This window comes from Saccostrea echinata, unplaced genomic scaffold, assembly GCF_033153115.1.
Source record: "Saccostrea echinata isolate AGI-Se365-2 ecotype Australia unplaced genomic scaffold, CSIRO_AGI_Sech_v1 ptg000065l, whole genome shotgun sequence".
NCBI classification, from domain to species: Eukaryota; Metazoa; Mollusca; class Bivalvia; order Ostreida; family Ostreidae; genus Saccostrea; species Saccostrea echinata.
This window is the reverse complement of record NW_026889814.1, coordinates 904,930-977,018: the sequence shown is the minus strand read 5'-3', so window position 1 is coordinate 977,018 and position 72,089 is coordinate 904,930. Positions and strand designations below refer to the sequence as shown.

The following is a 72,089-nucleotide window of genomic DNA, read 5'->3' as shown; positions in this document are numbered from 1 at the left end:
TTACCTTAAATCTACTTTATTAAATGTTTAATCCTTGATATACAATGAACATATAAAATCAACATCTGACTTTCATATGATGAAAGGCTTGAATACACATTGAACATGTTGAATCTTATTTGTAAGTTGAAATGCTTGCTAATGAATTTTCTTGCAAATATGTTAATCGTTGTTAAATCAGTGGTTTTTACGCTTTTTTCTTTGTAAAGAAACAATCAGGTTTTTGCACACCATTATAAGATAAATTACATTTGTACTTTGATTATATACCTAAATATTGTCCATTTAGAATATTACTTCGTATCACCTTTAGCCTATTGTATACACTTTTCATAGTATGAATATAATATTCCATCTCATACATGGAACCTTCGTTCTTTTGTCCGATTTTCCTCACCTATGGCTATATAGCGTATTTCGAAGTCTATATTCGTAAAACTGTATCATATAGTGGGGATTTCCCGAGAGCTTCTCTGGAGGAACGATTTGGCCGACAATAGGGAAATGGTGGTTAAGCAGGTTAATCGACGGAGAGTTTACGACCTAGAAATGGAACGTGGAAGTCGAAAAGAAGGGTTCCGACTGAAAAGATCTGATTTGGACATAATGCAAATAACCTTTGTATGATCTGAAACATTTTGTCACAAAAAATCATTGTTTTACGATTGTTCTAGTAGTCCACAGGATTTTCTTTGCTTCAGATACATTTGAGATAACCCATCCAATTTCGCTAACATGTGTTGTATTAGATGGGAGACTGTAAATATCTAGTTCTGGTTACAGTGAAATTTTACAGTTTTGAAATAAAATTAACACCTAATACTGTTCCATATGGGCCATGCAACACCGGAACTGTACGTGGTTTGTACAGTGTATGTCAATGATGACGACCAGTGTCTTGCAGTGACTTTGGCCCCATCTGCCTCCTCTTGGGTAGACAGATGCCAATCATGGCCCCAACCTCATATTTTTGTGACATAATCCAAAATGGATGTCATTTAGTAGCCGACAAAAACTGGGAAACCGTTACGACAATGAATGAAGAATTTCTTTCTATCTGGCAGTGCAAAATCTTGTGAACTCAACGAATCACTTTTAATTTTCGGACTTGCTCATGGCTTGTTAGAAAGACTATGGCTTGTATAAAAATTACTCGAAAGAGGGAATCGACAATGCATTGGAAGATAAGGATAAGTTTTACTGTCACAGTGTTCCTTTCATGTGGAGAAAGTAGTTTTCTGGATGATTCAGACAAACATAATGCCTTACTGGTGTCCAAGGAGTCTTTTAGAGTGTTTCTGGATAAGCCTTTAACTTATCATAAAAATGCGTATCAGGGGTATTTCGTAACTGTTTTTATCTAATTATCCATGGTGAGGAATACCAAGACTTATTCATTGGACTGTATAGACTGTATGACAAGGGATAGGCTTCCCTGTTGCATAGTTTCTCCAAAGGACCTTTTGTTATAAAATTATTATAAAAATTTTCATCATTCCCGGACTTATTAACTTTACTTTAAACTTATCTCTGATACTAGGCTTGATGCAGAGGTATGTGAGGAGATACTGATTTCCTCTCTATTGCATACATGAGACCTATATTATTGTATGAAGGTTCAACACACAACAGTACAATCAAGAGACTTACGTCTGACAGAGTAGCGGGTTTATTAAGGAACTTAATTCAACATCCCATTAGGTGCAAACAATGCGATGTTTATTAATGACAAAATATCACGCAACATGCTGGGAACACTTCTAGTAAACCGGTCCCTATAAATATGGCGCTAAAATAGGTGCCGCCGAAGGCTGTGTACAATATAATACGATCGCGACAGCGATCGACAAAATCGAAAAAAAAAAGGCCACAAATCGCAAAATTGAGCCAGAAATCGTGTTCCTTGTGAAAAATTGTGTTTAAAAACTGGGGTTTTTTAAACACAGTTTTTTAAATGAGAATTAAAAGGTTTCGTAAAATAACGTACTTGTTTAGGAGATAAAACTCCATTTTACGTTGTTTAGGAATGTGGTCACATGATCAGTTTTTGACGTAATCTCATAAATATTCATGACATGCGTCACTTGTGTTTTGACGTAATGAAGACTGATGAAGAAGTAGCTGATATGACTCAAAGTGAAATGGTACTAAAATTACGAGATTTTTGTGAGAAATGCAGGGATTTAACAAGTGATAACTAATTACTCGTAATTGGTTGATTGAATTGTGCATCACCATTGATTTGAAAGAAAAAATATTCTTAATATGGACATTAGGAGGTTAGGATATCGAGCTTAAGTAAACGGTAAGTCGCTTTTACCAATTACTTGCCAAAACCTAGCGCACAATATCGGGCATGTTTCAACATTAGACCAAGGCTAATTCATCCAAGTTTCGCAAAACTTTCCTGTTCTTCCGGTTCTTTGTAGGCAAAAATTGCATGCATAAGCCCAAAGTGATATAGATGCGAGGATGGGTGAATATAAAACAGTTACAATATCCGAGCTATATACATGTATACACTAACCCTAATCCGTAGATCGCATACAATGCCATATTTAATTAACGGTTTGTTTAAGTTAATGCTTTACTCCTATAAGATTGTATATCGGCACGGTTCGAAATTGGGCTGATCCATGCAAGTTTTTGGTCACAAAAGGCACTTTGCAGTGCCTTTTGTAAGCAAAAATTACATGAATTAGCCCAAAGTCAGGAAGATTTAAGAGTGGATTTATAAAACAGTTCCAATCTTAAAACAATATACCCTAAGCCTAATCACTCGATCGAATGCGTTTTGTTGAAGCGAGGGGAAAATGGCGGTTTGTTTACATTCTGCATAGCAACGGCAAGGGAAATAACTGCTCATGCGCAATCGCATGATTCTGGGGACCGGCATACTAGAAACTTCCCACATGCTGAAGTTAGCACCTACTGATATGTTTTATTTAATGGATAAAGACATTGATCGTCATACATGTAATGGATAAAGACATTGATTATAAATTTTTCTTTTTAATGGTAAAACGATCTGTTTCAGAAAAAAGAATTGGAAAACTGTAGCAGATCAAATCCAATCAATGAAAGCCGTTTATTAAGAAGAAAGAACTAATTTGAAACTCTTCCAACCAAAATTGAGCAAGTACATATATACCTTGGGTATAAATTGGGCTAAACAAATTTAATCTTATAATTTAATTTACTATCATGAAGTGTAAAATATGATATGATTTCACCTCAAAAATACCTTTAACTTGTACAAGTGTTGTCATGTTGTAAATTTTGAATTTACAGGGTGGCAGTTGTCATGTTGTAAATTATGTATTTACTGCCACCCGGTAAATTCAATATTTACAACATGACAGTTTCCACCAATAGTATGTGTGTTATAAGCAATCTGTCCTCCAACTTTCTCCTTCTCTTATTGATGGAAAATTTCGATATCAGGGTCGGTTGCAAATAACGAAAATTTTCAAGAGTACATATGTACAGCTAAAGGATAAAGAACATGAATAATGTTAAAGATGTTTATTTCAGTGGCATAGCTGGACAAAGATAATGTGGATGTTTTTCTGACTCAAGCAAAGGGGCATGGAGAATCATAAACACCCCCAGCAGGGGGGGGGGGGGGGTCAACAGAAATTGGCAACATTTCTGAGTGTAAGACTGAGTCTCGGAATGTGCAGTGTGTGGATAATGCAAAATCTTGAATTTATCTTTGAATACTGAAACAAATTTATTAAAATACGTGCTCTCTTGAAAAGATTTTGTATTTTTCTTTTTTTTTTTCCTTTTTAAAGGGGAGGGGATGTTAATGTGCTCAGAAACACATCGGAACTAAAGAAATCAGAAATGTTCCACAGAAACGGATTCATCAATATGTAACCATAGCTGGTGCGGGCGAAAAAGTATTTTTTTTTCTTTATCTTAATGATAATCGATATTTTATTGAAGATGCCTTATTTCAAAACATAAACTATTTGCCTTCTTTTTAAAAAAAAAAAAAAAAAAAAAAAAATGTTCATAGGTCCTGTGATCCATTTGTAGTTCTCCTGATATGATTTTCTATTATTCCCATTCCTTTTTTTTTTATTTATTTATTTAATTTTTGTTTCCAACGCAAGGATTTAGGGTAGTTTTTTTTTTGTTTGTTTACAAAATAGACATTTTTCTGATTTGATTTATTTTTAATGAGATAAATTTTCATAAACTAATTTTCCTGTATATATTCTGTATACTCAAGATCATTAAGCAATCCTAGACTTAATTCAAAATTTCAGTCAGTCATGTAAAGAGTTATTTATTATATTTATTAAACTAACCTTTGAACACTAAAATTCCCAGGGGATGGTGCGTGGTGGTGATTTTCTTGAATCAGATTGTTTATTTTAATACCCTTGCAGACAGAACATTTATACCTAAGGGACAGTTTTTTTAACTTAATTTTTATTTTCTTTTTTCACTTAGAAAACTTCCCATAGTTCTTAGTGGAGAAGAGATTATTAATCACATGTATATGCAAAATTTTCAAAGGCAAAGTGTTTGGTTTCAAATTCTGATAACCCCCCCCCCCCCCCGGATCAAATGGTCAACCCCTTAATAACACGAAAGGGAAACATCCAAACATCCTAAGTTTATTTGTGTTTCTATGGAAAAAAATAAGACAATACTAGTATACTGATCATACTTTGCAAAAATATAATTCAATTTTTTAAAATTGCTAACAAAGATTTCAAGCCTTCTCTTTAGAATACTATGCTATATATGAAATTTTCAAGGGTGTTAACTTTTTTGATTAACAGTTCTTGGATTAGAGAAAACTCCGGACAACTGTTCAATGTAATTTATTTATCTTCCATCGACATGATGGTATTTGATGAAGTATTTGATATGTTATATCATCAATGACATGGTGATCTACAATAAATATGAAAACTTACGTACCGTCCATTCACACATTAAATATTTAGATGAAATTTATATCAAATGTTTAATTCATAAATTAATTTACTGAAAATATAAAATAGTTTAATTAAAATATCTTACCATGTAGACAGAATTTAAGCTCCTAATTATAAAGCTATGTTACGGACAATGACAGTCCCCGTAACGTCCGTCTATATCAGAGGGTTTTCATAAAGTGATTTAAAATAATATTACTGCATGCAAAGGTTAATAAAGTTCGCGCCAGCCATGCGCAATGACTGGAAAAACCAGTCAAACACACCCATACACATCCCATACTCACGGTATGACATCAGAGGTCATGAACTTACAAACCATGAATGAATGAATGAATGAATGAGATGACGCATGAGAAAATTATCATACATAGTAACATAGTAAATACTAATCTTGTGACATTCTCCCTGTGCAAGAGGAAAATGTCTCCTGACATTTTATCTGAAAATAATTTGTGAATCATTATACTATGAAAAATACTAAAGTAACAAATCTAATATGCATTATAAGCATTAAGTCATAAAAATACTCTGTTATGTATCATAACCATCTCGTCATAAAACTCCATTGTTACATATATTGTAACCATTATCAAGTCATAAAACTATATACAGTAGAGTCCATGTACCACTATCATGGCATCTATAGTTTAATTCAATATCATAAAATACTGTGATATTCTCTCCCTGTGTCACTTACATATACCAACTTCTTGATTTCTCTGTGTCACTTATACATACCAAACCTGCTGATTTCCCACATACCAACTACCAAATCTATCAGGAGGGTTTTTTTATTCTGGTAGATCTCCTAGGAGATCTAGGCGGTGAAATTACAGTAACAGGACTTACACTTTTAACATCTCCATCTTGTAGTAAAGATGGGGATAAAGGTGGTAAATCAATGTTGGGTACAGACAGAATGTGAGACTCTTTGTCTGTCTTTACAGTCAAATCTGGATCGAACTGTGTTGATTGACGATAACCACGACTTAAGTTGTCGGAACTTACTTTGCCCTCGGTACCGAAAGATTTTTGAAAATCATTTAACTGGTAGATACTTGATGTATCAGGCTTAGTCCGACCTCTCTTACCTGTACGTACTCTATACAGCTCATCCTCACTCGATGATTAGGTCTCCTCTGAATCCTCCTTTTCAACTAATCTAGTAAACTGTCTCGTCTGTTTCTCTGTTTTCATTGGACATCTTCTTAATCCTTCTGTGGGAATAGTGGTATCTGAAATATACATAAATGGTAATAATAAATTTCTATGTAAAGTTTTGATCTTTCCTTTACCTGAATCTTTTTGGACTTTGTAAACTGGTATTTCTGGATTTGGAATGTCAATAATCCTGTAAGGTTCTTTTTCCCATTTGTCTGATAATTTGCTCTTTCCTGACTTAACTAAAACTCTGATCAATACTTTATCTCCTATTTCTAGTTGTGAATTTCTAACTCTGCTATCATACTTCTGTTTGTATCTGTCTGTGTTTTTATCCATATTTGTCCTAGCAACTTTGTAGGCAAAATCTAAATGTTTCTTTAGTTTATCCACATAGTCTTCCCTACTCCTAGGCTTTTCAGACAACTCATCCAATCCTAGGTAAGCATCAATGGCAAGTCTTGGGTGACATCCAAACATCAAATAATGTGGAGAATACCCTGTGGTGTCATGCTTTGTAGCATTGTAGGCTTGCACTAAAGGTTTAATGTAGGATTTCCAGTCCTCTTTCTGATAATCCTCAAGCGTACCTAACATCTTCAATAAAGTCTGGTTAAAGCGTTCTACATTCTCATTCCCCATAGGATGGTAAGGGGTTGTACTACTTTTACTTACTCCTGCGATGTTACATAACTCTCTCACTAACTTACTCTCAAAATCCCTGCCTTGGTTCGAGTGTATTCTCTGTGGAAATCCATAATAACAGAAGAAATTTTCATAAAGCGCTTTAGCTGTTGTTGTAGCTTTCTGATTCCGTGTAGGGACAGCAACTGCATACTTTGAGAAATCACAAGATGAAACACTTCCTTTTAGTTTGGCTTAATGGTGGCTTATAGGTCCTTAATGAGGGTTTAATGGTTGTCTTTAAGTCACCATTAAGCACCTTTAAGCTACATTTAAGTAATAAATACACCACTATTAAGTTACCATTAAGCCATCTCAAAGTCCTTAATGGATGCTTAAAGGTAGCTTAATGGTGGCTTATAGGTGCTTAATGGTAGCTTCTAGACAATCATTAAGTCACCATTAAGCCACCATTAAGCCAGACTTATAGGTGCTTAATGTCCAAACTCCATTAAGCTACCAATAAACCACCTTTAAGCCACCATTAAGTCACCATTACGCAGTCGATAAAACTGCTTTTATGGGTTAAATATTATTTTTATAATGATTTCTTCACAAAAATTATAAATGTCGAGTTTATACATTTGTGAATTCGGCGAAAATAATGTTAAAGAAAGAAAATTTAAAAAAAAAAAAATAAATGAAAAAAAAAGAACATTCCCAACATGATTCGATCCCTCGACCTTTAGATTGGAGGACGAACGCTTTAACCACTGAGCTATCGAGGCTGTTGAAAATGGTGTGAAATATAACAACTTTATTTTTAACAAAACTTGTTTGGAATGGTTAAAGGTACCTGTACATGTATTTTTTTTCTGATGTTTATATTTATTAATCAATAATACAAATAATTTTATTTATATATTTTTGAAAAAAGAAATTTTTATAAAGTTTTATATTACGTTAATATTTCTTAACCGTGGACCGGAATTCGGTGTGATCGTGTGAAACAACCCTTTGATTTTAAGTAACTGAATTCCTCGTTCTGTTATTCGCAGATTTATAAGCATGAAAAGATTAAAATTCAACAGATATAACAAAATTTTGTTATAAAAAAGGAATATATCATCGAAAGAGAACGATGGGGAAAAAAAAAACAGATTATAGTTCTTATATATATGCTGCGGCTATTTACGATTTTTGACAATCTTTGCGTAACAAGTAAGTTATAAAATATTTTTGTAACATATCATCTTCAGTTTTAATTCTTTTTTATCATTATGGGTATCAAAATAATTGTCTTTTTGTGTACAATCATAATTTCTAATTTGTTATATGCTTGCGTAAATTTTAAGTTTTGTAAAAATAATATATCATCAAAATCTGTCACTGTACGTTCCCGTGTATAGTTTCCTGTTAATTGACCGGGGACTAGTGGGGACACCTAATCAAGGTCTATTGTCTAACTAGTCGATATACTGTACACTGATTATTTTACCCCGCTTCTCAATGTGTATAAATCTGGTCGGATGCCCTGTTTAATCTGATCGGCTGTTCTTCTGAAAATTGATTTTGAAATAACAATCATTGAAGACCGACTATATTTTGATCAATTCTTACTGCTGCATTATTTTAAATAAATTCTTACTTCTGCAGTATTTTAAAAGAAAGGAAAAAATAAAGGCACTTAACCACGAATTAATTCAAATTATTCATGAAGTAATTCAATGATGGGCAATATAATCTATACCTATATTTTTTTTATATATCTTAAACATTTCTCTACCCAAAGAAAAATTAAGAGACTTAGAGATATTCCAGCAGAAAATGACTCTAATTACAACATTTCCTATGAATTCGACAGCGGAACGTGGCTCTCCAAACACGGAAGGAAAATATGTGATTTTTTAAAAAAAAAATAATATATATTATGTATTTATGGATAAAAATAATTTTAACACAAGTATTCAAACAAACTGATTTTAGGTAGCGAAAATTTTAAGGCATTTGGTGAAGCTGTTCTCAGTTCCCGAGTTTATACGCATTGACAAAGATGTTAGAAATAGCGAGAAAAAAAATTATGAATTGAATAAGTATTTGCGTAAATGATTCTGAAACAACTTCAAACTTAACAAGTTAGTTTAAAGACTTGATACTGGATGCGTTAAGGTGGTTTGATTAAGTTTGGATATTAAGCCACCATTAAGCTGCAGCTTAAAGGTGGCTTAATGGTAGCTTAATGATGTTTGGACATTAAGCACCTAGAAGCTGCATTTTAATGGTGGCTTAAAGGAATTGACTTCTATAAGCCACCATTAAGCTACCATTAAGCCACCATTAAGCGATTGCTGAAAGATGGTCTTTCGTCCTGTGAATGATCTGTAATAACTAGTATGTCCTCAATGTTACCCTTGGACTTCTCTAAAGAAAGAAAATCTATACATACTAGTTCCATTGGCTGCGATGTTTTGATGGTAACAAGCTCTGATCTAGGATGTTCCCTGGTCTTACTTCTAACACATCGCCCACAATGCCCAACTTTCTCTCTCATATCAGTATTCATTCCTGGCCAATAGAAACGCTTCTTGACAAGCCAACTGGTCTTTTCCCTTCCCTGATGTCCTATATCTTCATGTAAACCTTTGAAAATTGTCCCTATCATACTCTTTGGTAAAACAAGTTGCCTTATATTCATCCCATCCATCTGTGTATTCCTGAACAATACACCTTTCCTTATCTCAAAACTTTTCCTCTCTCTAAGATACTTCTTAACCTCCTCTGTCTCTATATCAACATTCTCAGAATCTAACCTCTCACCAGTTGTTAACAAGTACTTAACCTTACTTATCACTGGATGTTCATCCTGCTTCTCTTTCCAGTTAACGGTACTCAGTTCCTGTGATTCTATTTCAGTCATATCCGGGTTGAGTTGACCAGTGTCTGTAATGAGTAGACTCTCAGCTAATGGAAGTTGTTCTCGGTCAATGAGAGCTGCTTGACAAACTGCTTTGACAGCCTCTGGAAAAATCTGGAGATGATATGGACGTCTGGATAACCCGTCTACATCTTGATTTAATTTCCCAGATCTGTAATATATCCTGAAATTGTAATTGCTCAAAGCAGCAAGCCAACGATGACCTGTGGCATAGAGTTTTGCAGAAGTTGTGACATAAGTCAACGGATTATTATCCGTTCTAACTTCAAAAGAATTGTTGTATAGATAGTCTTTAAACTTGTCGACTTCTGCCCATTTTAAACACAAAAACTCAAGTTTATGTGCTGGATACAACTTCTCGCTTTTCTTTAAACCACGACTGCCATATGCAATCACCCGTTCTAAACCATTCTGGTTCTGATAGAGAACAGCACCTAAGCCCTCAGTGGAGGCATCAATATTCAAGACGAATGGTTTAGAAAAATCTGCATAGCCGAGAAGAGGGGGATTTGTCAACTTACTTATAAGTGTCTCAAAAGCAAATTGTTGTTCCTTACCCCATAACCATGGTATTTTCTTCCTGTTTCCCTGGTTCTTTCTTTTCGCTGTTGGGTGTCCCACCAGTAACTCATTAAGTGGCTGAACTACTCTGGCATAGTCTTTGATGAAACGCCGCTTATATCCTGTGAAACCTAAAAATGAGCATAATTCTTTAATATTCTTTGGTACTGGCCATGACTTTAGTGCCTCAATCTTATTTGGGTCGGTTTTGATACCTTCCTCCGACACTATGTGACCTAAATATTTCACCTCACTCATAAAGAATTCACACTTGGATGGTTTAAGCTTTAAGTTATGTTTCTCAAGTTTCTCAAAAACTCCATCTAATCTTTTAAGATGTTCATCAAAAGACTGACAAAAAACTAAAATGTCATCTAAAAATATAAGACATTCTCTAAGATGTGAATCACCCATGCAGGTTTCCATTAAACGTTGGAAACTGGCCGGGGCATTGGTCAGGCCAAATGCCATCTGATTGCATTCATAAAACCCCAAAGGCTCTAGAGAAAAAGTTGTTTTATGCTTGTCTTCTTCCTTAATTTCGACCTGCCAGTAATCTGATCTTAAATCGAGTTTAGTAAAATATTTGCTCCCAATCAAAGTATCAATAGTCTCATCTACTCTAAGGTGTAGGCATCTTTAATGGTTTTGTTGTTAAGTTTTCTCAGATCAATACAGAACCTTAAGGACCCATCAGATTTCTTCACTTAGACTACATTTGAACAGTAAGAACTTTGTGACTTCCGTATAGCACCTGCATCAAGCATTTCTTTCAAGTGCTGTCTTACCTCCTGATACATCCCAGGTGAAATTCTCCCGTAGGGTTCCTTAAAAGGTAAATTGTCAGTAAGCTTGATTTCATGCTTAACCAAATCTGTTTTACCTATATTTGTAAATGATGTTGAGAAGATATGTTTCCATCTATTCAATAACTCTGTTGTTCTTGTCATTTCTTCACTTGTAAGATTCTGTTTGTTTATCTTAGCACCTAAAGACTCAATAAAAATATCTGAGTTATCTCCCTTATTTTCAATGGCCTCTTCCTCTGACTTGGGTCTCCATGAATCGACTACCTTAACAGGGCTAACTGAACAGATGACAGACTTTGGTAGGATCTTAATTGATTGTGCAGATAAATTACAAACTCTAACTGGTATTCTAGACGTTTTCCCAATCTTGGATTTCAGATTAATGACTCTAGGACAAATGACTAAACTCTCTGACTGTGAAGTATCTAACTGTTCAGTCATTGCTGCTTCTAAGTCATAAGATTTTTGACTAACCCCGTTATCGTTTTGACCTCATTAGGACTTATGCTAATTGGAAAATGGTTTCTTGTTTTGACCTTCAAAGCAGTGTCACACATACTTTTAAATGCTAAGTTCCATAGTTCGGGTATTTCTGAAACACATTCCAAACTACTAAAATCTCTTTACAATTTCTGATAACATTGGTGCCAATTATCAATGGAAACTCAGAACCACCCTTTTCATTTGATGAATGACTCACCAATATAGGGGCAAATTTTGTATTCTGATTTAAAAATGGGATTTCAAGTTCACCCTCTATATACCCAGAAAAGGGAAGTGAGTGACCCCCTGCACCATAAACATCCAGTTGAAAATCTTCCAATTTTCTAAGTTCTGGCTTTGGTTGTAGAGACTCATAAATTATTTTGACATACAAGTTTTCATTGAACCAGTGTCTACCAATGCATCATTTTCTCTGTCACATAATTTGACCTTACATTGGTTAGCATGTCCAACCATTCTAGAAATCAACTTTTCAGTTCCAGGGCAATGACCTTTGACCTCCTCAGTTTGCCCTACAACAGAAGAGGTTGCCCTTTTGGGTCATTTCTCTCCTTTCCTACTCATCTGACCTCTAAAATTGCCTCTAGACAGATTTCTACTCTGACCTCTAGTAAAACCTTTTCCTCTGTTGAAACCTCTATTTTCTCTGTATGGACCTAGTGGACCATTAGAAGAAATGTTTCTACTGTGTTGTACCTCTAAGTTACTTAATCTCCTACAAATGTCTTGATAATCAGAAGACTGAGAGTTATGCTATGTTCTAACCTTTCCATCTTCGATATCAAGATTCTGAGCTTTTTCTTTAGGTCTTCCTGACTGTCTTTCACTTCTGCTCTCTCTACATGAACTGTTGCTGGCTTGGATTTTGGTAGGCGAGAACTTGCATGAACTTCCTTCTGTTGCACTTTTCTGATTTCCCTAAGAAGATGTTGAAAATCTTTAATAGAGTCATACAAATGTCTGGTTGAATTTTTCAATGACTGACTAGCTAAACCTGTCCAGAATTTGTTTTTAACATGGCATCTTTAGTTATCTCATCAATGAAACCAAACTGTATTGCTTTACAAATTGTTTCGTCAATGCGAGATGCATAAATAACAATTGACTCATTCTCTTTTTGAAAATCACTGTAAAATGATTGCATAAGATTTTCATTTGTAAAAAAATTTCCAAAGAAACCATATAACTTGTGCATAATATCAGACAAGCGTGCATTTTCACCTAGAGGAACTAACATTGAATGAGCTAAACCCTTCAGAGATCTTCTAACTGCTTCTAAAAGTACATGTTCTGAATATTGTTCACTCTTTCTTAAGCACTTAACCTCAAAACTCCAAACCTCATATTTCACTTCACCTTTTTGAGGTTCATCAGTGCTACTGAAGATAGGTAATTTAGGCACACTCAGTTGACTGGTAATAAGTGAAACATTGTGATTACTGGGATTAGGAGTTTCAGGGACTGGGTTGGAAGATTCAGTCTTAGGCTTAGCCTTGTGCATGACATTGTACAAACCTTTCATTCTTGGCCCTAACTGATCCATAGCGGAACCAAATGTAAATTTTGGTGCAGTAACTTTACCTGTCTTTGGAGTACTAGATACAAGTAAATTATACTCCTCCATAGTTAATACCCTATAGTTAGGATTTTGATTCACCTTTTCAATGTGTTCAAGAATGTCATCAGCATTCTCTTCTTTCTCAGCTAAGGTATTTCTGGTTTTTTACCAGCTGTCTCACCGTTAGCCATGGTGAAAATGATAATAATCAGAAAAAGAAATTCTGATATTTTAAAAGATTTTCTAAAACAATACAACATGAATCACTCACCGTGTTGTTGCTGAAAAACCGTTCTTCGAATTCGCACAAATTTCCGAACGTTCAACACAGTCGAGCCATATCGAGGTGTGGAGTGGAATTTCAATATCTGGTAACCAAACACCTGAATTTCTTGCAAAAATAAACAGTCAATATAAATCTGTCAAAATTCTCTTAAACCATAATATCAACTCTGACTTGCTAACTTCTTACCCTGAATAACACTAAACTAAACTCAAAGTGATTCAAATTGCAGATATTGACTACAGTACTCTAAAAATTGAATCTAGATTGATTGCTATAACACCATGACTGTAGATCTATATTACTATATTTAGACTGAATAATATCTCTTTGAATTAGACTGCCTTAAAATTTTTAAACTAATATGTGCTGGATATGCTAAATGTAATGATATGATATGAAAATGAGAATGAAACTGATGTGAAGATCACTATACAACTGATTTACTTACACTCTCCCGAATTTTCTCTAAATCTGCTCTGCTGCTGCTGTTAAGTGTTAGTAAAACTGAATAACTACATGCAGTGAGGGATTGTTAGATAACAAACAGTTGATTTCAAATGTCTTCAGGTCAATGTGTTTATATAAACTTTTGAAGATTCTTTAGAAAATAAAGTTTTCGCGAATTTTACCACCACTCAACTGAAACTCACTTGCGAACATGAAACATGACAAATGAATAAGAAAATTACAAATGTCACAGGATTAGTATTTACTATGTTACTATGTATGATAATTTGCACATGTTCTTGAAACTTCTAACGCTTGTTACCCTTATGTACACACAGAAGTTAAAATGTTCTCTATTCCAACTGGTTTTTTAACCTTTGCATGCAGTTGCAGTAATATTATTTTAAATCACTTTATGAAAACCCTCTGATATAGACGGACGTTACGAGGACTGTCATTGCCCATAGCTTTATAATTAGGAGCTTAAATTCTGTCTACATGGTAAGATATTTTATTTAAACTATTTTATATTTTCAGTAAATTAATTTATGAATTAAATATTTGATATAAATTTCATTTAAATATTTAATGTGTGAATGGACGGTACGTAAGTTTTCATATTTATTGTAGATCACCATGTCATTGATGATATAAAATATTAAATACTTCATCAAATACCATCATGTCGATGGAAGATAAATAAATTACATTGAACAGTTGTCCGGACTTTTCTCTTTTCAAAGAACTGTTAATAAAAAAGTTAACACCCTTGACAATGGCGCCCACCGTTGGGGACTCCGGCGCAAACGTAATATTCATATTTCATATTAATACTTCATCGATGGAAAATCCATGGTGGTTATTGTGAAAGGAGAGTTTTCTGTGTCTATTTAATTCTATTCATTGTGTAAATTCATTTACGGCCTGAGTGCGCACTGCCACTAGTCAAACCAGTTCACTAATACTACTCAACGAAAGTACCGTTATATGGGCGGAGAAAACCTGACTTCCCGGGAAATTTTTCACCTTATCGTACTTCCTATTGTGTGACGTCACAAGCAAGATGGATGCGCCCATGGAGCTGGACACTTGTGCACAACTGTGAATACACATTGAGATCTCACGCGGTTCACGGACATTTCTGGGATAAACGATTCGTGTGAATTTATTAACTGTTTCTTATATTTATTTTGTATTGTTGTATTTTGTTGTCAATGTCATTGATGATATAACGTAAATACTGCATCAAATACCATCATGTCGATGGAAAATAAATAAATTACATTGAACAGCTGTCCGGAGTTTTCTCTTATCCGAGAACTGTTAATCAAAAAACTTAACACCCTTGACAATGGCACCAACGTTGGGTCTCGGACCCAAGACCCTCAGATGTCATGACTGACTTTCACGCACCTGTGAACCCGGTGACAAAATCATGAATCTTTGTAATATTCCATTTATTTTTATTATTTTTTTTTTTTTGAAGATCTCAAAATGAATCTATAATTTAAATAAAAAAGAGAGCTCGATTGTTGTTTTATTTATCATGTTTATAATTTGCCACGTCCATATTCAAAGGGTCTTGAATAGCCTATAACTTATTGTGATGTTTTTGACGTCATCAATGTGAGTTTGACGTCGTCAACATATCACAATTGTAGCCTACTTCAATATATGCCCACAGACAAGATACAATATTTCTATAACTTTAAGCAAAGATATGCATAAGAATAAATACATTATGAGCTTAAATCTTGAATAGTTCAAAACTTTATATAAAATATTTTTGATGGGTCATATATGACCCCTGTGGCAGCCAGTGGGTAGAGCCCATATATGACCCCTCTGGTAGTAAGAGGGTTAAATATATAAAACGTTTACAATCTCTTACTACCGTCATCAATGATTGTTGAATAGAAGGAAACTGTATCTTATACATGTATATTCGCTTGGAAACTTTTCAGTGGTTACATATGTACGAACACGTTTCTACCTCGCCCCTTTTTTTAACTTTACACGTGCGTACAGGAATTTAAAACCAAAAGCTAAAATAACAAATCTATCGATAGTTTCGACTTTTTGTAGGCAGTGACGTCCTTGTTTACATCATTCCTAACATAAATCAGTGACGTATTATTATTTAAATAAAAAGAAAAGAAAACCTCTTTCAGGTCAATCATCAATAGTGGAAATTTGGGTTAATTTCACAGAGTATAATTGGTGCTATTACCGTTTTCTATGATCAAAAGGTTTGGTTTGGTCATTTCATTATCAGTAACACCGGAAGTCACACCTTTCGGAGACATTCTCCAAGTTTAAGGGTTACCATCTAATCATGCTCCTTTTCTTATGTCATATAAAATTTTTAATATCAGGCAGTATTCATATAGCCTGTTGAAATATAACTAACAATACATCATGGAATTACATGTATAAGAATGTACTTGAATTGTCAAACAATTCAATTGCTTTGTGGGGTTAAATGAACTCTGGAGATTTAAACTCGCAATACTACTTTTCCTTGTTGCGATAAATGCAAATATCAAAGTTACAGGTAATTATAATTTGGTAGATAAGGTAAAGCATACAGTAAAAAAAATTCTCGCTACTGAAAAACGGCGGATCTAAAATTGAAGCAATTAATTTAACCTTGCTCTTTGTTACAAAAAAGCAGGATAGAAATAAAAATTCCATGCAATATAAAAGCCCCAAGAGATGCTGATAATAAATTGGCGGAACTGATATCGAGTAGAGATTATTTTGTTGTTTTTGTTTTGCAAAAAAAAAAAAAAAAAAAAAAAAAAAAAAAAAAAAAAAAATCCCTCTTCAGCTTCATAATGATCCTCACATGATCTTTTAAGATCATGTGAAAAGTTGGAAGAAGCATGTCAGGCAATGCTTGCTTTGTTTGTATTTTTACACATAAGAAGATTAAATGAGCACATCGTAAGGTATATTGCAACATGTATTTATCATAGAAAATAAGCAAGATATGCTGCTGAACACGTGAAATTCATGACCAATTGGTTCAGGCCGCAGGGTGAGGTTAGGTCAGTCATATATAAAATTTTATCCCATGTTTACCCCTTTATCCCGTGGATATGACTCATTGGATAATTTTTTTTTATAATCCACAGTTAAGTGCAGTTGTGACGTCACAATGGTTTTTGCGTTAGCGTGATGAAGTAAAAAAAAGTGGAGTCCTATATAAAACAGTGTAAAACATTGGTTGTGAAGTATTAAACATGGGATAAAAAGAATCTCCCATGGTTTGTAGTTGGATATGACTTTTATCCAACTCGTTGTGTGTTTTTATCCCCTCGCCAAGGCTCAGGGATAAAAAACACACAACTCGTTGGATAAAAATCATATCCAACTACAAATCATGGGAAATCCTATATATATATATTGAAAACACTTGGGAAGTAAAATGTTCGTTTTCGCTTCTGAACATCAATGAGGCAAAATATTGGCATAAATATAATGAGTAATGACCCTTCTACCAAAATTGTGAAATTCATGACCCAAAATTCAAGCCCCAGGGTTGATCTAAGTTGATCATTTATCAATAATGTATCATATCTTTAAAAAAATATTTTCAATTCCTGGCACGGAGATTAAGGAGGCAAAATGTTTGCATGGTTATATTGAGTACAGTGCCAAGATTGTGAAATTCATGACCCCGGGGTACATTTTCCAGTTGGCGCTAACTTTTTGATACTGAAAATGTATCATATCCTGGAACTTCTTGCTTACTATGGGGCATCAAGCACGCAAACTGATTATTTTTAGCAAGTTGGAACAAGTTTCAAAAATATGACAGGGAATCCTCAAAAAATTGTAAAATTTATGTCACCTGAGTTCAGAGTCCCAGGTCCAGGTGGGGCTGTGTTGGTCAACAAGACAAACTTATGAAATTATTAAATCTACTAAGAGCTAGACTAAACTATGTATATTGTAATAATAAATGTACAGTTTTACAATACTCACATTAAAGCTGGAACAGTAAGTAAATAATTTATATGTAATATTATGGGGTCATCATCTGTTTTTTCTTTCTTTTTTAATATAATATTGATGAATGATATTTGTCTGTGAATCTTTACTTTTCACTATTAGTATTCTTATTATCATGTACAAGTATTATTATTTATTGTCTTTGTCTTGACCTATTATACAAGGAGAGGGTATGTATTGGCTTTGCCTGTTTCCCGATCCTTATTGATTTATTCAATAAAAATATGTTTAAATTAAACATATGATATTCAGGTGACGATTTCCACCAGCAAAAAAAAAAAAAAAAAAAAAAAACAAAAAAAAACAAAACAATTCTTTCGTGTGATATAAAATTAAAGATACATAAAACACGTAACTTGAAGAAATAAGGTTAAAATAGAACGTGCATTTTAGCGATTTTTACTCTTAATTAACCTTAGATCCCTTACTCAAATAATCCTAGAAGGTGGACATAGCATTGTCATTTTGTCGCTTCTTTTTTGTTACATATCACTAAAAATATCTTGGGATTGTAAAAAAGGTTGATAAAAGTAATACAGTTGTTACATTGGAAGAGATCAATATATCTCAGGAGATATGAAACAACTCAATTCTACCTAAACCGGTAAAGGTAGCCTAGTGATAGAGTGTTCGCTTCGTGATCGGGAGGCCCGTGTTCGATTCTCCTTCGCCGCGCCGCATCAAACCTAAGACGTAAAAATAGGTAGTGACTGTTCCTTCGCCAAGCGCCCGGCAGTAAAGGTGAAAGTCACGGGTCAATTGATTTTTGAGACCTTAAAACCGAGGTCCCATGTTACGGTAGGTGTTGGCACGATATAGAACCCTCACTGCTCAATGGCTCAATGGCCCTAAGTGTCGAATATAGGTCTGAATTTGAAATCATTCACTGGCACACAGTGACGTCTCTATATGAGTGAAAAATTCTCGAATCGGACGTAATACAGCATACAATCAATGAATCAATCAATTCTACCTATTACGTAGAGGTAGAAAAACCAGCTCTACATAAGAGCATCCACTCTCAAGATTTTGAAATGTAGCAAAACAAAACTTTAGAAAAGGAAACATGTCGCTTGTATGGTGAATGCATCCTCCGAAAACTTCCAGTCGGCTAATTATTCCTCAGAGTGGCACGCTAACGGAAACTAGAGGTAACTTCTGTGATTATTTCCTTGTGTCCATTGTTAAAAAAAACAAACAAACAAACAAAAATAACAAACAAACAACAAAAATAAATAAAATAATTATAATAAAAACAAACAAACAAAACAAAATTTAAAAAAATTCAAATATCAAAGCTAGACATGTCCGATTTCATACAAAAATCGAATCTCTGATTGAACTTAAGACAAGTCTTGTTATAAACAAATTATCAAAAGACTGATCTAACCAATGTTATCTCTTTCCTGTAACTTGATTATATATCCAAGTTTAATTCATATCACACGAAAGAATTTTGATTTCCCCCTCGGTAAAAATTGTCAGTTAAGTCACTGTACATGTAGCATTACCAATTTAGTTGTAATTTGTCAACGAAAATTGAAAAAAAACCTATTTAATATGACAACATTCATAATCAAAAGTGAAGGCCGCTGTCGACCATCGTTCTATGGTATATCCCAGTCATTTTCCTAGAGGTTAACATGAATGTACTTCTTTTCTTAAACGTTTCTGATAGCAATAATAAGACTCTAATATATAAAAAGATATAAAAGTCTAAAAAGTTCCTTGTTTCCTTATCTGTTTTGCCGTCTCATATCACTAATCGTAGCACGTTCTCTGGCTTGCATCTGAGGGAAATATATTTTTAAAATGTCCTTAAATAGAACTCTGAAAATGTAAAAAAATGTGAATAAGAATTGCGGAAACTAAAACTAAAAAACTAAAAATTTCTAGATTAGGGATATATTATTATTATTATTTCCGTATGAGTTATTTCAAATTTTATCTTTGAATGATTATCAGCTGCTCTTGAAAAATGGGTAACAATTCTTCATCATCCATGTAAGTAAAATAATCTAAAACGTTTAATAAGTAAATATAAGTAATAAAGTTTGCTATAATTTAAATGTTATTTTAATTTCTGAAACATAGAATTTTTTTTTACCTATATAACATTTATTCAATCATGAAAACATTCGCTACGGATCCAATATCCTATTGGATTTCTGGCATTTATTTTTTAGATAACCCACCTTTTTTGGTGGACAGGCAGGTTGTGTTTTGTAGGTAATTGAGAAGTTGATTCTCATGTAATTTTATGTTATGTTTGTTGGGGGTCAGATTGCATAATACTTATTGAAGATACTCTTTGTTTGTCAATGTTTTCTAGTCTTTTCTGACCCCCATTATTTGTACAAGTTTTATATTCGTCATTTTTGATTAAATAACATTTTTTTCAATTCAACACTGTGTTACTGGTTCTGCCTGTCAGGTCAAAAACCAAGCTTCGTCAACTCGACAAGGTATTTAGACAATCAATGGAACATAAATAACATTTATTCAATCATGAAAACATTCGCTATCGTTAATGATAAACAATAAATCTTAAAAGTTTATATGTTTGCTAATTACTGAATTTTTAGAACCCTCTATACACTATACACTAAAGCGTTTTGATTCCATGGTATTTTATTTTGCAGCTGGAGTAAACTGCCCTTAGATTTAAAATGAAATAAATTGAAATTTACAAGAAGTACATTATTCAGATATTTTTTTTCGATAGACCCGGGCTTTACAAAGCCATATATACCCGCACTGTAAATGCCCCCGCTACCACTTTTATCTAATTATCCGATTGACTCGCAAGTCTATATGTCAAAAACTATAGTTATCTACAAAACATTCAGTAACTTATGTTGTTGAAATGCTGACAAAATGATGACCAAAAAAAAAAAAAAAAAAAAAAAAAAAACCCACGAGATTCCGTTTATATGAATCAGAAAGAACGTAAAATATTAAAATATTTAAAAAACAAAGGTTATTAACTTAAAATAGGGAAATATGCTCGCCCTCTGTCACGCAAGCTCGGTTTGCTTTACCGCGCTAATCCTAGGGCAAGCATATTTTTCGACATTCAGTCAATGACCCAAAGCGCATGTGTTACGGTTTACGTCTTTCACAGAATAATAATACCAGGTATTATATATCATCTTATAAATCTTCATTCGTCTTGTCAGTGAAACCTGTGTTAGCTGTCTGCAGCATATTTTGAGGGCTGTGTTCCTGAGACTGTGTCATGTGGTGGGGACCTCCCGACAGGTAGCCTGGAGGAGAGATTTGGCCGACCTCAGGGAAATGGTGGTGAATTGGATAAATCGACAAAGAGTTTACAATCTGAAATGGAAAGCGGAAGTAGAATAGAAGGGTTCCGATTCAAAGAATCTGACTGGGACACGACGCACTGGCAAAATAACCTTCGAGTAATCTGGAATATTTTTCAGGTTCTGTCTTACCACGAAGAATCGTTGTTCTTATCGGATTGTTCTAATAGTCCTCCTGGATTTACTTTGCTTCAGTTACTCACATCTGATGTAACATATCCAATTCCGCCAACATGTATTGTAATGAATGGGAAACTGTATTTATCTAGTTCTAAGTACAGAGGAATGGCGCGATTTGGAATTAAATCAAGACCTAACCTTTTTCAACATGGGCCATGCAACAACGGAAATTATCGTGGTCTGTATGACTATGATGATGCTCATTGTCTTTTCAGTGACTTTTGGCCCCCATCTGCCACCTCTTGGGTAGACAGATGTCAATCATGGCCCAAGCCTCGTATTGTTCATGACATAGTCCGAAATGGATGTCATTGTGTAGCAATAGGTCATAAACTTGGAAACCATTACAACACTGAATGGAGAATTTCATTCTCTCTAGCGGAACAAATTCTTGTGAACTCAATGAATCACTGTCAATTCTTGGTATATGGCTTGCTTAAAATTTATTTAAAAGAGGTAATCAACAATGGTTTGGACGATAAGGATAAGTTACTGTGTTCCTATCATGTCAAGACAGCAGTTTTCTGGATGATTCAGACAAACATAATGCCTTTCTGGTGTCCAGAGAATCTCTTGGAGTGTTTTTGGTTATGCTTTAAACTTATCATTAAATGGGTATATCAGGGATACTGTCCAAATTTTTTCATTTCCGAGAACAACATGTTTTTGAGTAATATCCATGGTGAAGCACAACAAGATTTATTCACTAGGCTGTATGGACTGTATGAGAAGGGTTTAGCTTCCCTGCTGCATAGTGCCTGCATAGGGTCTTTTGTTATAAAAATGCTCTTTATTCCAGGAGGCATTATATGTACGAATGATCGAAAACTTATCTCTGAAATTAGGTTTGACGCAGAAGTAAGTGAAGAAATACAAATTTCCTCTCTAATACCTACAAAAGACCTATATCATTGTTTGAAGGCTCTACATACAGTAGAACAGATACGAGGCTTATGTCTGACAGAATATCAGGCAGGTCTATTACAAGCACTTACTGTCCACATTCTCCAAGGAACTGCTTTTGTGTTAGCAGACATGTACCCAAACAGAGGAACAAATAAGGTGAAGTTTATCACTGACAAAATATCACGCAACATGCTGAAACTAACATCTAAGTTTGGGTTTATATCTGACATGTTGTACTTTGCAATATTTTATTACAAAACATTCAGATGGATTGAAGCACTCTCCGTTTTAGAAATTACGAAGGGCAGGTTAGCACAGCCATATCTTATGTATGATAATAATGTAAATAAAGAGAGGTATATTGAGGCTGTTGGAGGACTGTCCTGGTCTACCAAGATAAGAAAGGCTCTGGCAAAAGATGTAACACTTCACAATGATATCATTAACATATATATCAATGAATTAGTACCAGAACAACAGAATTGCATGCAGAACAATGAAACATTAGTGTCTATTCCACCGTTTGTGCTCTTACATATGTTGGAGGTCTTGTGTTACAAACACATCGATATAAGGAGAGCACATACGGCTCTGTATGATCTACAGGTCCTGGTACAATACAACAGAGAGGGATACATAGATGACGCATATAAAGATATATCATGGCAGATACTGGGAATCTGTCAGCAGGTTTGTGGGAATCTCCAGGCTGCTTTGGACTCCTACCATCAATCACTCCAACAATATCCCAATCACCAAATACAAACTGCTACAGAAATGAGAATTCGAGATCTCCTTCAGCGTTTTCAATGATTTCTTTTTTAATTATTCAAAATGTCCTAATGATATTTTTTATGAATCTCAATGTAGACAAAAATGGAAGAAATTTTATATTTGGTTTGAACATTACCATGAACATTCATAATACTTTTTTACTATGTACAGTGTGTCATATAATGTATATTAAAGATATTGATTCCAAATATTTATCCTCAAAAATTTTTTATGTGCATTTTATTTCCCTTATTATATTAGAATATTTATTCCATATATTTCCACTTAAAGCTTTTACTGCTATTCCAGCCCCGCCTTAGCCTCAGGGCCATGATTTACACAAGTTTACCCTACACTACTGTGGGGTGTTTCCATATTCAGGAGCGACCTACAGACCCTGAAACGTGTTACTACCCCACACGCACGCTGCACGAACGGTACACGCTGGCTACACGGTTTGCACGAAACGCTGCACAGTTTACACGAAACGCTACACGGTTTACACGAAACGCTTTCAGGGATAGACATTAACTTTCATATTCACTTGCCTTTCGGGCAAGTGATCTCAAACTTTGACTTGTCCGAATGCAAAACTTGGTTGCCCAAAATAGGAAAGAAGAAAATTATGCTAAGAAAAAAATGTGATCAAAAAACACTTATAATATGCGTTTGTAATTAAATGTATACAACTGTCCTTGTCAATTTAACCTCTTAACACACACTGCCATGCAGCAATAATCCTCCGCTTCCTTTTAATAAAAATCACATTTTTAAAAATTATTTTCGGTAGGATCTTTTTGTGAATTGTAATTTTCAGAGATATCTGTGAAGCAACGCTAAAAGAAGATAGTGTCTACGAAACGTATATTTGATCAGGTTATATATCAGATGTTACTTATTTGTAAGTGAATAAATAATCTAAATAAGTACGAAGTAGGTAACAAAGTTGTTGGAGGTTCTAGCGTATTTTACCACGAAAGAAAACTGAACCCGATTTTTAAATGAACGGTATAATCTAGAAACGCTATCAAGGAATTCCGAATGATGTCAGTCAAGTACCTGGCGGAAATCAAATGTTCAATTTATTGTCTATTTACGAATTAATGAAAACTAAATGATATATACATTTGTATATAAAAAAAAATTACTTGCCCGATCGGACAAGTACTTCGACAGTTTCACTTGCTCGAACTGAGAATTTACTTGTCCCGGGCAATTGGACAACCGTTAACGTCAATCCCTGGGATTTGCACGAAAGGCTGCACAAAACGCTTTCTACACGTTTCTCACACGCTTTGTACACGATTCTCGCACGTTTTGGCCTCGATCTGGATTTTCTATTCGGAATCTCTCGGACTTTAGTTAAATTAAGTAAATAACGGATTAATCAAAGATTAGTTAAGAATTGCAATCATTCAGATTAAGTTAGGATTAGAACTCGCTACACCAGTACTATATTAACAGATAAAAATACACAATGTTAAGTTGTATTTTATTAATATTATAGTTGTCACTGAGTATGTGACGCGCCCGGTGAAATGCCTATCATCTTCTATGTACAAAACTTTTTCACTAGACTAAATTACACACTGAAAAAATAATTATATTTGTCATTCATAATCTTTACAGCATTCAATCTTTTGACAATTATAGCTTGATATTAATAAATCGTTTTATTGCTGACAAATAAACCCAGTTATTGATTTGAAAAAAAAAATGATTAAATTGTGTATGATTTCTGTAAACGGATTGATTTTCTTTCCTTTTTTTCTATTATTGATTGATTTATTCATTTTTTGATTTAGTAAATAAATACTTTCATTTGATTGAATTAGGTTCTGTTTATAATTTGCAAAGGTAATATGTACACTATATCAAATAAGAACATTGTGCAGGATGGGGGGGGGGATAGATTACCGAGACCTTGCTTCTGTTCATGGCTTAATGTAACTGACACTTGTTTCAGTAAGTATACCATTGGGAAGAAATTATTATAGAAACAAATGTCCTTTCTAAAAAAAAAAAAAAAAGGATATCCATATCTCCAGCGGGACCAGATACATGTAATTCATTAACTGCACTTTAATTAGAATGGTAAATATATCGCTTCATTACAGAAAAAAAAAAACTTTGACTTATCATTGAAATTTAATATGATAGAGAAGACGGGGGGATTGTTTATCAAATAAAAACAATATACCCACCACCTTGCAAAATCCTTGATTTCAAATCCCGTCTAGACAAAAAAAAATGTAATCAATAGTTGCGGCTCTTAACAATACATTCAATATACATGAATACATGTCCAGTGTCCTAAAAACTAAAAACATATGCTCTAGAACTGCGTGATTAATAATACAACAAATTTATGATTACTCCGGATTTTTTTCTTTATCAGCTGTTTATTTTTTATTATTCACGAATACACTGGGAAATTAATTCACTGTTTACAGAGAATCGGATAAATTTAAGAAATAAAATCCACGGGTACTTATTTTTACCCATTAAATACTAATACAACTATTAAATTTCACGAATTAAAAATCAATCGTTATTGTTGGGTGTCATCTTAGCCATGATTGACAAACTATAATACATATACATGTAGCAGAACAAATTTTCAGTTCCCGGCACGCTGTTGAAAATGACCTCGATCACAGTCGTAAGAAGAGTGTTGGAAGTGTAATGAAGATTCCAATACATTTTTAAGGGGTGCATCAGGCGCATCCCGAAAAAAACCCAACATTTTCTTTAAAAAGAAAATTATCTATAAAAACATGTTAATAACAAAAACTCAAAGTTTGTGTTTACATTTGAACACCCCACCCCTCCCCCGGAAATATTTAACATTGTATTTGCCGATGCATGTGAATTATGATTCATTTATAAGACAATTATTAATCAACCAATTTTATGCATAAAAAGACTATAAATAACTCATCGTTTAAAAATTATTTGTATCACAATCTTGTAATATAAGAAAATTTTGTTCGTTTATAAAGAAAAAAAAAATAATTGCGCTCCCCGACCTAGAATTCCCATACTTCACATTTATAGCAACGCAATAAACTTAGTATTTTATATTTCACACCTGCCTTATCTATTTATTATTTTGCATTAATCACCAATATGTTTTTGTAATATCTATATACCACAACTGTTAAATGGTGGAGAGATCCCACAGGACGAAAGATCATCTTTCAGCAACCGCTTAATGGTGGCTTAATGGTAGCTTAATGGTGAATTATAGAAGTTAATTCCTTTAAGCCACCATTAAGCTGCAGCTTCTAGGTGCTTAATGTCCAAACTTCATTAAGATACCATTAAGCCACCTTTAAGCTGCAGCTTAATGGTGGCTTAATGTCCAAACTTAATTAAACCACCTTAACCCATCCAGTATCAAGTCTTTAAACTAACTTGTTAAGTTTAAAGTTGTTTCAATATCATTTATGAAATTACTTATTCAATTCACAATTTTTTCTCGCTATTTCTAACATTTTTGTCAATCCGTATAAACTCGGGAACTGAGAACAGCTTCACCAAATGCCTTAAAATTTTCGCTACCTAAAATCAGTTTGTTTGAATACTTGTTTTAAAATTATTTTTATCCATAAATACATAATATATATATATATATATATATATATATATATATATATATATATATATATATATATATATATATATATATATATATATATATATATATATATATAATGACAAAAAGAACTACAAATTCTCAAGAACATTGAATATAGAATAGATAAGACACAAAGAGAATGCATGAGACTGCATGAATTGTTTGTTGTTAAATTCAGTTAACTCGATAGAAAACTCTCTTTTGCTTTCAATACTATAAACATTGCAACTCTCCTGATTTTTTTTTTTTTTTTTTTTTTTTTTTTTTTGTCGATATGGGTTGGTCTCACATAATTCGGATTAAAACAAGGTCGAACTATTACAAATGTAACAAAGTTTGTCTTCCGGTATTGCATCAACAATTATAATAAGGAACAATTTAAGGAAAATAATAATAATATTTTTTTAAAAAAGGTTAATTCTCAGTGTATTGAAATACATAGTAAAAAAAAGTTAAATATAATCGTGAGAAAAAGTTAAATATAACACATACTTCAGGCCCTTATATTAATGAATCAATTTCATTGGGGTGGGTGGAGGGCATTAACAAGAGATCTTGATAATCAAAATAAAAAGAAAGTTATACGACAATACTTAAGAGAGAGAGAGAAAAGCAGATATTAAACATTATTTTCTATTTCTATTATTTATTGAGATGGGGTGGGGGAGTTAAAACCGTTTTCTGTTGTACAATTATATTTTATTAATTATATATAATGTACAGTTAATACTGGCAAATTCAATGAATTAGGGGGCACTGCAACTAAATCGTCCACAACATTTTCTGCTAAAGCGTCCATTTTGCCCGCTAAATTCTGTAAATCCACTGAAATGCCAAGTGCCGAAGCACGCAACCGGCGGTGAAATACCTCTAAGTAACTTTTTCAAATAAAGCAATTCGATCCTCCGATGGTTTTAAGTTTCTTTTTTTTTTTTTTTTTTTTTTTTTTTTTTTTAAATTGAAAAAATGAAATAATCTGGAAAAGGTATTCCATTGGTCTTAGAACTAGTACATAAAATTAAGACATTGTTATTTAAAAGAATTCTTAGACACTGGCAAATTGAGATATAAAATGACATTTATTGAGTAAATTACATAACCTGTGAAAAGCTTAATTTTTCTTATGTCCTATCAGTGGCGTATATTCCATATAGGCAAAAAGGCTGTAGCCTACACATCATTTTCTCAGGGATAAAAACTTAGTTGAAAAAATTGGAAAAGGGGAGTTGATAATAAATCTTGCCTATTAATATTATTTTGTTGCAAATGCCAAAAAAAAAAGCATTCTTAGCAGTCCGCACTTTTATACCTATCCCATGTAAATGATTTCAGTTTTGCTTTTTTAAGCCGAAATTCAAGTGTTATATTAAGGAGGCTCATTACACCCACAGTTTATTTTAGATTTCATTACAGCACCCCTTTTTATGAAGATTTCAAATATCCAAATGGAGGTTATGATACAATAAATATTTTTTAAAGAATTTTTAATCTTTTTTCTGATTTTGGTAAAATGTTTTATTTCAAGTTTCTGATTGAAAGTATTGCAGAAATCTCAGTGTCAAGTGATGGATATCATCTTCAGATCAGATATGTAAGAAATATAATAACACTTCATAATATTCAATATTATTTTTATTAGAAAAAACAATTTTCTCCCAAAAAAGAATTAATGTGATTTTCTTCTTAATCTTTGCATGAATAATTTGGAAAATCAGTTATAAATAAACAAGAAATGTATATTAATGAATAACAAGTGACAAATTGAATGAAAAATGTTTTAAGGAAATGAAAATTCCAATCTATAAAATAATTGGAATAAAAAGTCCACTTGCAAGAGTTATCTTTCCTAAATCCCCCTTACTCAAAACACTCAGGAACGGTTGATCATATCAGATTCAGAATAAGCTAAAGTTTCTAAAATAAATATACATTTTTCAAAGAAATAAAGACAAGCACACAAACCAACAAGAGTACAGTTCTCTAAAAGCGCAAGTTAATTATAATTTATTTCAACGAGGTTGTAAATTTCAACGCGAGTTTCCTCTATACATACATGTTGTCATGGATAGAACATGCGGCTTTCGCTATGACATTGTACAATAGTTGGGTAGCGAAGATTTGACTGTCATTCTCTTTGGTCTCTACTTAAAAGTAACCCTTCTTCGTTCGTGATTTATTTATTAATCTGTTACCAAATTCCTATTGTTTACAACATCGCATGTAGTCTATTTTTAGAGCGTTTTAAAGATTTAGATCATCAGCAAAGCGAACCTGTACAATTCGTCCCCAGTAGAAAACTACTGTGTAGTACGTCATCAAAAAGTGGTGTAATGAGCCTCCTTAAGTCTTATCAGCTTATTAACTTCCGGTAATGGCGGAGAGCAAAGCGGACGTTGAGTAGACAGCTCCGTAAAAAACTGGCAATATTGGTGGTATAGTACCCACTTTAAACTTTCAAAAAGTATGATATAACTTAAGACTCTACAAAAAGCTACATTGCTGTAAGTCATTATTGTTATTTATTGATTGTGGGACATAATTTATGGAGATGTTCGTGTAGTGCTCGTGAAAAGTGTTCATCAGTGTTCAGTACAGTATATACAGATTACCAGTGCATTAAAAACCTTTTTTTTCAAAAATGTCCGGCAGTCAAGGTCAAAAGAAAAGGGCTAATGCTAGGAGTGCATCTGCAAATGTCAGTGCTAATGTCAGTGTTAGTGATGATACAATCTGTGAAAAACAATCGGAGGGTGACGAGATCTTGAAAAGTATATTGGCGGATCTAAAGTCTCTGAAGGAAAGTGTCAAAAAACTGTGAAAAATGATGACCTGAAAATTATTGTTAGTACCATTGTTACAACGCAAAATGTAATAACAACGCAAAATGTAATAAACCGGGATTATTACATTTTGCGTTATTACATTTTGCGTCGAGATCAACGCAGAATGTAAAAACGCAAAATGTAATAACACGAATTTTGGATTATTACATTTTGCGTTATCATATTTTGCGTTGGGATTAACGCAAAATGTAATAATACACTTTTTGGTTGTTACATCTTGCGTTAATTAATTTTTGCTTTGGGGACAACGCAAAATGTAATAAAACAAAATGTAATTAAACAAAATATAATTATTTTTTTTGTATTGTGTTCAACGCGAAACATAAGAAAATTGATTTAAACGTATAACAATAGGGAAAGTGGCTTTACTAAATAAACATACAGAGACCTATGACTATGAGACAAATGTTTCGGCTTTTACGGAAATTACAAAATCTAATTGTGAAATTTTGTTTACTCTGTTTCTAATATTTTTATTGAATACTTATAAAACATTAACTTAACTTTGAATGACATGTCTATTTAAAAATCATTTTGTATTTTATATCCATTACAGACATTCTAAATTACCGAAGATTGACCATGGGTCCATTAAAATTTGCCACACCAATGATTTGAATATCAAATGATTTTAGATGGCTTATGAAATCAATATATGATGAAATCAGATCTAATGTAAGAATTAGCATTTATTTATTTTTCCTTTTGTTTTATTTTCTTTCCGTATATTTTCTTCATCCACTACTCAATTGAAATTATTCTCAGCCTCACTGACCAAAAAGTGTGTTATTACATTTTGCGTTGTTGCATTTTGCTTAATCTCGACGCAAAATGTAACAACGCAAAACGTAATAATCAAAAAATCGTGTTATTACATTTTGCGTTATTACATTTTGCGTTGACCTCGACGCAAAATGTAATAACCCTAAAACATCTGTTATTGCATTTTGCGTTATTACATTCTGCGTTGATATTGACGCAAAATGTAATAACGCAAAAGGCAATAATCCGGGTTTATTACATTTTGCGTTGTTATTACATTTCGCGTAGTACCATCGTTAACGAAATCATTTCTGATCACAATAAAAAAATGGAAGAAATGTACGAGGAGAGAATAAGATCGTTACATGAAACTATTGACAATCAAAGATCCGACATAGAAAAACTAAAAGCAGAAAACAAGGAAATAAAGCAAATTGCTAAATCAGCACTAGCCAAATCAAACTGGAATGAACAATATTCGAGAAAAAAACAACATTAAAATACATGGGGTGAAAGAAAATAAGGGAGAAAATGTCATGAAGGTTGCACAAGATATTATTAAAGAAAACAATGGAGTGGAAGTTACGGAGCATGATATCATAGCTATACATCGTATTCCGGGAAGACAAGGGTATCAACGGCCAATCCTGATGAAAATGAAAAACAATACAGCCAAGACCAGGATTATGATACATAGATCAACAATGAAAAAAAAAAACACGAATTCTTCGATTCGCCTCAGTGACGATGTGACCTACTTGAACAGCAAACTTATAAACGATCTTCTCGAAAACCCCAGGATCAAGGCTGCATGGTATTTTAATGGACACATCTATGGTCAAGTGGGGAGTGAAAAGGTTGTGTTTGATATTTTTGATGATATTGAGGAAAAATTAAATCTCAAAGACGACCAGGAGTGAAACCTCTAATCCGGAAATTATTCCATTAAGCACGGGTTCTGTATATTATAATGATCATATAAACAACCGGTTGTGAGCTATACGACATACCATGTGGTCAATGGTATGAAAATTGCCAGTGAAGTCTTCTACAGACATTACTGTGACGCAAAATATTTTTTTATTTTTATTTTCATGTTTTCTTTCTCATACACTCTTTTCCTCTCTTTTTCCTTATGGCATGTTTTCAGAATAAGTATCATAAAACTAAACATTTACACAGAATGAATTCCAGTTGGTGTCAATACTCTATGCCGGAACTCTGTTTTGATGGAAGTTAAAATATTATCAGTTAATTGTCAAGGTCTGGGTGATGTTGCAAAGCGTAGAGATGTTTTCCATTATCTAAAAACACTAAAATATAACTTATACTGTTTACAAGACCCTCATTTCTCATCTGAAATTGAAAATGAAGTGAGAAACTTGTGGGGTTATGAATGCTTTTTTAGTTCTTTTACGAGTAGTTCCAGAGGTGTTGCATTTCTTGTAAATAACAACTTTGATTTCAAGGTCATATCAGAGAAAGGTGATAAAGATGGAAATTTTCATATTATAAAAGCTTGTATCCAGGGTCATGAATTAGTAATATGTACGGTGTGCGGTCCAAATAATGATTCTCCTGATTTTTTTTTAAAATATTGAAACATATATAGAGGACATGAATTGTAGTAATGTTATATGGTGTGGAGATTTTAACTAAGTGTTGAATCCAGAATTAGACTATTTTAATTACAAACATGTAAATAATCCAAAAGCTAGAACTAAACTGCTAGAGATCATGGAGGGCAATGGATATATAGACCCTTTTAGACAACTTCATGAAAAAGATCGAAGGTATTCTTGGCGTAAAAAAAACTTTTCAAACAAAGTCGACTTGATTTTTTTGTCATGTCAGAAACACTCCTGCCCTGCGTAAATAAATGTGACATTGAAACTAGCTATAGATCAGATCACTCCATGATTTCTTTGGTGTTAAAATTTTATGACTTTAAAAAAGGACGAGGTTTTTGGAAGTTTAATAACTCTCTATTAAGGGACAAAGAGTACTTAGATTGCATTAAAGAGGTAATCAATAATGTTAAAATGCAGTATGCTGTACCAGTTTATGAAAGAAAATATATAGATTCTCTTCACGGTAAAGATATATGTTTCACTATAAATGATCAATTGTTTCTCGAAACTCTCTTAATGGAAATGAGGGGCAAAAGTGTTTCATACTCTTCCTACTTAAAAAAGAAAAATGATAATGCAGAAAAAAAATTGAGAGAAGAAATAAAACACCTGGAAGAAAATCTTACAGATGAAAATGTTCTAGATTTAGAAAACAAAAAACAACAATTTGAAAGCTTAAGAAGACATAAATTACAAGGTATATGTGTAAGAAGTAGGGCACGATGGGTAGACGAAGGAGAAAAACCTACAAGATATTTCTGTTCTCTAGAATCTAGGAACTATACTAGTAAAATAATACCTATGCTAGAATTAGACACAGGAGAGATAATTCATGATCAAGCACAAATTTTAGAAGAAACAAAGAAATTTTATGAGAAATTATATTCTGAATCTGTTTTAAGTCAAAATTTGAAAGAGTTTGAGTCTAATCTAAAAATTGAGGATACTCCAAAGTTATCTAATGCAGAAGCTGAAGAATTAGAAGGTGTTATAACTTTACAAGAGGCTTCTAGCACTCTAAGTAAAATGAAATCAGACAAATCACCAGGTTCTGATGGTTTTTCAACAGAATTTTTTAAAGTTTTTTGGAAATACCTTGGACACTTTGTTGTCAGATCAATTAACTATGCATATGAGAATAATCTACTGTCTATCACACAGAGACATGGTATAATAACACTTTTACCAAAGGGGGACAAGCCAAGACAGTTTCTCAAAAACTGGCGGCCAGTAACACTCCTCAATACTGTATACAAAATTGCATCAGGTACTATTGCTAATAGGATAAAAATTATGCTTGACAAATTAATAAACAGCGATCAAACTGGCTTTATTTCCAATAGGTACATAGGAGAAAATACACGTTTGATTTATGATATTATGCAGTATACAGAAGAGGAAAATATACCAGGCTTGTTGCTATTGATTGACTTTGAGAAAGCTTTTGATACCATTTCATGGAAATTCATTCAGAACTCCCTGAGGTTTTTTAACTTTGGTCCCTCAATACAAAAATGGGTGGAATTGTTTTATACTAATATAAGTTCCACGATTAATCAGAGTGGTAACTTTTCAAAAAGTTTTAACATTCAGAGAGGCTGTAGACAAGGGGATCCTCTATCACCCTATATCTTTATCTTGTGTGCAGAAATTTTAGCAATTCTGATAAGAAAAAATAAAAAAATCAAGGGAACAACTGTAAAGAACATGGAAAAGAAAATATCACAACTAGCAGATGATACTTCAATTCTGTTAGATGGTAGTAAAGAATCACTGACAGAAGTAATGAAAATATTAAAGAAATTTTCAAAAATGTCTGGTTTATATATCAATTGTTCAAAATCCCATGCAGTTTGGATTGGTTCCAAAAAATATAGTCAAGAAATATTAAGTCATGAGTATAATCTTAAGTGGGGATGTACAAGATTTACCTTACTTGGAATTCATTATGATGTTGATTTAAGTGAAATTGAAAGACTTAATTATGAACCCAAAATAAGACAAATAAAAGCCACTATTAGCCAGTGGAGTAAGAGATATTTGACACCTATTGGGAAGATAACTGTTCTTAAAACTCTTGTTCTACGTCTCTTAAATCATATACTAATGGCTATTCCCAACCCATCAGAAAATTTTTTGAAAAAACTTGAAAAATTAATTTTTTCATTTGTATTGAATGCTTTACATCACAGAGTGAGGAAAGATGTCTTAGTAAAAAAATACGAAGAAGGCGGACTAAAAATGATAAATCTTAAAGCTTTCATTGCATCTCTTAAATTATTTTGGATGAGACAGCTCATTCTGTCAGATAAAGGTTTACAAAACTTTTTACCTAATATAGATTTGATAAAAATATTAACATGTGGCATTGAATATATTAAAACTATCATGAAGAATTTAAAAAACAAGTTTTGGAAAGATGTCTTTGAGGCTTGGACTGTTTTAAATGATAAATATTCTATTGACTGTAAGGTTTCAGGAGATGTACCGATTTTTATAATCCTAAAATTGTCATTGGTGGGAAAGCTATTTATAATAAGAATATGTATGACCTGAATATTAGATTTATAAATGATCTTATAGATGATAATGGTTTCTTTTACAGTTATGAGGGTTTTCGTGATATATATCCAAATATTAAACTCAACTTCTTAGAATTTGCAGGTATAATACATGCTGTAAAAGCATGGATGAAAGCAATGAACATTAATGATATTATTGCAAAATTACCAAACCCATTAATTTTGTCTAGCACTCATATTCTTTCAAAGTGTAAGAAAGCAAAACAGTTTTATGAAATAATCAATGTTAATGATGTTGAACCCACTGGGAAAACAAGATGGAATGATATTTTTGACTTGGGGAAAATGAATGGAAGATGATTTTTACACTTCCTTTTAAAATTACAAAAAATAGTAAACTTCAATGGTTTCAATATAGAATTTTAAATAAAATACTTGGTACAAACTCCTATCTATATAAAATTAGGAAAAGAGATGATAAACTATGTTCTTTTTGCAATATGGAAGAAGAAACAATAATACAAGTTTTATGGGAATGTGACAATGTACACACTTTTCTTAACAGTCTTGAAGTATATTGTGAGCAAAAGATAGGGCTGCAACTTTCACTCACAAAGCAAAGTTTTATTTTGGGGTTTCTAGGAAAAAAACAAAGATATTCATAACTTGTTGGCCTTGTGGATAAAATACTATATTTATACAATGAGATGTTTAGGAAAAAAATTAGATGTCAGACCTGCAACTTCACATATTAAACTTTTTTATGAAACTCAGAAATATTTATCATACAAAAATGGAGACAAAGAGGTATTTGACACCAACTGGAATCAATGGAATCAATTGTTTTTATAAATCTGTTATATTAATTATTCATGTATTAAATGAAAATTGAAATACATTGTAACATGCCAACTCTCTCTCTCCCCCCCCCCCCTCTCTCTCTCTCTAAAAAACCACAGTCTGAAAAATGTTAAACTTTGTATTATATCATATCTCTCTCTCTCCTTCCCTCCTCCTCTTGCTCTCTCTCTCTCTCTCTCTCTCTCTCTCTCTCTCTTAAAAACCACAGTCTGTAAAAATGTTAAACTGTGTTTTATATTATGATATAACAGATTGTGTATTAAATAAAGAATTAAAAAAAAAAAAAAAAAAAAAAAAAAAAAAAGTCATATCAGAGAATTTCAAAACCATCGACAGCAACAGGATTAGTGCAGGAAGAGAAATTGATAACTGGAAATATTTTGGTTAGTAGAAAGTTAAACGTATTGATCGTATTACGATTATTCAGAAAGGAAGTTTCCATATTTTCTAAACAGAATAAAAATAGTTAAAAGTTCTTAATTTTGTTAAGTGGTCTTCATATCATGATATTGCCTACTCACAGTGCGACTCAGATTAAATCTGTGACTTCACACAAGCCTACACATCAGCAGAAAGGAATATACGCCACTGCCTATGGCACATCAGACAATAAAACACATGTACAAAATGAACAATACGCAAGTTTCGAGATTGTAGCTCTCCAACGATAGAGGCGCAAATAGTATCCATATCAGCAATGAAGTGAGACAGTTTGTCAATGTACACAAACGTGCATAAATAAATAAACGATGACTACATGTAGCTATAGGGCTCTTCAAATTAATTTAATGTTATAGCTAGATTATAAGGTCAAACAGCGATGATTTTGATGATTTATTGAGCTCTACTATAAAGGTTATACAAATCTACTTTCAATTAGGATACTTGAAAACTGAAGAACCGTCATAGTTTTTAACAGATTACTTTGTGAAATAGACGCTTCCTTGATTGTACTAACCTTTTTCTAAGAAGTTAGTGGACTCTTTGAAATTATTATAATGGAAAGAGTCAGTGTGTCATTCATAATGCCGACGTGCAATTATCAGATGCAAGTGTATTTATCAGCTGTTTATTCGAGATCCATCTCTCTTCTTCGTCTGATAAGCCTTATCCACTGATATTTCCTTCTGTTCCAATTTTTTTGGTAGAAAGAAATTGACTTTACTTACTTTACTTTTACTTACTTTCGAGTTTATGAGTGCATCCCGACAAACAGTTATAATAGACTGGCATATCCATGATGTAACGTTTCAAATAACTGTCCCACCTGCCGGTGTAACGACGAAAAGTGACCTCTGTAGAATATTAGCCATGGGGGGGGGGTCAATTTTCTACGTGGAAAAGTGACCCCCGGTCCATATTATACTGCAAGTAGGGTCATTTTCGACTGTAGGAAACCCTTCCAGGCCTCTACGACTATTCTACGACTCCACAAACTTTGAAAAATGACTTCATAGAAATCTGACCCTCTACTTTTTACCTATATTATATAATACAAGTAAAGCTTGTCTAATACGGATGTGTAATCCGAAATCTTGCTTAATACGATGTTAACTTTAAGTCCATTTCAGTAAATTCATTTGGTTTAAATTTTGTCTAATCCGGAATGTTGCCTAATCCGGCCATTTTCTATGGAACCAGTAGTGTCCGGATTAGTGAAGTTTTAGAAATGAAATACGCGTTAATCCCAGGGTTTGGGGGAGAGGTCGGCGAAGGCCCAGAGATACATGTAACTGCGTCTCCTGATTTTTTTTATACTCTCAAATGTATGTTTGGGAGCAAAGTACATTCTCTCTCCTTAACTCCACGTCCTAATATTATCATCATATACAATGTGTGTGGTATGCTTTTTGCTTGCCTCCCATTAGTATATATGTATATTATTGGAGAAATATTAATAAATATATTTCTATCTGATTTTGTATGTCTTACGTAGTCCAGCGTCTTTCGTGTGACGTGCATCGATCGTACACTTTCAAACTTGTTCAGCTTCTTCTCTTGAACCTCTGAATGAATTTAAACCAATTTTAGACTGTACCATCAATGATTGAAGGGATACAAAAATGCTAATTTCATGGTCCCTGCTCCCCTGGAAGATAAGGAGAGAGTCTAAAATCATCAAAAGAGATCAGATTTCAAAAAAATTCCTCTTTACCTCTGGACATCAAGCATTAAGCATTGAGCCCTCTACCAAAATTGTAAAATTTATGGTCTCAGGGTGAGGGGTTCTAAAGTACATGTAAGAGCGGGTCTCTTATGATCATATAGTGAAAATATCCTCTCTCCCCTATATATATAGTAGATAAACTAGGTGCGTGGTTATGTTGAGAAAAAGTGCCTTTTTCTAGATTTTGATATCTTTGGGCTCAGAACATTGGTTCTGATTTAAGAGCGTGACTCTAATGATCACTTATGTCCTCTCTTCCCTTTAGATAAACTAGGTGCGTGGTAATGAGGAGTAAAGATGTCTCGTCCAAAACTACCGGTGAAGAGCTTCAAGTTAAAACCTAAACGCGGCACCCAGGGCCATTGAGCAGTAACGTTTCTTTATCGTACCTACCGCATGTCCAACATATTTTAAAGCAGTTATATGATAAGGTTTCTTGCCTTGTTTTAGAGATATTCATTGGCAAAAACTATGCCCTACAGTATCTAAGTGCAGTTTTAATTCTCCATGTTTCCGGGCTCATAAATCTGTCCATAATGGGATTTTTTAAGCATACATAAAAAATATCAAAGTGGACATGTATCTTTTAAAATATTTCAGAGTATAACTAGGATTTAAAATTCGAAAAAGCAAGTTTTGTCTATCACACTGTATCTGGATAGGGAAAATTACACACTTTTCAAGACAACTTAAACAATAAAAAAACGTTATTTACAAAAAATTCGATCATTCAATATTTTTTAATTTATGTTGAAATGCAAATCCTTCAAATTATTGATTAACTGTAAAAATTTGGAATGATGAAGCTGACCTCATTTTTTCACAGGACATTGTTAAAGAGGACATGAGCATGACAAAAACATGTCATGTTACATTTCTCGAGTACGGGAAAAACCAACTATTACGTCACACCTAAGCTAAATAAGCGAAATAAGATATACCTACATAAGATTTCCGTCATCAACCATGCAAAAATAATTTTTGTGTTCCCCGTTTCTCAAAATATTTCATCATATACTGATTATGACCTGTTTTTACATACATGTATTAATAATACCGCCTCTATGTTCACCGAGTATGATCTTGCTGTACTAACAGATCGTGTATGTTGGACGCGCAGTTTAGGGAAACAGAGGAGTGGATCAATCTTTTTCATAATTTGTTAATGTTTACAAGAATGTTAAAACTTTTTAATTTTTTTTATATAAGATGGTAATTAAAGTTAAGAAATTGTCAAAAAATTATACAAGAACTGATGCTCTACACGTTTTGCACTTATATAAACGGAGACTATGACGTAGTAAAACAGAGTCATGTGACCATGTGTCCTTCATCCCCTTAAACGTTTTACGTTTGACGCGGCATAGCGAACGAGAATCGAATCCGGGCCTCCCTATCACGAAGCGAATGTCAACGTTTTTCTGTTCTAATTCTATAAGAGGTTACCGTCACGATACATGTAGCTTAGTCGGTAGAGCGCTCGCTCAGTGGTTGAATAACTATTGTTAATTGATTATTTGTCGTCGATACATCTAAATGTCGAGTTGAAGGTCACAGCAAGTGTTTTCTTCTCATGTATAAGATTTTAGATAAATTCTGCTTCATATGAATACAAGAAAGGTCTGCTTAGTACGAGGCGCATTTGGTACCCATGGGATTTCAGACAGATTGTTGGAAGACCTAGTCTCCAAAAAAAACATAGATATAGTCAATCAGAAACTCAAGTATCTTTTTAATATCAATATCAGAGTACTTGTGTTTGAAATAAGAATATTTTTAACAAAATAATTTTGTAAATGACCAATGACAAGGTAAATAAATTCCATTAATTGACCAATGACAAGGTAAATAAATTCCATTTTTATTGAGAAAGAGCTGTCAATAATGTCAAAAAGCCAGGTTTGTGATTTAATTTTTTTTTTCGAAAGTTCCTTGGAATTTTTAAGTATCCACATTTGATTCACAAAACTTCTCGAATATATTGATGCACGGTACTCCTGAAGTTTCTTCTTTACTGTTGTTAATATTTTAGAGAGGAGTAAAGAAACAGGTTTGGAAGAACTTTTACTGGAAATCGCTAATCGTTAAATATCGTTAAATAAAATGACATTAAGAAAAAAATATAAAACTGGAAAATTTTAATCTAATTAAAATAAGAAATAAAAAATAACATTTTTGAAACAAATTTGGGAAAAAAACCAAGAAATTAGAAAAAAAAATGTAAAAAATTGTAGCACGGTTATCTCACCATAATTTCTCATTTTCAAAATTTGACAAACTTGTAGAATTTACTTTTGTAAACTTGTGAATTGCGCGACTTTACATACAGATACTGGAAAACATGTTACGGTAGAGAACTGATTGTATTGCAACACAATGAAAACATGCAAGTTACTTGCAACACATTTAAGTTAAATATCTTGTTTTATTACATTTTCAACAGTGAAATACTGTGATTTATTTATTGAATAAAAGTGATATTCTCTCTCAGTGTGAAAGGATGCCAAAATGATATTCTCTCACAGTGTGAAAGGATATCAAAGTAAGTAAAAAATAATTTCTGGCCTGTCATAAGATAGAGCTAGTAACTCACCATCTTGATAGAGCTAAAACAGCAAATTTCTTCTCAAATATGTTGCTAAAATCCATGCTATGTAATGTTTTCAATCTCACAACTGCTAAGTATGACGTCTCAACCGCTCAACTATGACGTCAAACCTATGACACTGTGTTAAGAAAAGACAGAGGCAAAGGGAAAATCAAAGAAAATGTAATAAAAAGAAAATTCAATGTTTTGTAGATGAATATGGAATTTATTTCACTCGTGAGACAGGATTTTTTTTTTATATTTTCACTCGTGTTTCGCACTCGTGAAAATATCAAAAAATCCTGTCCCACTCGTGAAATAAATTCCATATTCATCTACAAAACATTGAATATCCTCTATTTATACAAATAAAAGAAATATACAAGTATTATAACAAGCAGGTCAAAAGAAGAGCAAATTTTGAAGTACCCATCCCAGAGAAGCAAAGTTTATAACATAAAAAAATACAAAACATGTCAGCTAAGTTGTATTTTCAAAACCACTGACATAACTTTTACATGAAACTGAAACACCTCTCTCTCTCTCCCCACTTTACCCCTCTACTCAGTCTCACTATTTCTCTCCCCACCTACTCCCCCTCTCTCTATCCACTCCACTCATGCACTCTCTTTCCACTCGATGTCTCTCTCCCCCAACTCGTTCTCTTTCCCTTCTCTCTCAAATACCTCTCTCTATTTCTCTTCCCACACTCCCCACTCGGTCTCTTTCTCTCCCCACCCTCTCTCTCCCCACTTGCTCCCTTCCTCTCCCCACTCCCTCCCCCACTCACACGTTTTGTCTCCCCACTTTCTTTCCCCACTCGCTCTCTTCCTCTCGTCCCTCACTCACCCTCCACTCGCACCCTTCCACTCCCCACACTCTTTCCCCACTCACTCTCTCTCCCCACTCGCGCTCTTCCTCTCCCCACTCACTCTCCACTTGCACCCTTCCTCTCCCCACTCACTCTCTCTCTTCCCCACTCGCTCTCTCTCCTCACTCTCTCTCCCCATTCGCTCTCTCTCTCTCTCCCCACTTGCACCCTCCCTCTCCCACCACACATTCTCTCGCCCCACTCCCTCCCCCACTCACTCATTTTGTCTCCCCACTTTCTTTTCCCACTCGCTCTCTTCCTCTCTCCCCCTTACTCACCCTCCACTCACACCCTTCCACTCCCCACTCTCTCTCTCTCTCTCTCTCCATTCTCTCTCTTTCTCTCCCCACTTGCACCCTTCCTCTCCCACCACACACTCTCTCTCCCCACTCACTCTCTTTCTCTCCCCACTCTCTCCCCCTCCTCCCTCCCTCCCCACTCTCTCCCTCTCTCTTTATTTATTTCTTGTCCGTCTGACTAAGTTACAATTTATCCTCGTAAAATAAATTATATATATGCCTAATACATTGATGTTTCATAGTTTTTTACAATAAAAATAATTAGGAAAATACTTATTCTATAATAAAGAGAATATTTCTAGTGTTATTTTTAAATAAATTATAAAATGTTTATTCTTGATATTTTTACTTTAAAATGGATTTAGCAGAAATGTTTATTTATGCAAAAAAATGAATGCAATTTAAATTTATGCGGGCGATAACTGTACGCAACAGAAAAAAAAACTGCTTCCCAGTTCACAATTGCATGGATCATTGTGTTGTTTGTTTGCGTATTTAATTAAGAAGAAGTTTATATGCTTGTAGAACAATAATTATATGTTTACTAACATTCAAGAAAGATGATATGTCAGCTTGAAATCCCAGTTGAATATTATTTGTTGTACCGTTATGAGAAGTATCTAAATTATCCACGTGCTGAAAGGAGGTCTTTAAAATATTCTTTATTTGATCAAGTATGTAATAAGGGTTTGATATTCACTTTCCCTTTCTCTTGTATGCATTCAGTTTACTCATATTTTATATATTAATAATTTTTTCCTGTTAAGATATCGTGTCGTTGCGTTGAATGTTAGCCAAAATGCATTTGCATCATGACTCCCTCGTTGTTCTACGCATTACGTGGTTTCATATTTTCTCACTGCAGATGAATGTTCCTTTGACGCTTTATTCAAATGCGGACTGTTAGTAAAATCTACATGTAACCTTTACTTGTTGCATGGTTCTACTCTACTAACCATAGCTGTTGAATGGATAGTGTTAAATGATTTACCGTTGGGCCATCAGTGTAATTTGAGTAAATGTTCACCTTATAACAGGCCTTAGCCATGCTTCTGGGCAAATTACAATTATTCCGTTAAGCAGTAGAACCATTTAACAAAAGAAGAGAGCCATGCAAAATGCGCGCTTAAAAATTAATTGTTACAAGTTTGCCGTGTCGCGCAAGGCGCCCTCCTCAAGCCATGTACCATTCATTATAGAGATACAATTTATAAATCGTAATGAATTTAAAACAACCTGCAATACAATGCACATATGCATTATGTAAATAAAATCCTTATAAGAGGATTTTCGGTGAAAGGAAAACGAAGTTTCACTTTTATCCTAAAGATTCACTTTCATCCAAAAACCCTTTTATATTTTTAAACCTCGTTTCAGTCAGCAAGAATGCTTAATTTGTTTATAGAAAAAGATGTACATGGCCAGAAGGGAATTTTTTTTCTATAGGCTACTAGTAAATTTAAAGAGTGGGTTACAACCCCGTAACGCCTTCAAATTAAACTCGCCACTATAGATAGACTTATACGAATCTCGCATGGTACTTGATTTTGATACAATGTGTAAGTTACAATACTTTTTGTACAGTTCTATATTTTTTCTATATTTTTTGCACACGCAACTTCAAAAGTGCTAATATTACCAATCATACACAGGAAAAAAAATTATGTAAATAAGACTAAGAAGCTTTTTTTTATAATGCAACATTCTGGTTTTTTTTCTATTGGTATTTTTTTTAACATGTAACTAGAAAGGGGAAAGACGAAACTACCGTGTACAGACTTGTGTCAATTCTTGGTATACCAAACACCTCTTTTTTTAAGCAATCAATTTTTTTTATGTAAAAAGCCTCATTTTGTTAAAGATTTTGTTGACACTATTAAAAAACAAAAGACATCGTTAAAGATTATGATCTACAGTAATCACTTTTTGTGCCCATGATATCGAAGGTCAAAGGTATGTTGATTTACACAATTTATTTTTTTCCAAAATGTAATCTTCCCTATACCTTAATGAGAAGTTTTAGACTTTATTCATAGAAATTAATTATAAAATAAAAGGTATTTACGAGATCGAATTTTCTTATCAATCTTCCATTTTTTTCACTAAAATTTATTTAGGTAGGATTCTAAAACGTTAACCTTTCTTATAACTTCTAAAGAAAAAACGAAGGCTATACATGTATTTTTATTTCTTGCACATTATTTTCCCAGAATAAAATCAAAGAGGATTACAATTATGGAAGCTATACATTTTTTTATTTATAGGTTTCTCTTTCTTAAATCTATCATCCCTCAAAACGATTTATTTCTAAAGTTTTAACTAAAGGTAACTATTTTGCGGAGCAAAAATTAAAAACTTAATTTAAAAATCCTTTTAAAAGGTAATAGATTAGAATAAATCCTGTTTTCAGTTGAGAAATATAATTAAAATCTATTATTAATTATACATTTTTTCATCATTTACAAATTTTCCAGTGTTGACAGATCTATGGGTATATGGGAGCGTAGCGGGAACGACAACTCTGGATAGAGAATGACCCGCCGATTTACAGGGAAACAAAATGACCTTTCGTAACAAAAGAGCACACTAAGGGAGATAATTAATCTCGAAACTTGCGTATTATAGTAGACTTGTTGCATTACATGCATATTATATATACATACATATATAAAACTATTCAATTCTTTATATTATGTGTTTTATATATTAAATATATACATGCAAGCTGTTAAGGAGTTCTGATCTTGATAGCATCTTTATAGCGAGCGCAGCGAGCGGCGCGAAGCGCCGCTCGTCACTGCGAGCCCTTAAAGCAACGCCTGGGCGAAGAGAAAATTCGGACTTTGCACATTGATCCAAATGATTTTTTTCCGCAGTTACCTGTGGTCCCATAATGCTTAGCGGAATGCATCTCGTCGCAAACTACATTCTCGCGGTAGCAACAAAAATATTCAACAAAAAAAATCACCTTGATTTAATGGATATACATGTATAGCAGACAGATAGTAGATTAAACGTTTTTGATTAAAATTAGCACTGTTCAAACTTCGTTTTGGTAATGCACATACGAAGTGCGACGTCAGAGTCTAGACGTTGCAAATATCACGTGCGGTTTGACGAGCCCGGTTTTAATTAAAACTGAAAGGTATCTGCGCTCGCCCTAACGGTCACACCGTCAACATATTAACATGGGCAAGAAAGAAAGATAAATCAGATCATTACACGACTATTTCTATAAAGTACATATATTAGAAAGTGATGAGGGTATTAAACCCTACCCTTTTTGGGACTAAGGACATTTTAGAGGAAGAAAAATCAGTTACCTGGAAAAATTCAATGGACATTTTAACGGATATATTGATTAATTAATTACTCAGTAATCAACTCTTAGACTAACGGAGGCTTCAATGGCACAGGTAAACAATCAAAACCCAACTCATATTCATTCAGGGAAATATACGAGAACACGGTAAAAATGATGGTTTGCCTAAAACCAGACCCTGTTTCTTAGAAATTTTCAAAGAAAAACGACAAACCTCGTATTCGAACTAAGAGTTATTCCCCGACCATTCTCAAAGTCATACTCCTGTCTACCTGTTTGGTGAGCTGCAGACTAATAGCGGAAGAGAAATATACATGTATATATTTAACTGGATTTTCCGTTTAAATGTCCGCATCCTGTTTCGAATTCCACTAAAATGTCCTACAGATCTTCCCCTAACATGTCCACATATTTTCCCGCTACAAAGTTCATATTTATTCGGTAAAACGTCTTGTCAATCCGCTAAATTGTCCAACGCCGTCCTTTTATAGTTCTCAACAAATGTCCCGCAACTGTCACTGTAAAATTAAGTAAATAATTAAGTAATTCGCCGTCCAAGAATAAGTAAAGATTTGGAACGTATGCCAAGAAGAATGATTGATAAAACGTGCATGTATATAAATTCAAAATAAAAGTTCAAAATAATATTCGCAAAAAGAGTCTATTTTGCATGTTGATACTATTCTAAATTTGAATTACACTGACAAATTATAGACGATGTTCTTATGAAGATTTTTTAAACATATTTCTTATAATATTTCTGAAAATAATTTGATCCCTAATTAATGGTTAGAACCACACTTTGATAAATTAAAGTGTATTCAAAGTATTCGATCATATGTACATGTAAAATATCTGTCACTGAGTTCGAAAATTTGAGTATTTTTTAAAATATACACCTACTTTTTAAATAGCCTGCACAGTCATACTAAAAACAACATTTTCCTTTTTGAGAATCCTGCTTGCTTTGGTGATTTGTTTGCTGCTTGAACCGTGTTTGTCGAAGGTCGTTTAACTAAATGCATTCCGGGTTGTATCATGCTTAAAAAATAGACTGGTTCTATTTCTAGACATTCTGCTTTAGATAAGACCGTTTGAGAATTTCAGATGGAACCAAATACCACAGGACCTTGCTGCTATTGGCGAACCTTACTACAATGGATTGGGGCATAATACAGGCCCGTAGAACGCTGGGGGGGGGGGGCAGTGGGGGCCCCATCACACTTTTTTCTGAGTAATTTGCTGTAGTAAAATTTCCTTCAGATGCTGGTTCCCCCCCCCCAGTTTTTGATGTACGTCCCCCCCCCAACACACACAAACACACTTTTTTCTTCTTGTCAGATTTTTTTCAGGCTTTGGGCCTGTAATATACTAATAGGTTTACATTTGGGACTTAATTAAATTATATGCTAGTACATATGATGTCGTCTATATATAAATGAAATTTTTACTTTTTGACATTAAACTTCATAAAACCAAAACTAGGAGGTTGACTTAGAGTAGGACCTAATATTTAAATCTTAACATGCCGGAAGTGGAATTTGTAAAAGGTCACCTCGATAGAGACAAGAAAAAGTACATTAATCATTAAAAATATCAAATAAAGACTCTTTATAAAGTGTTTTCTTTCTTTTGTTAAATACATTGCAAAAGAACAGGAAGAAGAGTGTCGAAGTAAAACAAGTTTTTTTTTGTTTGCCATTTTTTTTTAAGTGGAATGATTGTGCGGCTACTCTTCTTCGTCCTCTTCCTATTTGAGTGCCAATGTCGAGTGGTGAGACCTCACCAGAACTGTGTTAAGAATGTCTGTTACTTTGATTTTGATGTTGATTATAAGTTTACCATGATGTGGTACAACTACACCAATACTCTCGATCCGGAGTTTTATCCTGTCGTAATGAAAAACGGAGTCCTTCATAGAAGAATTACAAGTGATACTTGTGGAGATACGCTCATTCCGCTAACATTAGAAGGTAAATATTTACCTAGAATACTTTTTAAAGTAAATTAACTTTGTTGCTGGGAGGTTAATTACTATAACGCACATTTAACCTAAAATAAGTTAAATTTTAAAGTAGTGGAAATGGAAATAAAACTGTCGGTTCATTTTAACAACTTTCAAGTAAATGGACCCTATTTTTTTATTTTTGTTTTTTAGTTGACAGAAAATATTAAATGTTCTCCTATAATGTGTGCCTTTGCTTCAAATAATTTTAAAAGGGAAGTGATATTTAAGTTCCGGACAGAACAGAATATGCTTTTGTGTTTCAACAAAAAGCGTCTTGTTTGGTTCCAGAGAGTTATATCTATAAAAAGTATATCATACTTATCGAATTTAAAACACAATGAGAAATATACTACGTTCCAAAAAAAAAAAAAATTAAATAAAATAAAAAATAATAATAATAAAAAAAAATAAATAAAAAAAAAAGTATGCTTTAATGCAGTTGTTAATCAAGATGTTTGAAAGACTATCTGATTCTGTATACTTGACAGAGAACAGTATGCTTATATTTTAAATTATTTATTTTTTGAAAAAACTTGTTTGCAAAATAATCGATGTTGGGGGGGGGGGGGAGGGTTAAGTACTAATTAAGGAAAAATCGGAAAAGATAAGTTTTCTTTCACTTTAAAAATTTCAGTGTATACTTATCAATTTTGAACAAATAAATTTTATTTTAAAAAAATTGGCTTTTCATACTATTATACTCTGATTGTAGAAAAAAATCTGCAAAAACATAAATTTTGACGAACAATTTAATCAATAATTAGTGTCCTAATCTTGGCAGATAAAGTTTCTATGGATTATTATCATAACTATGGATGCTAAATCTAGACAGTTTCAAATCTAACAAAAAATAGATAAATATATGAATAAATAAATAAATAATAAATGAATGAATAAATATATAAATATATAAAACCACCATAGAAATAAACCATCATAGAAGAATCTTGGAACGGTATAAAAGGCTTATCCATTTTAAAGACAATCTTAATAAATCTTTTATTAAATAAACGCAAAGCAAGCGTATTGTCATTATTTATTTTATGATGGAATAATAAGTGATATTTTGACAATGACCGCTGTTGACAATGACCGCTGAAAACATTTAAATCATGAAACTTAATTATTCATCCCATTAATTAAAACAAATAGGACATAATTTATCCGCTTTTCTGTGAAAAGTTCATTGTGACATTGTGAAATTAATTTCGGTCATAGATTTTTCATGTCCTTGAAAGCTAGGCTCGTGTGAACGTGAAATGTTTAGTTTTCTGTATAAAAATAATAATGATATTTACGCAAAAGTGTGTTCTAGCCTCAAAGCCCCATGTTCACTGTTAGAACGCTGTGTTCTAAAGAGAAAATATTATGCAATCAAACCTTTTACTCACGATTACAAATTTTCTTAATGCTTTTATATATGGCTACTCTTAAATGCATCTATAGAAAAGAGAAGATACAAATATTATTCTTTAAATAAGAATTTTATATTTTCAAATAGAGGAAAAATGTATTGCACTTTTATCATTCTTAATTCGACTACATTTCTACTCAATATAATGTAAAAAAAAAAAAGAAAATAAAAAAGAAAAAAATCATACATTAGAATCAAGTATTATTTTTTAGAACTCTATAAGGGGGAAAAGGAGAACCTGTGTTGAAAATTGCCAAGATTGGTTTCTTGATATTATGAATAAAAAAATCGACTACTTCAATGACAAAATTGTTAATTTAATTTTTTTTTAAGTCATTTCCGACAAAAGAAATTGATTTCATAGCTTCAGATAAAATGTTGTATACTATCCCACTGGTATGATTAAAATTAGATGCTAAATATGTTAATTTTTTTTCATAACATCTTATTATATACTAGTATTCCTTTGATAATTATTATTATTTTTTTAATGAGTAAAAATTGTCTCTCCAGGAAACAACATTACATAATTATAAGGCAGCAATTTATATGATAAAAGATCATCAACCACGTTACCTGTTCAGCAATGACAATTAGAAAACATAAATTTTAGAAATTCATTTTTTTTTATTTTGCTCATTGTTTATTGCCTATTGCCGCATGGAGCCGAACCTTAAATGATGCTTGGAAATGTAATAAAAAGAAAATGAAACAAACAATTTCAAAAGAAAACGATATTTCAAAACAGATTATTGATATTTATAATATCTGTTATTCCTTTTTATGCATCTTATTTGATTTTATAAGGCATGCAATGTAGTCTTCATATGAAAGTAATTTTGGTGTGGTCATAACTAACTATCATTAGAATTTCGAAATTTACCATTAGAATTTTAATCCATTCTTGGTATTGTTAGAAAGTCTTCATTATTTCATATTCTTTTGAAGTGCCTCGCCTACGTTGAAATCACGTTACCGATAGTTTGTAATTTTATCGGCCATCAACTATCTACAACCAACACAAAAATTGATAAGATGTAAATTTCTAAGCAATACTGGCTAGATACAGGTTTAACAGCTAAATTTGTTTGTGATTAGCGACTTACAAATAAATAAATAAATAAATACATATTAAATAAAATAAAAACAAAAACAAACAAACAATCAAACAATACTGAAAAAAGATCAATAAAATGCAAGATGTAACCCCATAGGAGCTTATTATACAATATTAATACGTGTAGTATTTTTTTTCCTTTTGATAGAATTCAAACACAGTGTGAGTCCCGGGGATGGAAAGTATAGAATGGTTTATGCTATCAATGGCCAGATTCCGGGCCCAGATGTTGTTGTATTCGAGGATCAAATTGTAAGTATCAAAAACTGTCCAAGACCATCTTCAGAGAAAGTAAGATTAAAAAAATCTTTTAAAATTCTCACCTCTTTCACATCACTATTTCCAAATCGAAAACATTTGCGTATTCTTGACATTGAAAGTATCGTGTGAGGTTGTGGAGTCGCAGTGGGGTTAAGCACAACTGTTCTAATATTGCCACTTTTGACATACATGTAGCCAATCTTTATTAAGGTTAGATAATTATAAAACATAATTGGGAGTCAATATCATGTTTTAAAATTTTTTTTAAATATTTTCAAAAAATGTCTTTTTGCTAGAATAATTAAACCTCATTCTTTTTTTCTATTTTACACGTAAGTAGGCATACATGTAACGACTTCATTTACAAAATTTGAAGTATGTAATAATGTTAAAGTATTTGTATTAAAATGGAATCCTAAATAAATAATCATGTCTAGATTCACGTATTTCAAATCAAATGATGCCCTTTTCAAATGTCATTGTGAGCCCAATGGATGTTTTGCCATTTTGGCAATAGAGTTTTAATTCTAGGTAACATGTTAAAGACTTTTCCTTATCGTTAGCGAACCGTGATGAATTATGGTTAATGAAGAAAGGAAATGCCTAGTAAGATAGTTTAAAATATATTTATTTATTACAAATGAAATGGATTGAACAGCAGGCATAATGCCTATAATTGTTCTCTCCATAGGTCAAGGTACATATAACAATTATTGGTACATTAAACATTGAAAAGCAGTATGTAAAATAGATCATTAATTGGTACATATATAAAGTGAATCCACAGAGAGAGAGAGAGAGAGAGAGAGAGAGAGAGAGAGAGAGAGCATAAAAACATAATAAAGTTGACTCAGAGTGGGAAAAATTCCTTAATATGCCTAAAATGAGATAATATTTTTCCTAGCATATCATAATAAACTAAGATTTCAGTGAAAACCTTTTTGACTTTCTTATAAAGGCATGTACATGATCAAAAAATGAAAAGTTGTCTTCTCAACATAAAGAATCAGCACCATATAGTATATTATCTATATTAATTGGTATGCCATTCTCATTCATATATTTAATCAGCATCTGTCTATGAAGAACATATTGTGGACAATACATGAAAAAATGTAATGAATCTTCAGTTTGGTATCCACAGTTTGACATTTTGGTGAATCATTAAGGTGGTCCTCAAAAAGGTCAGCATTAAGGTTACTACATTTATTTCTCAACTGGCAATGTCGTATACTTTCAATTCTGTTCCCATAATATTATTGTAAAACATGACTTTATTTTTCTGGATGAGATTGGTACATAGAGGGTGTAGGTTGATCCTTTTTTTTTTGAAATTTTGCAATGCAGGGGAACTTCCACAATCATCAGTTAAATTATTTTTTAAGGATATTATGACTGGTATATAGTAAGACGAATGATTGGGATACGATATGAGTTTGGGTTGCGATAATTATAATTATGCTGAATTAGCATACATCCCTCGAGCATATTATACATGTAATCAGGGGTAAGGTAATTAAGAATTTTATACATCAGTGTGAGCTTATGATTTTCCCTTCTTGAACTTAAGGTTTCCCATCCCAACTTTTTATATAGGTTAGTTTTGGATGTATTACACCTAATGCCCTTCATTATTCTTTCAGCTTTCACCTGAACACTTTCCAGTAATTTAGATTGTTTATCAGTGCAATATTAATTATCCCGTACCACATCCCCATATACTGCAACTGGTCGAACAAATGATAGACATATTTTGATTAATGAGTCCCTTTTTTAATTTTGTATTTAAGTGTACGCAATATATTTAGTCGTAAACAAGCTTTCTCATGAATTGTTGTAATATGTTCGGACCCCCCCCCCCCCACCCCCACCCCCATTAGACTGTAACATCAACCCTAGGTGACAGTGACCTTGATTCTGAAAAATATAATATTCATTGTGTTCCCAAATGAGATATTTGGGTGTACTCGTTGAGTTCTAGTAAAATTAACATTTAGTGTCTTATTAGGGTCACATTCAACTAGCCGTTGATGAGACCACTGCCTTATTTTCTCAAGATCATCAGTAAGAAATACTGCAGGCTGACTATGTCAGCATCTACAATAACAAACAAGGATGTGTCATTATTTGATTTTGTATGGTTTAAGTAATATCATTGATATAAATACGAAAAAGAAATGGACCTAAAACGGACCCTTGTGGGACTCCAGCATTAACGCTTTCCAATCCAGAGGGGTATCCTTCTAACACTACCTTCTGGACTCTATCACAGAGAAAATTCTCAATTCAACCTAAGATATCACTTGTTAAACCATCATGTTTGAACAATTTAATTAAATATTAATGATGTGTTTAATTATATATAGATTTCTGTTCTTGTACACAATCACCTTAAAACGGAAGGTGTGACTGTTCATTGGCATGGCATGGTGCACAGAGGTACACCTTTTATGGATGGGGTTGATATGGTAACTCAGTGCCCAATTTTACCAGGACAAACATTTGAGTACAGGTACGGGTAATTTTCAGACCTTACACAATCCCTTGTAATGCTTGAAAATTTTATACACAGAAGAAATAAAAAAAAAAACAGAAGAAGAGCGAGAAAAACAAGATGTGTTTGTGAAACACTGATGCTCCCGTATGGCAGCTTATGGCGAAGGTTAAAGTTTCTAAAATGCAAGTCAAAATCCAGGCCAAAAGATAAAAAAATGTTGGTACCCAAAGAAAGGTCTTGTCTCGAGGAATATACCTATGAAATTTGAAAGACGTAGATGCAACTGTTCAAAAGTTATGGCGAAGGTTAAAGTTTTTTAAAAGTAAGTAAAACGTCAAGGTCAAAGTGGTTGGTGTCCAAAGGAAGGACTTGTCACAAGAATTACATATGTGAAGTATGAAAGCCCTAGCACCAACCATTCAAAAGTTATGCCAAGGTTAAAGTTTTTCAAAAGTAGGTCAAACTCCTATGTCAAAGTCAAAGGATCAAAGTGGTTGGTATCCAAAGGAAGGTCTTGTCATAAGGATTACATAAGTGAAGTATGAAATCCCTAGCATCAACCATTCAAAAGTTATGACCAAGGTTAAAGTTTTTCAAAAGGAGGTCAAAGTCAAAGGTCAAAGTGGTTGGTATCCAAAAAAGGACTTGTCACAAGGATTACATATGTGAAGTATGAAAGCCCTAGCTCCAATCATTCAAAAGTTATGGCCAAGGTTAAAGTTTTTCAAAAGTAGGTCAAACTCCTAGGTCAAGGTCAAAAGGTCAAAGTGGTTGATGTCCGAAGGAAGGACTTGTCACAAAGAATATACATGGGAAGTTTGAAATCCCAAGCACCAACTGTTCAGAAGTTATGGCCAAGGTAAAGGTCTCATAAAATTTTGCAAAAGAGGGTCAAACTCCAAGGTCAGGGTCAAAAGGTCAAATATGATGGTACCCAAAGAAAGGTCTTGTCACAAGGAATACACATGTGAAATATGAAAGTCATAGCTCCAACCAATCAAAAGTTATGGGCAAGTTTAAAGTTGACAACAGACAGACAGACAAACGGACAAACAGACAGACAGGACAAAAACAATATACCCCCCGGGATCTTTCGATCCGTGGGCATAAAAACCAAAACAGAACGGAAGCAAGATGTGTTTGTGAAACATTGATGCCCCCGTATGACAGCTTATGGCGAAGGTTAAAGTTTCTCAGATGCAAGTCAAAATCCAGGCCAAAAGGTAAAAAAATGTTGATACCTAAAGAAAGGTCTTGTCTCGTGGAATATTCCTGTGAAATTTGAAAGACCTAGCTGCAACTGTTCAAAAGTTATGGCGAAGGTTAAAGTTTTTTAAATAAAAGTCAAACGTCAAGGTCAAGGTCAAAGTTGTTGGTACCCAAAGGAAGGACTTGTCAAAAGGATTACATATGTTAGAATGAAAGCCCTAGCACCAACCATTCAAAAGTTATGGCCAAGGTTAAAGTTTTTCCAAAAGGAGGTCAAATTCCTAGGTCAAGGTCAAAAGGTCTAAGTGGTTGGTATCCAAAAAAAGGTCTTGTCACATGGATTACATATGTGAAGTATGAAAGCCCTAGGATTAACCATTCAAAAGTTATGGCCAAGGTTAAAGTTTTTCAAAATTAGGTCAAATTCCAAGGTCAAGGTTAAAAGGTCAAAGTGGTTGGTATCCAAAAAAAAGTCTTATCACAAGGATGACATATGCGAAGTATGGAAGCCCTAGCTCCAACCATTCAAAAGTTATGGCCCAGGTTAAAGTTTTTCAAAAATAGGTCAAACTCCTAGGTCAAGGTCAAAAGGTCAAATATGATGGTACCCAAAGAAAGGTCTTGTCACAAGGAATACACATGTGAAATATGAAGGTTATAGCTCCAACCAATCAAAAATTATGGGCAAGGTTAAAGTTCACAACAGACAAACAGACCAACAGACAAACAGACAGACAGGACATAAACAATATACCCCGGGGATATTCCGATCCGGGGGCATAAAAAAAGCAACGATATAGATCTAAATAAGAGTTTAGTTTCATACTGTCGAATTAGATTTTTAAGATTCTAAGATGAAATAGCTGCATTTGAAGGGTTATGTTTCTTTTTATATTTTTGCAAATCATTTTTCTCTAAAGGACAGAAGCTACAAAAAATTGTTTTCAAAACACATAAACAACTAAATACATGTCCATATTCATCTGAGTAAAATGAATAAGTTTAGCCGCATAAAGTTTTATTGTTTATTCAAAGTTTCTCAGTAATATATCTATACAGTGTTAAAAAATGTATGTTGATGAAAGGGAGTTATTTCAACACAATAGAGGGTCTACAAGTTCTTAATATTATAAAGATTTGATATATCCATCCTTTGCAATGAAAAAAAGTACACACATATAAAACCGATCCATGCATCCAATTTTTTGTCGGTAGCCTTAATCACCAACCAAAGACAGTAGTACATTCAATCTTTTTTTATGCCCCCGTATCGAAGATTCGGGGGTATATAGTTTCTGCCCTGTCCGTCCGTCTATCTGTCTGTCTGTCTGTTTGTTTTTCTATTTGTCTGTTTGTCCGCAAAATCTTTAACATTGCCCATAACTTTTGATTGGTTGGAGCTATGGCTTTTATATTTCACATGTGTATTTCTTGTGACAAGACCTTTCTTTGGGTACCACCATATTTGACCTTTTGACCTTGACCTTTGAGTTTGACCCAGTTTTGCAAAATTTTATCCAACTTTAACCTCGGCCATAACTTTTGAACAATTGGTGCTAGGGCTTTCATACTTTACATATGTAATCCTTGTGACAAGACCTTCCTTTGGATACCAACAATTGTAATCCAGTGACCTTGACCTTGGAGTTTGACCTTCTTTTGAAAAACTTAAACATTGGTCATAGCTTTTGAACGATTGGTGCTTCAGTTTTCATATTTCACTTGTAAATTTCTTGTGAGAAGGCCTTTCCTTAGGCACCATTAATTTTTACCATTTGACCTTGACCTTGATGTTTGACTTACTTTTGAAAAAAAATCAATCTTTTCTATATCTATCCAATGGTTGCTGCTAGGGCTTTCATATTTCACAGGTATATTCCTCGAGACAAGACCTTACTTTGGGTACCAACATATTTGATTTGCATTTGAGAAAGTTTAACCTTTGCTATAAGTTGCCATTCGGGGGCATCAGTGTTTCACAAACACATCTTGTTTCCATTTTGCAATATGAATAACCATTTGTTGATAAGGTACAATGTACATATACAGTGCTGCTACCTATGAAGTTGACATTTTTATCCTATTCTAAGTAAATCCCGCATACAATAATCTAAAAATTGCAATTTTTATAGTATAATTCAATCATTACAAAGCCTTTTGGTACCATTATTCATGCTGCATGTGTGAGAAGGAGAAATCTTTGGCGACGACACACAAACCTCAATTGTTGAAGCTCCTTTTTCTTTCATTCCCATTTTAACGTACTAAATTGCAAAATTCCTAACTCTTTAAGGTATATTTACCGCTACAGACCAATCTTAAAAAAAAGAGAGATTATAATTATACGATGTACGGTATATTATAAGGCAATGAGCAACGGTCAAAAAGATTTCCAAAAAAGAAATGAATAATAATAATAAAAAAATAAATAAATGTATTTCCATTTACAGATTTGTCGCCTCCCCTGTAGGCACACACTGGTATCATGCACATACTAATAGCATGAGAAATGACGGATTGGCAGGTGCCCTTATTGTATTGCCAAGAATAAGACCAGCTATTGTAAGTAATTCCTATGAATATACAAATGAATAAAAAGTATAATTAAAAATTATCAGTACATTTTATGACATTTGCATAAAAAAATGATATTTTTATCAGTCATATTGAATATCACAATCGGGTGAATTTATCTTACTAGAAATTTTTTTTTGTTTAATAAAACAATGTACATGTAATGCCACATGTACAAATAAAAAAGCTGACCTTGATGCCTAGCAAAATAGGAAGGTTTAATGTCAAGATAATTAATTGAACTTCATGTGACATGTTATTAGTACATAGGCGTCGGAACTGGGGGGGGGGGGGGCTTAGCCCCCCCCCACTTTTTTTTTGCAAAGATAGACATAATATAGGCATTGAACATTGAGGCGTAGCTTTAGCCCCCCCCCCCCCCCACACACACACACTTTCAACAGGCACGTTGCAGTGTTGTCAAAGAAGGGTAAGTGGTAGTGTTTGAAAATGAATTTGGTACTGAAAGAAGTTCGATCCTACTCCCTCCCCCCCCCCCTCCTCCACGAAATAGAATTTTTGGGTTTGGACAATGGGACAATGGACATTTCCTTTTTGCTCGTCAAGTTCTTTTCAGGTTTTGAATTTTTTTCTCTTTCAATTAGCCCCCCCCCCCCCCGCCACTTTCAATTTGCTTGCGACGCGAATGTTGTATATATACTATGTAAACTTATGTATGTATACTATGCAAAGTATATATTTCTCATACTCCTCCCACCCCCATCCCCCAATAAAAAAATGAGCACCCCTAATTTTAAACAAATCTTATTTTTTTTCAATAATTTTCGCTATCTTTGAAGCCTCTCTTTGTAATTTTTCTTAGATACCCAAATAAATTCGTTAGGACTTATTTAAAATCATTTCCTATGTATGTGTAACAAACATTTTTTGGTTATCCAAGAGACGAATCTCACTGTCACAAATGCAGATGATAGTGAGATTTTTTCATAAAAAATGTTCAACGTTGTATAAAGCTTCGAAAAAGAAACATTGATCTCAGACGGACTAGTTGTTTGGCTCAAACTTCGAGACCAGAAGAACCGGGTTTGACTTTCGATCCTTATTCCTTGTCTTAGGTTAATTAAAAGTAGTGTGTGTTCCTTCACGATGTGCCAGCAGTGAAAGAAGTGAAAGCCATGGAGCTTTTGATATGACCTTAAAATAGAGGTTTTGTGTACGATTGGTGCTTGCACGATAAGAAACTTCACTGTTGCAAATGTAAACGACATGCATTGGTTAAAATATAAGGCACTTCAACCTAAAGCTGATGAGATCTATGCTTGAGTGAAAAATTATCAAATGGAAAATAAAATAACATACAATAAATCGAAAGAAAAAAATCCTGGCCAAATGATTTATATCATTTCAATGAAATATGTACTTATTATATGAATATATGATAATACTTAGAGGTTTGGAATGTGATTATCTAATTTATTCATTTATTACAGAAAGAAAATTAGTGTGAAGTAACAATTTAATATATGATAGTCAATTGTACATGTACATAGGACTGCAGTTACATTACATTAAAAACAATGCAATATAATAAACAAAATATAAAGCAAGAAAGATGCATGATACCTTTAAAATTTACTTTCTCACAAAATATCAGTATGCTTGAAAGAGAATCTACATCACTGTTTAGCAAACTGGCTATAAATCAGATTTTCTTCATTTACAGAAGATCCCACATAATCCGATTCCGGAAGTAGATGCAGAATTTTCAATAGTTTTACAAGAGTGGACAAAAAGGATGACTCAAGAAAAGTTTCTTTCTACAAAAGGATTAGGACTGTAAGATATATCGGACTATAATTATTATTACTGTCTTTATATAATTAATCAACGAGAGTTTGATTGATTAAACATGAAGCTTCATAAATAACTTGATAATGTAATGACATTTGATAAATTTATTTATATTTGCATATGATGATGAGAACTTTTTTTGAGCTAGTATTTAAAAGTAATTATAAGTACCAGAGGAAGCATGCGAAAAAGGACAGATGCATTTAATATTGAAGGTTTGAATACTCTAACACAAATAATTCCATTAAGTCAGGTAGGATCTGCCTCACTTTTGTATTGGATGGAATATAAGTAAGAAATATTATGTCGATCTTCCTATCTACTACCAAAGAAACGAAGAATTTCAATATAAAATAGACGGCACAATTACATGTAAGAAAGGGATGGCGATATTGAAAACAAATGAATTTTAATTTGAGAAACTCCTAGCTTTATTTTTAATCGTCGTTGCTTTGTTATCTCTTTGTAATGAATTATGAAACTTTGTATTTTATGTGAAGGATGTTCTAAAAATACACAGCCTGGTCTCATATATTTAAAATTTCAATAAAGGAAAATAAGATGTTCACTTTTAAATTAAGAATTATCAGTCTGAGTGCGAACATACCTGCTTCTGCAGTTTTCAAACAAGCTCCCATTCTAGATCAATATATTGCGATCTTTTTTTGTCATCATTCCCTATACAGTCGACTCTTGTTAGTCCAGACTCGAATATTCGCAAGCAAATCCGGATTATTGACGCGTCCGGATTACTGAAAATAACTCTTTAAGTAAGTATTGGGAGACATAAATATAAAAATTTTAGTTTCCTTTAAATCTCGTATGAAAGGTGAAACGTCCGGTTTTTTGAGGTCCGGATTAGTGAAGATTCACTGTATTGTAATTATTACGTTACTGTTGATATCTTTTAAAAACGTGTCTTCATCACACGTTGTAGTATATATATATATATATATATATATATATATATATATATATATATATATATATATATATATATATATATATATATATATATATATATATATATAGTTCATAAATATATCTAGATAAATATTGAACATTATTAAAAAATTGTCAAAATTGTTAGCATATTATTTTTAAAAATACACCCATAAATGAACTTTGTTATTAAATCAAATCTCTTTCTTTATGCTAAAAGCATTCTATTCTGTCGACGTGGAAATATTTTTTTCATGACGCCCCCTTCAGTAATATTGCATCTAATGCCCTTTTTTTATCCGTTATTATTACATGTGTGCAAAAATCTATACTAATGTTAATACTTTTTTATAAAGTTTGGATGAGTACGACGGAGCTTGTCTACCACCGGTTGTGCGTCCAGACGGATCTGCTAACAGATACCAATTACACATGGGCCTCGTGAATGGTCTTGGTATGTTTGTGTACAATTCGGTTTATCTATGACATTTTATAAATTCTTTTTTTCCCTGGGTGACTCAGAGTTTTCCTTTCAAATCTCAAAAAGCTCATAAAATTACCAACTTGCAAATACAGACAATAATATCATGCTACAGATAATGATTAGTGAAGTACATGTAATATGAGGAAAATTTATTGTATATTTTAATTATCATTAATGTTATCAAATTGTTGTGCAAAAAGCGTCAATTTCGGAAATGTATATAGATTTTTTAAATGCTTTTAACTTCATTTTGAAATATAAGAATGAGATTTATTACGTTCCTAATCATGCAATATACTTCCCAAAATATAAAATAGAATGGTAAAATAGTGCAACACTTTTGGTATAACGATTTTCACATTTCGATGTCTTTTAAACCATAATATCTGATGGGTTTTTTTTTTTTCTATGAAATGATTTTCACTAGATTTTTAATCCATGTATAATTTTTAATTTTTAAAAACATTTTCAATCCATATATAAACATAATATTTCTACTTTTGTTTTACTTTGTAGGGAGAAAATACATTCATGACGATCCAAATAATCCAGAAAAGCCTTATATTCCTTTGGAGACCTTTACCGTAAAACAAAAACGTTATTATCGGTTTAGAGTGACTAACGTTGGAGTCAGTTCAGCATTTGAAATTTCTATTGATGATGTATGCATTATATTATTAAATTAAAATTTATTTCTATCTCTTCGAGAACAAAAACATTATTCAGAATTTATCTTCATTTCATCTATTTAAGGGATGCAGTAAAAAGTTTTTCTTTCATTGAAATACTAGTATTTTTTACAACATGTGAGTTGTAGCATACGATTTTAGATAATTGAATGTCTTTAATTAATTTAATATCTAAAATTCATAAGGTTTGAATGTAACAATTAATCATTGTAAAATACGTTTGGGCTAATAGAAGTTGACAATTTAATTAAAACATATACGAGGGCTGTTCGGAAATTATTGAGATATTGTTTATATTCTTCTTTCTAATGAACGTTTTTCGGTGAAAATTTGCATATACGTTTGACAATCACTAAGAAGTAATAAAAACAAGAAATATTTTGAAAATATTTTATTTCATCTTTTCAATGGTATATAAATGTGTCAATGGTAGGGGTACCCGGCGCAGTCACGAAATCAGATATTGAAAATATGTAACACCAACGTTAAAACTCCCAGTGGACCCATAGTAAGAGCAAAAATAATCCAAATTATGTATATAATTTTTCAATTTAATTTTGACTTCATTTTGTGCAAGTTTTTTAGAAATTCGATCAGAAATACGGAGATCACTAAAAACTTTACGCGCGGTATAGCAATCTGATAACGACGACAAAACGGATTTTGACGTAAAGGCGGAGCAGCGAGCATACCTGAAATTTTGTGTAGCGGTATTGAGAACTCTTGTCCAGACTAAACGACCTGCTAAAACAATAACAATGCAATAAAACATGTCTAAGGGTTTATTTTTTTTATTGGAATATATTTTTTTCTTACAAATAATTCAACCAGAGTAAAAACAAAAGCTCCGGACGACCATCAATTATTACGGACTAAATAACGTTGACCCGCGTTTCATAACTCGGTACTGCATGATGCTAAGTCAACCTGTATTTGACACTTCGTGTATATTTTACACTGGGGTAGCAACAGCACACGTTTTATTTTTTGATTTTTTTAAAGAATCGTTTAAGAATTATAAGAGACAGTTTGATTTTTGAAATGTTATATGTAATGACAAAGAAAGTAGATTGAACGCTTCCTGATCATTTCACAATGAGAATATATCGGCTGACCTGACGTTAAAATGACGTATCGATGCTGCTCCAGGTCAATAGACATATGCTTGTTTATAATTTCACCGGAACTTATTTAATTATCGTATAAATTAGAAATTTTGCACAATTGTTTTATTTGTTCTTTAAAAAATGTTGACGAATTTTCATGAATTTATCTCTGTCCTTCATGGAGTAAAAGTAATTGTCTCAATAATTTTCGAACAGCCCTCGTACATGTACATAGACAATATGAGCTAGAGAAAATGATTTGTTACTTTTGCTTAATATTTTGATGTGTGGATGCAGTAATTATTTGCATCTATTTTTATAGCAAGTTTTAGATAAGAACAGGTTATAAATTTGAATTAAATGTAACAAACATTATCGACTCAAAAGCTGTTGCAAATAAATCTTTTTTTTTATTTACTTTGCAGCATACACTTATAATCGTAGCTTTTGACGGAAATGACGTAGAACCATTCAAAACAGATGTCGTCACTATATCTCCAGCTGAGAGGGTTGATTTCATTGTATATACTGGACGTCCGCTAAGTAATTACTACATCAACTTTATTACTGCTTCGACCAAATTTGCAACAGGGGTATGTTCACTAAATAAATAAAAATATCGTGTCAGGTGATTGGGGAGTTCTAATCAAATGAAATATTTTAAATGTTCTCTTATTTTATTTTACAAATAATAATTTTAAAAAATATGGTGTAATATTCATAGGAAATACTGTTTTCCTCAAATTCAGTGCAAATATTTAGAGAATTTAAATAATAAAGTTTTAGTTTTGCTTATAACTACCAATTATTTTTAGGGAAAGCTAAAATACAGACAACGTACATATGGAGTCTTAAATTACTTTGGTGTTAATAAGTATCTTACTCCTGTCGTACGTCACAGGGAATGTACAGATTTTTTGCCGTGTGTTGTAGTAAACCAAGTTTACGGGTATGATTTTTCTTTCTTTTTTTTCCCCATTCTTATTGTTTAATTTATAAGATTTTGTTATCTGAATTATGGAACATGAGGTCGATCATTATATTATACTGTATGTGTACATAACTAGATTATTCAAATTTTAGCGAACTAACTGTGTATTGAGTGGTTGACAAGATCATGAATTAGCGCCGAAGTACACCTGCGCCACATTCTGTATATATTAATGATTTAGAATTAGCATAGCCGCTAAAATTTGTAGCCCACTTTTTGGGTACACGTACAGGAATTCCAATTCTATAGATATACTTACTCAAAACCTTGACAAAGAATAATTTGAGGGACATCCTTTTTACGTTGTACAATGTGTATATAATACATTAAAAGATGGCTTTTAAAAGTTTAATTGTCTTTTTTCACTTCAAGACTCTATCCCGTGAACAAAAATACAATAAGTGTACCAATTACAAATCTGAAGTCAACTCCTTTGGCCTTAAAGAGGAACCCAGTCCCCCTTGTGGGGCCGAAGGATTCCAGACAGTTATTTTTCCTGAATTTCCACCTTGGGGGTAAGTGTTCCATCATATTTGACGATATATATTATCTTTAAACAAAATATTAATATTTTTTGGAGATGAAATTAGAATTTTTTTTGATGAGAAAGATCACTGGCCATATTTTCATTAATTAACCTTCTGTGTTCCGATTTTTCCTATATTTCACATCCCAAATTAGCAGTGGAGTGAAGGAAAGTATTTAATATATTTTAGCTTCCAGGCAAGGGTATATTTTTCCAATGGATTTAGGCATTGGATATATATATATATTTTTTACTACATGTAATATACATGTAAATGCAAGTACTGATCATATGACAAATATTATTTTTAATTATAGCTTTGTGAATTTTTTCTTCATAAAAACATGATTAGTAATCCTGCTATAGTTTATCTGTTTCTCTAAAATACACACGTATAGGGCTATGAAGACAAAGACAGCAACTTTTCCCGATACACAGCCAAGGGAATTACATGCAGTTGCTGTTGAGGGGGACAGTAAACTTATCATACTTCGAATAGTCAGAAAATAGGTGTTTTATTATTATACCTCAGCAGGCTTTACTTGATCCGAGATGAAACGCGAGTTAAATGAAATGCTGCTAGTGAATACATGTAGTTTTATGACTATTTCACCATCGGCGAACAGCACAAAAACTACACCACGGTAGGTGCTGTTAAGAAAAAAAAAAAAAAAAAAAAAAAAAAAAAAAAACAGCAGGTTAAAATTTTATAAAGAAAAAAAGCACAGATAAAATAATATTAATAAAAACATTTTTTACGGACTATTTGGACAAAAGCAAGTTCATTGTCCCCCTCGGGAGTAACTATTTCCCGCGGTTTTGCCTGGGGAAATCATTGCTGTCTTGGGGGGATACTAAACTTCTTGTTGAAAGCATAGCCAGTAAAAAGGTGTAAACTGTATGATAATTGTATTATCATAAATTGAGTATTGTAGAAATACTTCAAAAATGGTTCAAAATTTTAACACCTTTCGTTGTTTCATCTTTACGCAATCCCTGTGGTATAAATTTACATTTCTTTCTGTTTTATTTGTGAATACATACCTCAAATAAGTAAACATTTGGTTTCGATTTCAGACAGAGGACCACGTATCAATGGCATCAAATTTCGCAGACCGAGTTCAGCACTACAGGTAATGCTGCATAATTTAAAAAAAACCTAATAAAGCTTTTTTTTAGGTCACCTGAGTCACTATCCGTTTTCGTATGTCGCCGTGCGACGTGCGTTAACATTTGAACATTTTTAGCTTCTTCTCTGAAACCGCTTAACCAATTTCAACCAAATTTGGCATAAAGCATCTATGGGTGAAAGGGAACAAAAATTGTGAATTTCATGGGCCTGTTCCCCTGGGGTATGAGGGTTAGGGCTAAAACCACCAAAATTACTGCAATCTTCTTATTTACTCCTGGACATCAAGCAGTCAAACTGTTAACATGATTGTAATAAGCATTGATCCCTCTACCAAAATTGTGAATTTCATGGCCCCAGGGTCAGGGGTTCTGGTGCTAGGTCGAGGCTATATACATGTAGATCATATAGTGAAAATGCATTAATTCTTTGAAAATCTTCTTCTCTGCTCCTGGGTATTAAATAAACTAACTAAGTACATAGTTATGATACGCAAGATTGCCTCTTCTAAAACTGTGATTTTTATGGGCCCAGGGTCAAGGGTTCTTGTGAAAAGGGGGGGGGGGGGGGGCTCTATTGATTATATAGTGAAAATGCATTAATTCTTTGAAAATCTTTCTCTCTGTTCCTGGGTATTAAATAAAATAACCAAGTATAAACATGTAGTTATGATGAGCAAGAGTGCCTCTTCCAAATTGTGAAATTGATGGCCCAAGGATCAGGGGCTCTGGTGTTAGGGCAGGGCTCTATTGATTATATAGTGAAAATGCATTAATTCTTTGAAAATCTTCTTCTCTGCTCCTGGGTATTAAATAAAGTAACTAAGTACAAAGTTATGATGAGCAAGAGTGCCTCTTCCAAAATTGTGAATTTCATGGCCCCAGGGTCAGGGGTTCTGGTGTTACATGTAGGGCAGGGCTCTATTGATTATATAGTGAAAATGCATTAATTCTTTGAAAATCTTCTTCTCTGCTCCTAGGTATTAAATAAAGTAACTAAGTACATAGTTCTGATGAGCAAGAGTGCCTCTTCCAAAATTGTGAATTTCATGGCCCCAGGGTCAGGGGTTCTGGTATTAGGGCAGGGCTCTATTGATTATATAGTGAAAATGCATTAATTCTTTGAAAATCTTCTTCTCTGCTCCTGGATGTTATTTAAACAAACTAAGTACAAAGTTATGATACGCAAGATTGCCTCTTCCAAAATTTTGAATAACATGGCCCCAGGGTCAAGGGTTCTTTTGAAAACGCAGGGGGGGGGGGGGGCTCTATTGATTATATATTGAAAAGCAAAATTCTTTGAAAATATTCTTTTCTGCTTCTGGTTAAAAAGCAAAGAAGCTAAGTGCATAGTTATGATGAGCATGATTGCTTCTTCCATAGTAGTGAATTGCATGACCCCTGGGTCAGATGTGCTGGTGTAAGGGTGGGGCTCTTGATAATATAGTGAAAATGCATTAATTCTGTTAAATAATCCTGTCTGCTCTGTTAGTGTTAATCAGATAAACAAAGTGATTACTTACATGTATGATGAGCAAACGTCTGGTCCCAGGGTGAGAGGCTCTGATGTTTCTCGGCGGGGACGGGGGGTGGGGGAGGGGGGCTCTAAGCTCTATTGATAATATATTGAATCTGTAGTAAAAAATGCATTATTTCTTTGAAAATCTTCTCTGCACCTGGGCATATCAGGCAAAAAGAGTAAAAGTTTTAATAAAGATTTTTGAACATCTGGACCATTTTGTCAAGTGTCCTGGTCCTGGCCAGGGCACTATTAATTTGTATTCTACTGAGAGGAGTTATTCCAATTGCCATTTACTTTTGATAATTAGTCACTGTAAATAATGTACTTGAAAGGTTAATAGAATAAGAGAATTATGCAAGATTTTTTATCGTATAATACAAAAAGTACTTTCATCGTTTTAATGATCAGGTAGACTTGTAAGTAATCGATAAATAAAAATGAGACAAAAATAACTTGTCTTATTCAATGTTCATCAAAGACCAAGAGAGTCCAATGTAACAGATTTCAACAAGGAATTAAAATAGTACACAAGCACTGATAGTTTGTTATACTGTATGGTGATAGTGATAAATGGGGAACAGATTAGAACCTAATTTATAAACTGTTAATGAACACTAGACTAATTATTTTGTTGATCCTGATCACCATATTTTTCTTGCTTTTGGGCAACAAAGCTTAACCTTTCAGTTCATTTTATACTCTATGGACTATGGATCCTCTAAATTGTTGTATTATACTCAGGTGACCGTTAAGGCCCTTGGGCCTCTTGCTTAAATTTCCAATCATAACATATTACGGAATTAGTCGTTTTCGTATCACTGTAAAACACGCTTATAGCGAGCACGTTTATAATGAATTCACGTTTACAGTGACGTACGTTATCTTCGTTCCTTGTGGTTTTGAAACGTATTAGGAACTTAAGGAATTTTAAAAAGCTAAAATGAATATCGTTTATAACAAAGCAACATTGTTTGTCCCTGACACTTCACTATTTTTTTACTGTACGAGTAGCATGTGAACTCCATTATTCGTCATTTCAGACCTACCCAGGACCAGACGCTATTGTTCCTTGTGGAGCTGACACTTGTACCGAGAAAGACTGCAAATGCACGCATATGCTAAAACTCGGACTAGGAAATATAATCGATTTTGTTCTCTTCTCTTTTAGTAAGAACATTTCAAGAATGAAAAATAGTTTGAATCCATGAAAATGTAATGTTTGATCTCTATAAGCATTAGCTTTGTCATTTAATTTCCAGGTGACAGAAAGGCTGCCCATCCAGTTCATTTACATGGGCATCATTTTCATGTCCTTAAAATTGGATATCCTCCATATGATTTCAAAACCGGAAATGCCACCGCACGAAATCCAGATATTACATGCTTTGATGAGCTTTGCACAAAAGCAACATGGACGGATCCCTCATGGAATACTGAAAAAATCCCTGGCTTAAACCTAGTTAACCCCCCTATCAGAGATACAGTCGTTGTTCCCGCCAATGGTTACGTCATAATAAGACTGAAAGCTGATAACCCTGGTAATTATACTTGTATAACCATTTGTTAAATCAAGGGCGTATTCAAGATTTTTTTTTTGGGGGGGGGGCTAAATTTTTTTTAATAATAACAACAGAAATTCACAACCAGCTGAATAACATGTCTTATTGACACTTTGTTAGTATGGTTTGGGAGGGTTCTCCCCTCCTTTAAACCTGCCACTAGACGCACTTAAAACCAAAATACTTATTTGTGTGATGTATTTGTACACATATATTTTTGTAGGATTTTGGTTTATGCACTGTCATTTTGGACATCATCAGACTCAAGGCATGAACTTGATTATGCAAGAAGGAAATATTGCGGATATGCCCAAACTTCCACCGAATTTTCCTACATGTAACAACTTCCTGGTCAACCCTGAACAATGGCTGATGGCTCTGAAGAGAGAAGAAGCGAAACGAAAGTCACTGGGCTGCGAATATTGAATTCAAAAATTCTATTTGCATGATAAATGAAGAAAAAAACAACAACATCATTCTAGATACTTTAAGAGTGATCGAATTTTGATTTGCATTCAATTGGAGGAGGTCATATATGATAAAAACATTATGGAAAAAGATTTAGTTGTTTATATATGATATAAATTTCCTCTCCTTAGAATGTTGGTCCAGGTAAGTCTAAGGCTACCTTGACTGAGGCTTTTGACGCATTCAAAGAACGATCAGATCATTACAAAACTGCATTACAAAACTATGACAGGAGAGTTAATATTGTAGAAGATACTTAACTGGTCTTGACTCCTTTTCAATCTGAGCTTTTAACCATGTCCTTAAACCCGAACGAAACATCTTTTTGTCAAGATATCCCCGTGTAAATTCGGGTTGACGTTGGTTCCCTTTCTTTTTTGTATATAAAGGGATCTTGTAAAATCAAACATAGTACTGGTATGTTACCGGCCCCTGTTGCTTGTATCAAGGATTTAAAACCCGATTCCAGTCAGCTGATTTCAATGCATCTCTGGAATTTGAAGGACAGACTTAGTGCTATTGAGCAGTTCTCTCTCCTGAGGCGATAGAAGCAAAATATCCACACTCAATTTGATCACGGAGAATGCAAAAACAATTAATGAAAGAAAGAAAAAAAATAGAGTCCTGAAAAAAGCCATTTTTTTTTTTAAAGTGGTTATTTATTTTTGTGTTCTCAATATCAATATTAGTGTCACGTAATATTTTTTTTAAAAGTTGCATGGTAATTCCAACTTTAAGGTGTAATGTCCCTCTGATAAGAGAGATAATTTTCGAAGGAAATTATTCCAAGCAATCCGATGAATTGTCTTACCAGAGGTTATATATTTATGAGGACCATTATGTAGTCGATTCAATCAAAACTGAACTATCTTACAAATATTGAATTCTTTTTCTTTTGCCTATATTTTTATTGATAACTTATAATAGTTTACCTAAAATATTTATAATCAGCTCTTTTAAACTGTTAAATTGAGATCTCTTAACATATAATTCTCTTAATTGTTACAGGAATTTTAGATGCAAAATTTTTATAATCAATTACTAGTAATTAATATTTTTTTCTCTTAAAAAAATTTGTGAAGAAAGATAACTTCTGAAGGTGGAATGATAACTCTTGTAGATAGATGCATTTTTATTTTGCAAGCACAGAAAAGAATGATATAATCTGATTTAAAATGCAAAGCTTCATTATGCTAACGTTTTCTAATATGAATTAAATAGGTATGGCAGAAAATGGTATTTTCATTTATACCTCATATTTTTAATTTTATGCAGAGATAAAAATTATTATTAAATTATTAAATTTGTTATTCACCATATAAAATTTTCTTCATGTCATGATTAGACTTAATATTCATTTCTGAAGAGTAAGCAACGCTTCATACTTCAAACTGTTCCATTTGAATCTAATGCTATTGTTGTTGATGAAAATCAATGGTGGGGATTTTAAAAAAATGTGAAATTTAGAGCAGAGGGATATTTCACCTTAAAATTGTCTTTCCCAGCTTTAAAGTCGGGGATTTCATTATTAATCTTTGCTTTTCCAACTGTAATTTGAGCATGTTTAGCCATTTTCCTTAGCCTTTTTTTTCCTTTATCGTAAATTATTATCAACTTTATTAATGCAAAATTAATACACTAGAATAGTTTGGAGTGCAATTAATCTGTGTCAATTATTTTTTACCCTGACCTTCCCTGTGACCTTGCGTTTAACTTACAACTTTTTATTAAAAACCTTTTTCCTTTTGGTCCATCTTATATAACTATATAGAGAATAACTTCATACGAGGGTTAATAGGAAAGTTCGTGGACTTCTGTCATATCTTTTATATTTAACGTCATATTATATCCAAATTTGTTAGAAATATTTTAACAATAAATTCAAATGACTCGCATTGAAAAATTTTAAAATATCTTGATTTATTTCAAACTTATTAGGAGTTAAAAACTACAAAAATTAGTTTGCGGAGCGAGTCAAAAGTTAGAAATTTACAAACATTACACTAATTAATTTCTGTAGTCATATCCTCTGTAAAATGGCTGAAAATCAAAACAAATCTAGGCCATCAAATTAAGAATTATTACATCGTTTCATATTCCAAATTATGACTTAATAGTTTACTTCATGGAAAAGAAATCAATTTTTGAAGATAGGTAGTTCCCATTGAAAAAGGTGATGGCGTAGAACGTCACGGAGCAGCAGTTCACGATACAATTTTCTGTTGTACTCTGGAAAACGTCAGAATAAAATCTAAAAATGTTGTAAGAAACATGAAATATCTCAAAAGTGGTTCATGCATATGTGTGTGTAAATGGCCCAGGCGGTATTTGAATGATAGAGACTCTCTATCAAACGAGGACTATCTGTGAGAAAACGGATTATCTGTAAACAATCAACCCAAAAACGTTCAGTTAGTAACGTCTTGGAAAGAGAAAGATGTTTCACGGTTGCTGGTCTTGTGAAAGCATAGTTAAGCGGTAAAAAACAAGCATTGACAATCAAAATTATGCTACTGGAACAATTGTTAACAAATAAATTTCAATTGATAGAGACACGTTTTAAATGAGCAGATATTGGCCAGACTGTGTGAAATGTATAGGGGGAATATTTTGAGAACCTCATGACGCTATATTTTTGACGTTATAATATTATTTAGTTTGCACCGGGGTTACCAAACATGCTGATTTTAAAGTAAATTAAATTAATTTCTATTAAATCTAATGGAATGAAACTTCACACATCAACAAAATAAATATTTTTACATATGATAATGCGCTTATATTAAATTTCTTGAAAGTAGTAAAACGAGGATTGACATTGTCCACGAACTTTTCGAACAACCCTCGTACAACTGCGTACATGAAAGGATTTCAACCAAACCTATTTAAGAGATCATATATATATATTTTGTTTTATATGAGAGATAAGCTTAAACAGATGAGACTATTATTAGGTGTTTGAGATATAGGATGAGTCAACACTATAATACATGTTACAAATACAACAGAACTAAATGTATCAATTCTGTTTATGAAAACACGATGAAGCAATTCATTCTTTCATCATAATTTCGTAATTAACAGCTGATTAAATCGTCTCTTTCCATTGTAATTACATGTAAAAAAAAAGGCAACACGAATCCAGCTGCAAAGTATCTGAATACAATGCCTAAAGCCATACAAAGATGTAAAAGCAGAGATTAAAGTTGGAAAAGCCAAGATTAAAGTTGGAATTACAAAGTTAACTTTAAAGTTGGGATGCCAAGATTAAAGTTGGAATTACTATATTTAAAGTTGGAAAAGCCAAGATTAAAGTTGGAATTACCATCTTTAAAGTTGAAAAAGCCAAGAATAAAGTTGGAATTACTATCTTTGAAGTTCGAAAAGCCAGGATTGATGTTGGAAAACCAAGATTAAAGTTGGAATTACCAATTTAAAAGTCGAAAATACCAAATTTAAAGTTGGAAAAGCCAAGATTAAAGTTGGAATTACAAACTCTGAAGTCGAAAAAACCAACTTTATAGTTGGAAAAGCCAAGATTAAAGTTGGAATTACAAACTTTAAAGTTAGGGAATTTCCAACTTTAGAGTTGGAAAAGCCAATTTTAAGTGGGAAAAGCCAGCTGTAAAGTTGTAATTACCATTTTTAAAAAATATTACATGGCATTGATACGCTTACGTAATCAAAGATAATTGTGTCACTCTTTTTTTTCAGCATCCGAACACAGTCATTGCATGTTTGTTTGCTGTTCTTAAGAATATTATAGTTATATATTAAACAAAATAATGTCATATTAAAAGGAGATCAGCCAACAAACGAGCCCTCATACTTAATTTGCCCCCCCCCCAAAAAAAAAAACAAAAAAAAAACAAAAAACATATATATGTTAAAAACATTTTTTTCCTTCCATTTTAAAACTTTTTTTATCCTTGATTGTAGCTCTACTGACCTGATGCATATCATAATTCAACAGTTGTGTCCATCTGCAAGTGATGACTCTACTTGTGGATACAATAATTATTCTAACAGGTGACTTCGATCTTATTTGAAATTGAGGGCGTGTTTGGTTGGTCTGCCATTTGCAGAATGAAAATTTATATCTGTTGTGATCGTTTTGTTATTTTTTTGTCCTTGTAATAGTTGTAACTGGATTTTTTTTTTTAAATTTCAAATTGATGTGTCTGTAATTATTGTAAATTGAAATATGTTCAAATTTCTTGGGTTTTATAACCCCCCCCCCCTTTCTACTCATCTGATTAGATTAGTTTGGAAGAACATGAACATAACAAAAGTTTGAGTTGAAATGAAATATTTTATAATTACAATCAATGAATTAGATATTAAGCTGATACCCATGTGTATCCACTTGCATTTGTGTAGAGGGGCAGCTGGCAAAGCCATATTTTCCCGATCAACATTAACATTTGCAGGTAGAAAAAGAGAGTATTTCTTGCAATAAATACAACAAAATCAACAAAATGAGTGGAGATTATTTCCATGCATTGTAAAATATCAATAAATTTATAAGAGAGAGGGAGAGAGAGAGAGAGAGAGAGAGAGAGAGAGAGAGAGAGAGAGAGAGAATGCCAAAATGACACTTATCGATATCCCCGCCTCTTATAATGAAATATGAAGATAAAGACAGTATTCAATCTTGAAAGTCCAATGAAACGATACAAATAGAGCAGAGCAATTACGGACCTCAAAATTTAGAGGTGGGATTAGGTGCAATGGAGGAGTGAAATTCCCTTCCGACCGGTCACATCCACCGTGTGCTCCTGTCATGATCGGGAAAAAAAAACGGAAAAAATCCGTAGACAGTTATGGCCTAACAATTAGTATGAAAAACATCGGTCAGCATTTGACTTAATGATAGGTAGTATGTGCTGACAAGGCATTGTTTCGATCGTAAAAGTTGCGAAATGATTATTTCAAACGACACTGTTGATATCCTTGTTTCACCAACTTGTTTTCAGTTATTTGCCTCATTTCAGAAATTGTACATACATAGAACATGCTCTTGCGTATCGAATCAGCTGAGAGATATAATCCCGTATGCAGGTGATGATTGTATATTGCCGCATAAGTAAGGGAAGTTGACGATTGAAAAGTTGAAGTCATCACATTTACCATAAAGCTTTGTTGTTAGGTTACCATTAACGTCTTTTTCTAGTAAAATATCTAAATATGAAACAGATGTGTCAGAATCTGTGGAATCTTTTATTTCAAGC

The 72,089-nt window shown here is 33.0% G+C and overlaps 3 protein-coding genes across 3 annotated transcripts; 2 read left to right on the top strand and 1 right to left on the bottom strand.

The window, feature by feature from the left end:
- Window positions 1-9,072: 9,072 nt before the first annotated feature.
- Window positions 9,073-10,350, bottom strand: LOC133176048 (uncharacterized). Its single transcript, XM_061311219.1, has 2 exons — window positions 10,239-10,350; window positions 9,073-9,832 (listed from the first exon to the last, which is right to left on the bottom strand). The coding sequence occupies exons 1-2, from the start codon at window positions 10,247-10,249 to the stop codon at window positions 9,073-9,075; spliced, it is 771 nt and encodes a 256-aa protein (XP_061167203.1). The 5' UTR covers window positions 10,250-10,350.
- Window positions 10,351-19,841: 9,491 nt separating this feature from the next.
- LOC133176047 (uncharacterized) lies at window positions 19,842-23,085 on the top strand. Its single transcript, XM_061311218.1, has 2 exons — window positions 19,842-19,845; window positions 21,068-23,085. The coding sequence occupies exons 1-2, from the start codon at window positions 19,842-19,844 to the stop codon at window positions 23,083-23,085; spliced, it is 2,022 nt and encodes a 673-aa protein (XP_061167202.1).
- A 23,134-nt stretch (window positions 23,086-46,219) lies between these two features.
- LOC133176019 (uncharacterized) lies at window positions 46,220-66,948 on the top strand. Its single transcript, XM_061311195.1, has 14 exons — window positions 46,220-46,524; window positions 49,239-49,342; window positions 51,718-51,863; window positions 55,508-55,619; window positions 57,316-57,428; window positions 58,742-58,839; window positions 59,386-59,531; window positions 61,090-61,257; window positions 61,480-61,613; window positions 62,028-62,170; window positions 63,259-63,314; window positions 65,872-65,998; window positions 66,091-66,369; window positions 66,614-66,948. Exons 1-14 carry the CDS (start codon window positions 46,269-46,271, stop codon window positions 66,814-66,816), a joined length of 2,085 nt encoding a protein of 694 aa, XP_061167179.1. The 5' UTR covers window positions 46,220-46,268; the 3' UTR covers window positions 66,817-66,948.
- The last annotated feature ends 5,141 nt before the right edge of the window (window positions 66,949-72,089 follow it).

What these genes read in the sequence shown, in the direction of transcription:
- LOC133176019 (XM_061311195.1), top strand. Translation starts at nt 46,269, where the DNA reads ATGATTGTGCGGCTACTCTTCTTCGTCCTCTTCCTATTTGAGTGCCAA. An exon ending in GACCGAGTTCAGCACTACAG is followed by an intron (nt 63,315 to 65,871) that starts GTAATGCTGCAT and finishes TCGTCATTTCAG; the next exon opens with ACCTACCCAGGACCAGACGC. An exon ending in TTTTGTTCTCTTCTCTTTTA is followed by an intron (nt 65,999 to 66,090) that starts GTAAGAACATTT and finishes TTTAATTTCCAG; the next exon opens with GTGACAGAAAGGCTGCCCAT.